The 72,089-nt window shown below is 44.4% G+C and overlaps 1 protein-coding gene and 1 non-coding gene across 2 annotated transcripts; one reads left to right on the forward strand and one right to left on the reverse strand.

Annotated features, from left to right (window-relative positions):
- The first annotated feature begins 27,081 nt into the window (after positions 1-27,081).
- Positions 27,082-27,153, forward strand: trnad-guc (transfer RNA aspartic acid (anticodon GUC)). Its single transcript has one exon. It is a non-coding gene; the product is annotated as a tRNA-Asp (tRNA).
- A 1,072-nt stretch (positions 27,154-28,225) lies between these two features.
- On the reverse strand, positions 28,226-52,834 carry LOC144672353 (immunoglobulin superfamily member 1-like). The gene is made up of 10 exons (XM_078534200.1): positions 52,711-52,834; positions 48,520-48,555; positions 46,895-47,191; positions 40,103-40,423; positions 36,482-36,583; positions 32,957-32,984; positions 32,731-32,783; positions 31,072-31,109; positions 29,426-29,551; positions 28,226-28,926 (listed from the first exon to the last, which is right to left on the reverse strand). The coding sequence occupies exons 1-10, from the start codon at positions 52,739-52,741 to the stop codon at positions 28,843-28,845; spliced, it is 1,116 nt and encodes a 371-aa protein (XP_078390326.1). The 5' UTR covers positions 52,742-52,834; the 3' UTR covers positions 28,226-28,842.
- Positions 52,835-72,089: the final 19,255 nt, after the last annotated feature.

A 72,089-nucleotide genomic window follows, 5' to 3' on the forward strand; every position in this document is an offset into this window, starting at 1 on the left:
TCATGTTCAAGATACCAGTTGAAGACAGCGGTTACACGTTAACATGAAAATACTTATTTTAAATTTTTAAATATGTAATGTTTCCCAGCTATCTTTATAATTATTTTTTTCAAGCTTATTTCCATTTTTATTCATTGTTTTATCCCCACCTTTTAGCCTATTTGCATTTTTTTAACCCACCCCCGTCCCCTCTCCCCTCTAGGACCACCAGTCACTTGTACATGTTGTTCTTTCCAGAGTGCTTACCCTTGACCTGCTATTATCACATTCTGCTCTCTGACCTTAACGCCACCATTAGCACCTCCTTTAGCCAGTATCACTAACATTAACAGAACGGTTGAGATGGAAACCACATTCCAGGCACTGAAATATATTTCTGCAAGACAAAAAAAAATGAATGTTAAGACTCAGTTTAAAAAAAAATAGACAACAAATGGAACCTCAAGTAACAGGAATGCTGCTGAAGTCCTATTGTTTCTAGATAATACATATTTCGCCTGAAGGCTCTCTTTACCCGTCTGCTCTATTCCCTCCGTTAGGGCCAGTTACAATGCGACTGATGGACGGAGCGGGCCCTTGTTCGGGCAGAGTGGAAGTGTATTATAACCACACCTGGGGACCGGTCTGTGCTGACCATTGGGACATGCTGGATGCCAAAGTGGCTTGCAGGCAAATGGGCTGCGGATCCGCCAAATCAGCCCCTCGCGGTGCCCATCCCGGAGCCGGGTCTGGACCCTTTTGGCTGGGCGGTGTCGAGTGCGTGGGGACTGAGCCGAATCTACTCGAGTGTCGGAGGAATCCGCGGGGAGGGTACAACTGCGACGCGGGAGAGGCGGCTTCCATCGTCTGCACGGGTACAGTTCGGCACCTTCGATCGCTTTTCCCGGACGGTATCACAGCTCCGCTCGGCTCTCCCTTTGCAGAGAAACACACCAAAATGCCTCACTTTGCATTATGGAAATCCCCCAGAAGCCTGCTGCTTAGACATGCACCAATTGAGACATTATACCAGTCAACCGCTAAGTTTTAGACAGGCGAATGGAAATTTAGATTTCAATCCAATTGGCCTTTGAACTGAGAGGATTGCAGGTGGGCTATTTAGACTATAAAAAAAAAGCATTGAGCTTGAAGCATAGTCATCGCCAGGCGAGGATGGGTGAATTCGACGAGAGGTCCCAAGGTCATCAGCATTGAGACTGGCTTCCAATTTCCTTACCTGAATTCAACCTCCATGCGTGGCCCCGTGCGGGATTTGAACCCACGTAGCCCGGGGAATGAGGCAGGTGCCTCTGTATTACCCGCCCAGTGACATTACCAGTCCGCCACCCAACATTTGTCATATAGAATCCCAAATTGACGTCACTCGTACTAGTATCGCTTGGATTAAATGGCCGCCCCATGTTCTTTATCTCAATGTGTCTCACTCGACTCATGCCTGGGGGTGAAGGGATAAATCTGGTGGAGAAAGGTTTAACTGGCTCGGCCTGTACACTTTAGAGTGTAACTCTTTCGAGTACATTCACAGTTCTTGACTTTTTTTTCCGGGAGTGGGACACGAACCCACAACCTTCTGACTCAAAGGCGAGGGTGCTATGAACTGAGCCACAGCTGACACCTCAAAGGAAGGAGAGCTGGTCTGATTGAAACGTGGATGAACCTGAGGGGACTTAATGGCTTAGATGCAGGAGGAGGGGATGCTTCCTGTTGTGGGTGGGGCTAGAAATAGGGGACGCAATTTCAAAATAAGAGAGTTCCATTTTATCAAGGAGATAAGAATTATTTTGTCTCTCCCACATTTTTCGTTGACATGTGGGATTCTCTTGCCCAGAGAGCAGAGGGGGGGGGCTTTTGGTCAATGAATGTACTCCAGGCAGATGTAAGCCAGATGTTTGACAGGCAAGCGGGTCAAGGGTTATGGAGTGGGGGAGAGGGGAGTGCAGACAGAAAGTGGAGTTGAGACCACCACCAGGCCAGCCATTATCCGATTGAATGGCGGGGCAGTCTCGATGGGCCGAATGGGTCGCCCCTACTGATAAGCCCTATGTTCACAGGCTCCGGCCTCAGTCCCATCTCAGCAGTGCTGTGATGCGATTGGAGACGAGTGAACCAATTATTGTGTGGGCGCAAGGCAATGGTTTGAGGAAATCTTTCACACAAGGGCACAGTTGTTTTCATGGGGCACTTCAGATCCTTTGCGAATTTGCTGGGGGTGATGTCTGTGTGCTTTGCTTTCATTGAACCCGCCCACGTTGCGTCACCACGTCCATCTCAAATTATTGAGTCACCTTTTGAAAGCTGCCGAGACTTGAAAGGCTCCACATGGACCAGGGTTCGGCCGTCCCAATCTCGTCTGCGTCCCAGAGTCACAGAGTCTGCAACACAGAAATAGGCCCTTCGGCCCATCGAGTCTGCACCGGTCGAACAAGTACCTAACTATTCTAATCCCATTTGCCAGCTCTAGGCCCATAGCCTTATATGCCATGGCATGGCAAGTGCACATCCAAATACTTCTTCAATGTTATGAGGGTTTCTGCCTCTACCACCCTTTCAGGCAGTGAGTTCCAGATTCCCACCACCCTCTGGGTGAAAAAATTCGCTCTAACGTCCCCTCCAAACCTCCTGCCCCTTACCTTAAATCTTTACCCCCTGGTTATTGATCCTTCCACCAAGGGGAAAAGTTCCTTCCTGTCTACTCTATCTATGACCCTCATAATTTTACACACCTCAATCATGTCCCCCCTCAATCTCCCCTGCTCCAAGGAAATTAACCCCAGTCTGTCCAATCTCTCATCATAATTAAAACTCTCCAGCCCAGGCAACATCCTGGTAAATCTCCTCTGCACTCTCTCTAGTGCAATCACACCCTTCCTATCATGCCAGAACTGCATGCAATACTCTAGCTGTGGCCTAACCAGCGCCTCCTTGTGGGAAAATAAAGCGTGGGTTCGGGGTCTGAGCACAACATATTGGTTAACCTTTCGGTGCAGGAGAGAAGGATTGCTGCATGTTGTCTTTTCCTGCCGAATTTTGGATGAGGCATTACAGGAAAATCGCGCTGAAGCGGAGGTCAGAGAGCCTGTGGGAATATTTAAATTGAGAAAGAGGGTGAGAGGAGAGGGTGAGAGGGTTTGCGGTGAGGGGAGATGCCGGGTGGAGGTGGTTTGTGAGGTGGGTCACGGTGTAAATATATGTGACCTGGCCAACATTTACCATTCAATTAGCATCACTAAAACAGAATATCTGGTCAGTATCTATCTTCTGTTTATCTAACGGAGAGAAATAGCGTTGGCTGAACTTCCAAAGGACATCACAATCATTTTGGGTCACGAAATATGCCATACAGTTTTTTTTCCTGCACAATGATAGACCCTTGCTCAAATATAGAGGGGTGAATAACCAAGGGTCACAGATTTAAGGTAAGAGGTAGAAGGCTATGAGGGGAGTTGAGGAGAAATTTGAGTCTGGAACTCACTGCCTGAAAGGGTGGTTGAGTCAGAAACTCTCGCAACACTTAAGAAGTGTTCAGATATTCCTTTGCGTTGCCATAGCCTCCAAGACTATGGACCAAGTGCTGGGAAATGGGATCAGTGCAGTCAGATCTTTGTTGACTGGCGCTGACACGATGGGCCGAATGGCCTCCTTCTGCGCTGTGGATGTCCATGAGTCTATCTCTGATTCTCCTGTTCTCGCCCAGTCACTGAACAATATTCTAAGATTTTAGTTCATGTGGGGGACCTGATGATTGAACTTCGTTTGACTGGTCAGGCCTGGTGCATGAATATTCGGCACCCTGGACCAACAGTCAGCCTTGTTACCCCTCCTCCCCGCCCCAATTATCTACCGAGAATACATACCATGAATTAGCGTGTCTAACCTTTCTGCATTCACAATCACAGGTTTATCTGAGTTGAGCCAGTGGAACATCCTGATGCTGTTTGCACACTCTGATCTTTCTACACCTAGCACAGCTCATGTACTAGAAAGTAAATGCACAGAGTAACGTTCAAATCAGTCAGTTGACCTAATGCTACATGTCCCTGCAAAAGTTACTGGCCGAGTTTATGCACATTTGCAGAATCCGTAATCGTTATGATTGATTTGACCTTGTTCTACTGTGAGTTATTTGTTTCTAGTTAAAATTCTGGAGCAGTCACATAGATGTGCACGTTTATAAAACTGTCAGATAAATGGGATGGACAATATCATATCGGATTTTGGGTGGGAAAAAACTGCAATGTAATTTTTTGGGAAGCGTATGTATGTTAGGAGAAAGGTCTACCCCTTATCATTCCCGTTCCTGAAGCCTGTTTGCTGACACATGGGTATTTCCATGTAAACTCCATTGAGTCCTCTCCCAACTCCGCCCCGGCCCCCAAAACACCCGCCGCAAACTTTTCTCCCTCGAGTTTACCCTCCTGGGTACACAGCCTGGAATAGAATTCCGCCATTTCCCTTTGTAACCAAGGCTGGGGGTGCATTTCAGGCACTAGGTCCCTTTAGTACATTTTTTTTGACCACCTTCAAGTGTTAAGTTGGAACATGCAATGGTAGGAATTCGTTCACTTTAATGCCGACGTGACAGTTTTAACAACGCTTATTATTATTATTATTATTATTGCAGGTCACCATTTGGTGGAAGGATCAATGCGCCTCTGCCTTTCTGTTGTGTTGCTGGTCCTGATTGTAATCTTACTGACCACGCAACTGAACACAAATCACAGGAGCGGAAGGAGCACATTGGGTAATACGCCTGTGAATTGATTTAAACGATATTAAATTTAGAATTCGGTGATTTATTTATTTATTTCCAGCTTTTTGTCATAACAGTGAATATAGTTTTTGTTTTGAAGCAGCACATGTCACAGATTAGGCCCCTCTGTGGGTGGTCAAAATTACAACGATGGTGACACATGTGTGAGTCACGGAATGCACTCAGTGTCCATCTTACCATCACCGGTTTGAATGTTCCACAGACATTCCCTCAGGCAACTGATTGTAGGTAGAAGCGCTGAAGAAATTAGTTTAATTTTAGGAAATTCCATTAAAGCTCAAATAAAAGCAAAATAAAGCAGATGCTGGAAATCTGAAATAAAAATCGAAAATGCTGGAAAAACTCAGCTGGTCCGACAGCATCTATGGAGAGAGAAACAGAGTTAATGTTTCGAGTCTGCATGACCCTTCTTCAGAACTAAAGAACAATCTTCACCCTTTTTAAAATGTATTTTTATTCACCTTTTTCATTTATTCATTGTTGTAGCATTTTTAAAAAAAAAATCATGATATCTTCCTCTATCATTTTTTTCCCAAACCAGGGCACCCTACACCCAACCCCCCACCCCCAAACACCCCACAACCCCACCTCCTCAACCCCGGGCAAAAGGGGCCATCTGTCGCTGGTTCTACGTTGATCTGTCACAGAGTGCTGACACTCGTCCGGCTAGTAACACACTCTGCTTCCTTAACCTTTATGCCACCATCAGCACCTTCTTTAGCCTTTAACACTATCCTTAACACTCCCTTTGTCTCGTCTCCATGACATCTTTGTCAATCCCTCCTTAGCCCCCACCTGTCACTGACCTTCTATCCACCTTCCCCTGCTCCCCACACCCCCTCCCTCTTAAACAGTATTAAATCCATCACATGTCGACTTCTCATCAGCCCTGCGGTCAGACGGATGCGAAACGTTAACTCTGCTCCTCTTCTCCACAGATACTGTGAGACCAGCTGAGTTTCTTTTTCATTCCAGCAGTGTCGGTTCTTGTTCTTATCAAACTCTTCCGTTTACAGAATCAGAGCACAGAGCCAAGCGATGGGATTCCTGTAAATTGTTGAGACATTATGCAATTTGGATGGAAACTCCATCTATTACAAAGATACATTATCTACCAATACACCGCCAGGCATGTGTAACCCCGACTCTATCAGAACTATACACCCCCCCCACTGAAGCAATGGTATCTCTCCCCAGAGCACTTGTTTATCTTCTTTGTTATTTTATGGTATGTGGGCATCCTTGGCAATTGTTGCCCAACCCTAATTGCCCCTGAGCTGAATGGCTGGCGAGGCCATTTCAGAGGGCAGTTAAGAATCAGCCACCTTGCAATGGGTCTGGATTCACATGTAGGCCAGACCAGGTAAGGAAGCCAAATTACCTTTTCTAACGGACACCAGTGAACCAGATGGGTTCTTACTCCAATCGATTATAGTTTCATGGTCTGCAGGACAGAGAATAATTACTTTACATTCCAGATTTAGTAACTCCCCCCCTGAGCATTAGGCTGGGCTCCGGATTACTAGTCAAACCACCTCACCACTGCACCACCACCTCCCCAGGTGAGGGGAATGAAATGGGCCATTGCATCTCAATGTCCTCGCTCTGATGATCAGTCCAGAAGATCATTTTGACCCTGCTCCATCGATGCTCCCCGTCTGTGATCATCTTATCTCCAACCTGGGTTACATGACCTTTAAAAAAAAATAAACTAGTTAACACGTCTCCTGTAATGATAGACTGACATAAACAGTTTTCATTATAGATAGGCCCCATAAAATATTTAAATGTCCAACTGCCTATTTCCAGTAGAGTGATGAAGCATAATGTGGTGTTACATTGCCTGCGTTTCTGCCTGCTGCCTATATGTGTGATTTCATCAGCATAATTGTGGTTGTCTAAGTGTCATGCTCTTCCTCTGTTAATTCTGCCAGTGAGGATTAAGCACTTCAAAACATGTCCGAGTAATTTCATGTGTCTTATTTTGTTATTATTACCATCACCTTGACATTGCAAAAACAGCTTTCATTGTGCCTGATCGATATGTGTGTTTTACCACCACAGAAAAATCTAATCCCCGATTTGTGGAAGCTTCTGGATTGTCCTCAAGCGCAGCAGACAACCTGTATGAAGAAGTCAGCCTGTAGCTAATGATATCGCACAATCCGCTGGTGCTTATCGAGTGATCAAGTTGAGTTATGTGATTCACGAAAGCTGCAATTTGGGATTGAGCTCATCAACATTGGAACTCCATAAACAGCACGTCACATCATTCTACTTAGAAACTTGAATGCTTGGTTACTATTTCATATTTAATATGCCTCTGCAGCATTTTGCTGCATACTTGCATTCTGCTTTGAGGTTTTTGTCACAATGTTCTATGAAGGGATTTCACTCTTTCCACGTTGTTCGATGACCTCCTTGAAAACTGAAAGCAAGCTACTGAGAACATCGTAAGCCCCCAGCATCACAACGCCCCTTTATCACCCTGCCTGTCAAATCAGTGCCAATGTCCTCCTGGATCTGCAATTTGTACCATTATAGCAATTTAATGGTTACTAAGAAGGCCAGGCTGCATGACATATACACAGGCAGAGAGAGACACACACACATAAACAAACATAAACAAATACACATACATGCACGCTCACAAACACGCATAAATGCACACACACAAACACACAGACACAAACACACATACAGACACACACACACAAACACACACACACACAAACACACACACAAACACACATACAGACACACACACATATAAAGAAACACACACACATACACACAGACACAGACACGCACACACACATAAACAAACTCATGCACACGCACAAACACACACACATAAACAAACACACACACATACATGCACACACATATACACACAGACACAAACAGGCAAACACACGCACACACACAGACACACACACACACTCAGACACACAGACTGACACACATACACATGTTAGCTATATGCACAATGCATTATTGAAAATGGAGACTCCTGGCCTACATTTCGCCAATGATTCTGAAGCCTGAAATGTGCCAGCTCCTGAAGACTGCATTTGTTCTCTAGCAAAGCCTGAGAGTTTATCTTCAGTACAGGCTGGGGAACTATGAAATGTGAATAAAAAATATCAAAATGGTGTGACATTGTCACAGCTGAAAGCATATGAATTCAGAGTCACAATGTACAAAGGCCAGTTCCGTTAGATTGTGGACGTAGAGATTTCTGATGGGAAAAACATAAACGTATTAGGTACCTATTAGGTAAGAGCAGCGAAAATATTGTAGAGCATGAAATATAGCAATTTAGCAAAGTATTTCCATGCCAAAGCAAGAGGAATATCTCCGTTTGTAAGATAATGGCAGTAATTAAGCAGAATTAATGAGTGTGATTATGGAGATATATTATTTATTGAGCCATGGAGCAATAAGTTACGGAAATTAAAGAGAAGGCCATTTCCCATGCTGATCTGTCCCACCATTCAGTAAGGTTATGGCTGATCTGGCTGCAGCCTTAATTCCAATTTCCTGCCTGCAATATAACCAAATATTCCCTTGTCGATTAAATATTTGCTTCAATGCGGTGTTTGTGTAAGTGTGTGTGTGAACGTGAGTATGTGTGTGTGTTTGTGTGTGTGTGAGAGAGATTCTGGGAGTATCCAGCAGAGGGTGCATTGGTAAAGGTGTGTGTGTGTGTGTGTGTTTGTGTATGGGTCTGTGTGTGTGTGTGTGTAATTTTGAGAGTGTCCAGCAGAGTGTGCATTGGTAAAGGTGTGTGTGTATGTGTGTGTGTGTATGGGTCTGTGTGTGTGTGTGTCTGAGATTCTGAGAGTATCCAGCAGAGGGTGCATTGGTAAAGGTGTGTGTGTGTATGGGTCTGTGTGTGTGTGATTTTGAGAGTGTCCAGCAGAGTGTGCATTGGTAAAGGTGTGTGTGTGTGTGTGTGTGTGTGTATGGGTCTGTGTGTGTGTGTGTCTGAGATTCTGAGAGTATCCAGCTGAGGGTGCAATGGTAAAGGTGTATCTGTGCGTATGGGTCTCTGTGTGTGTTTGTGAATGTGTGTGTGTGTGTGTGTGTGAGAGACAGAGGTTCTGAGAGTATGCAGCAGAGGGTGCATTGATACAGGTGTGTGTGTGTGTATCTGCGTGTGTGTGTATGGGTCTGTGTTTGTGGAGTCTGTGTGTGCATATGGGTCTGTGTGCGTGTGTGTGTGTGTGTGTGTGATTCTGAGTGTATCAAGCAGGGGCTGCAAACTGTGCATCAGTGTGCAGGGTACTGCTGAGCAAGGACCGCTTGATGGCATTGTTTATGACCATGTCCATCACTTTCAGATGGCCCCAGCTTAAGTCGTATGTTCAGTTCTGGTCACTTAATTAAAGAAACAATATAATTGAATGACCCTGGGTACAGAGGAAGTTTCGGAAGCTGTGGCAAGGACTGGAAAGTTTTAGCTATGAGGAAATGCTATACAGGCTGGCGTTGTTCTCCTTGGGACAAAGGAGGCTGAGTGGAGATTTGATTGGCGTGTGCAAAATTGTGAGGGGCCTGGATTGTGTTGACAGGAGGGGCCTATTTATTGTAACAGTCAGAGCAGTTGCTAGGCGGCATGGACTTAAAGTGATTGGTACAGAGATTAAGGGGCACATGACGATTTAGTTTTGAACCAAATGTTTGCAGGGGTTGGAATCTCACTCTCTGAAATGGGAGGAGAGGCAGAAACCCACAACTCATTTCAAATGTCTCTGGTTATGCTCCTCATGTCCCATAACCTGCAGGACCATGGTCCAAATTCTGTGACGTGGGATGAAGCGGGTCTTTCGTAAGGCACAGGGACGATGATCCATGTAGCCTCAGCCTCAGCTGTAAACCTTCCATGAGCCTAACGTTCCATGATTATATAGCAACCCACCTCCCCCAACCCCCTCACCACCATCCTGCTAGGTTTCAGTCTAATGAAGCTTCTCATAACTGCTTCCAAAGTATTCATATCCTTCCTTACATAAAGAGACCAAAACTGTATCCCATGCATACTCACATCAAGGCCCCATGCAACTAGAGAGAAATATATCCTCACATTTACATTCCCTGACCATTGCATGTACAACATCTTTCCATTCGTGTTCCTAATCATTGCTGCATCTTCTTATTACTCCATAAGCCAGGGCCCCAGATTCCTCTTCACCTAAGAGATATGCCGTCTCACTCAATGTCAATGATATACTGCTTTCCTATTCATCCTGAATAAGTGAATAAGTTAACATTCTCCCACCTTTCACTACATCTGCAAATTTTCCTTCTGTCCACTCGCTTAACCTGTCTCTATTCTTGTGTTCTCTTGACAACTTACCGTCCGACCTAACTTTGTGCAACAATCATATTTAGCAACCTTACCTTCGGTCCCTGCGTTAAGGTCATTCACTGAAATTGTAACGGCCTAGACCCTTGGGGCATTCACTGGCCACGTCTTGCCAACCAGAAAATGGTAGATTTATGCTGACTTTCTTGTTTTATGTGAGCTAACCAATCATTTATCTATGCTAATATGTTGCTCCCTACATCCTGAGTTCTTACTTGTGCAGTGTCCTTTGTAGCGCAACTTGTGAAATGTCTTCTACAAATCCAAATGCAGTTGGATTTTGCCCTACATTAATCTTGCAGGTTACTACCTCAGAGAGCTCCAATGAATTAGTCAAATATAATTTTCCTTGCTTGTGACACAGCTGAGATGGAGACGATAACTGGTTGGATATTCATGGATCCAAACCCATGTTTTGTCATTTTGTAGCACCATGCACTAATGCCTTTTACATCATTTCACAAATAGCGTTTGAAATATTTTCTCCTCTCGTTTTTTTTTTCTTCATTTTATCCTCCTCCGGTAGTTGATTCCTCACAGGAGTTCCATCTGCTCAGGCTGCCCCACTGCAACATTCTTCAGTTCAGAGATCAATTGTCCACATGATATGTGAATGTGCAGCCTGTCACACACTGAGCTTAATGTCTTGCTTGTCTTATGTCCATACCAGAGGGCTTGGCAGCAAGGCCCTGACTCTGTATTAGGAATGGAGGTCTTAGCTACATTTTAAGAAATGAGTGTGTACCGGAAGCTGTAGAATCCATATAGGTAGAGATAATAAATAGCAAGTGGTGGCGGTAGTCTATAGGCACCCTAACAGTAACTATACTGCATGAAAGGTAATAAATCGGGAGATAATGTGAACATGTAATAAAATGCTGTACATTAGTCGTGGGTCAATTTAACCTTCATGCAGGTTGGGAAAATCAAATTGGCAGTGGTAGCCCCAAGCAAGAATTCATAGAGACTATTCGGGACAGTTTGGTAGAACAGTATGTTGTGGCTCCAACCAGGGTTGAGGCTATTTTGCATCTGAAAATGTGTAACAAGGCAGCTTTAAAAAAAATATATATCTCAGAGTAAAAGATCTCGTTGGGAACATTAACCATAACATGGTAGAATTTTGCATTCAGTCTGAGAGTGAGAAACGTGGGCTCGAAACAGCTGTGCTAAACTTATTTAAGGTAATGACAAAGGAATGAGGGCGGAACTGGCTTAAGTGGACTGGGAAAGGAGTTTAAAGGTAAAGGTGGTTGATGTACAATGGCAGACGTTTAAGAAAATAGTTCATGACTCACAACAAAGATATAGCCCAGTTAGGAGGAATGGTTCTAATAGGCTAAAACAACCATGGTGCACCAAGGAGTTAAAGAATGGTATAATATTGAAAAAATAACATACAATGTGGCAAAGATTAGTGGTAAGCCAAAGCATTAGGAAAGTTTTTTAAAAAACACCAAAAGATGACTAATTAAGAAGAGAGAGAAGATATGTTTTGAGGGTAAACTAGCAAGTAATATAAAAAGGCGGACTTTAAGAATTTTTTAAAAATTATCTAACAAAAATGAAGAGAGAGTCCAACGTGAACATAAGCTCCTTGAAGAATGAGGCTGGGGAAATAATAATGGGGAGCCAGGAAACGGCAGAGCAGTTGAATAAATACTTTCCATCTGTCTTCTCGGTAGATGACACTAATACCATTCCCAAAATGAGAAATGATAAAGGGACAAGGGGGCGGAGATGGGGGCATAAAATAATTATAACTAGAGAAAATGTGCCAGGGAAACTACTGGGATTAAAGCCAATTAGCCCCTTGGAGCTAATGGTCTGCATTTTAGGATATTAAAGGAAGTTGGGGACAGAGATAGCGGGTGCCCAGGTAGTTATCTTCCAAAAATTCTTAGATTGTAAAATGGTCCCAGAATATTGGAAAACTACCAATGTAACATGCGTATTCAAAAAATGTAGGGAAACAAAGAAGATATGGTACACCAGATAATTTAACATCCGTCATTGGGAAAATGTTAAATTATAGTATAACGGATGTAGTAGCAGAGCATTTAGCAATGCATAAGGTAAACAAGCAGAGTCAGCATGGCTTCATGAAGGGTAAATCATGCCTGACAAATTTATTGGAATTCTTTGAAGAGATAAGGAGCAAGGTTGATAAAGGTGAGGCAGTAAATGAAAAATATGTGTGTGCCAGAAAAGCATTCAATAAGGTACCGCGCAGAAGGCTAATTAATAAAGTAAGAGCCCATGGTGTTGGTGGTATTATCATGGATAGAGCATCGGCTAACTAAGAGAAGACAAAGAGCTGGTATCAGAGGGCATTAGCAACCTGTAACCAATGGAGTGCCACAGTGATCAGTGCAACAATATATATAAATAAATATTAATGACTCGGATGAGGGAAGTGGATGTTCTATCGCCAAGTGTGTGGATGAAACCTGAATAGTGGGAAGGCGAGTGGTGAGGATGACTGATAGACCCAACAGATGGATATAGACTAAGGGGAGTGGGCAAAAATTAGCAGATGAAACATAATGCGGGGAAATTGGAGGTGATGCATTTTTACAGGGAGAATAGAGGGGCTGAATATTATCCAAATGGAGAAAGACTGCAGAAAGCTGCAGCACAGAGGGATTTGGAGAACCTCGTGCATGAATCACTAAAAGGTGCAATATAAGTTCTGCAGGTAATAGGAAGGCAAATGGAATGTTCACCTTTATGTGAAAGGGAATGGAGTATATAAAAAAAGTAAATCTTGCTAAAATTATACAAGACACTAGTTAGACTCCCCCTAGAATACTATGAACAGTTTTGGTCCCTCTATCTAAGGAAAGATAAACTGGAATTGGAGGCAGCCCAGAGAAGGTTCACTAGGTTGATTCCACATAGTGAGGGATTTTCTGATGAGGGGAGGTTGAGTAGTTTGGGCTTGTTCTCATTGGGCGTTAGATGAATGAGAGGCGGCCTTATTGAAACTTATGGGGCTTGATAGGGTAGATGCTGAGAGGTTATCTCCCCTTGTGGGGGAGTCATGGTCCAGGGGGTACAATCTCAGAGTGAGGGGGGGTGCCCATTTAAGGCAAATGTTCAGAGGAATTGATTTTCTCAGAGGGCAGTGACTCTGTGGATTTTTTTAAATTCCTGGGGCTGTTGAGGCTGGGTGGTGAAGTGAATTCCAGGCTGAGATAGGTAGATTTTTAATCAGTGAGGGAATCAAGGCTCATGGGGAAATGGCAGGAAAGTGGAGTTGAGGATTATCAGATCTCATTGAATGGCATAAGAGACTTTTTGGGCTGAATGTCCAATTTCTGCTCCTATGTCTTATGTTCTTTTTATGGTCCTACATTCCCATTCTTAAGTTAGGGAGACTGAGCACAAATGCTCTACATCAGCTCATGACAAACCTGGGCACATCCAATTTGAGGCTTTGGAGATTGAGCAACTCTGTGACACATCAAGTGCACCCATTATATAAATATTTTAAAAAATGGTAATTGGGACAAAAAGCAACAGGTTTGTCCATTGCCATAGAACTATAGAACCATAAAAAAGTTACAGCACAGAAGGAGGCCATTCGGCCCATCTTGTCCATGCCAGCCCGAGGACACCCAGGTGCCCATTCCAATCCCACCTTCCTGCGCCCGGCCCATAGCCCTGCAGCTTACAGCACTTAAGGTGCAGATCCAGATACTTTTTAAAAAGAGTTTAGAGTTTCTGCCTCTACCACCAACTTGGGCAGCGAATTCCAGACACCCACTACCCTCTGCATAAAAAAATTCTTCCTCATGTCCCCCGTACACCTTCTGCCACTAATCTTGAATCTATGCCCTAGAATTCTCCACCAAGGGAAACAATTTTATCCTGTCCACTCTATCTATTCCCCTCATAATTTTGTACACCTCAATCCAGTCACCTCTCAGCCTTCCTTGTTCTAAGGAAAATAGCCCCAACCTATCCAATCTCTCCTCGTAGCTACACTTTTCTAACCCTGACAACATTCTTATAAACCTCCTCTTCACTCTCTCCAGAGCTATTACGTCCTTCCTGTAATGTGGTGACCAGAACTGCACACAATACTCCAGTTGTGGTCTCACCAGTGTTTTATGACATTTCTCTTGTGTTTGTCTGTTTGTTTTATGGAAGCGCTTGAGTCAAGGTCTATGGGTGGAAGAAAATCTTGAATTGCAAGTGCACAGTATACAGGGCAGCTCAGTGCAGTCAAACATCCTAAAGGGTGAGTTCTTTAAGATTCATGTCTGATGAGAAAAGCATTGCAACCTGACACCCCTACCTAAATCACTGCACACACAAAATGAAAATTAAGCACCTCTTGCCTGTGCCTGGTTGTGGTCGTGAATTTTTGCTGTCCCTGCACTTTTTGCCCTCACTGCACTATTTGCACCCCCTCCCGGCGCTATTTACACCCCGCTGCACTATTTGCGCCCTCCTGCACCCCCTGCACTATTTGCACCCCCTGCACTATTCCCCCTCCCACAATGTTGCCCACCTTCACTCTTTGCCCTCCCTTCCCCCATTTTTGCCCCCCACAATTCTCCCCCCTTCGGCAAATTTTGACCCTCCCCACAATATTGGCCCCTCGCAAAGATGCCCTGCACCCCCCCAATTTTGCCCCCCGCAAATTTACCCACAATTTCTGGCCCCGTCCGCAATTTTTGCCACCCCCAGCTTTACGCCACCCGTAAATTTTGCCCCTCTGCAGCTTTTGGCCACCCCACTAATATTGACCCCTCCCCTGCAATTTTTGCCTCCCCACCCAATTTTTGCCTCCCCCCCACCCTGTAAATTGTGCCCCCCGCCCAATATTTTGCAAAATTTTGTCCTCCCCCAGTTTTTGGCCCTGAAAATTTTGCAACCTATCCACGCCTAACATACCCCAACAAAAATTCCCTTTGTCACCATTTCTGCTCCCTTTGCCTGTCTTACTCCCCTCTCTAATTACCACCTCTCACTCTGTCTAATCCCCCTTCTCTCTAACTACCCCCTCTCTCTCTAAAGCCCCCCTCTCTAACTCCTTCTCTCACTAACCCCTTCTCTCACTAACTCCCCCGTCTTTCTCTCTAACTCCCCACCTCTCCCTAACTCCACCACCCCTCTCTCTCCCTAACCCCCCACTTCCTCTCCCTCTCTCCCTAATTCCCCCCTCTCTCCCTAAATCCCCCCGCACTCTCATTAACTCCACCGTCTCTGCCCCCTAACTACCCCCTCCCTCTCTCTATCTCCCCCTCTCTCTCTAACTGCCCCCTCTCTCTCTAACTCCCCATTTTCTCTCTCTCCCTTACTCCCCCTCTGCCTAACCCTCCTCTCTCTCCCAAACCCCCCTCTCTCTCTAACTCCTCCCTCTCTCTCTAACTCCCCCTTTCTCTCTCTCTAACTCCCCCCTCTCTCTCTTACTCCCCATTTTCTCTCTCTCCCTAACTCCCCCTTTCTGCCTAACCCTCCTCTCTTTCCCAAACCCCCCCCTCTCTCTCTAACTCCTCCCTCTCTCTCTCTCTAACTCTCCCTTTCTCTCTCTCTGGCTCCCCCTCTCTCTACCTCCCCTCCTCTCTCTCTATCTCCCCCACTCTCTCTCCACCTCCCCCTCTCTCTCTAACTCCCCCTCTCTCTAAATCCACCCCCCCCTCTTTCTAACTCCCCTTCTCTGTCTAACTCCCTCTCTGATTAACTCCCCCTCACATCTGTCTAATTTCCCCACCCCAATCTCTCCCCATCTGTCTAATCCCCCCTCATCCCTGTCTAATTCACTCTCGCTTTTCCATATCCCCCCTCTCTCTGTCTAACCACCACCCACCGCCTAATTTCCCCCCTCCCCTTCCAAATATTCCCCACTCTCTAATTCCACCTCTGCCTAATTTCCCCCTCTCTAACTTTCCCTCTCTGTCTAATTCCCCCTCTGTCTAATTCCCCCTCTGTCTAATTCCCCCTCTCTGTCTAATTCCCCCTCTGTCTAATTCACCCTCTCTGTCTAATTCCCCCTCTCTGTCTAATTCCCCCTCTGTCTAATTCTCCACCTCTGTCTAATTCCCCCTCTCTGTCTAAATCCCCCTCTGTCTAATTCTCCACCTCTGTCTAATTCCCCCTCTCTGTCTAATTTCCCCTCTCTGTCTAATTCCCGCTCTCTGTCTAATTACCCCTCTATTTCTAATTACCCCCTCTCTTTCTAATCCCCTCCCTTTGGCTAATTTTATGCTCTGTCTAATTTCTGCCCTCCCCTCTAATCCCCTCCTATCTCTCTCTGTCTAATCCCCCATGTTTAATTTCCTCCTCTATTTCTAATCCCCCCTCTCTCTCCTATTCCATTAGAGAGGTTGAGTGTTCGTGGGATTTGTGCATTCAGTGTCAGTGGGATTTGTGGGTTCAGTGTTAGTGGGATTTGTGGGTTCAGTTTAGTGGGGTTTGTGGGTTGAGTGTTAGTGGGATTTGTGCGTTCAGTGATAGTTGGTTTTCAGGCCCAAGCATTAGAGGGATTTGGGGAGTTCAGTCATGGTGGGGTTAGGAGTTTCAGTGAAAGTGTGCTTTCAGGCCTAGGTGATATTATGATTTGGAGGGGTTCAGTGATAGTGCTGTTTGGGGCCTAAGTGTTAGTTGGATTTGTGGGTTATGTGATAGTGTGATTTGGGGGTTCAGTGTTAGTGGGATGAGGAGTTTCAGTGAAAGTGCATTTTCAGGCCTACATGTTATTGGGATTTGGGGTTACAGTGATTTTGCGGTTTGGGGACTCAGTGCTGGTGGTATTATGATTTCAATGTTAGTAGGATTTTGGGGTTCATAGATAGTTGGGTTTCAGGTCTAAGCATTAGTGAGATTTGTGGGGTCAGTTATCATTGGTTTGCGGGCTCAGTATTAATGGGATTTGTGGGTTCAGGGATAGTGGCATTTGGGGCATAAGTGTTATTGGGATTTGTGGGTTCAGTGTTTGTGGGATTTGTGAATTCAGTGATAGTTGCTTTTCAGGCCTAAGTGTTATTTGGATTAGGGGTGGTTCAGTGAGAATGCAGTTTGGGGCCTAAGTGTTAATGGGATTTGTGGGTTCAGCGATAGTGAGATTTGTGGTTCAGTGATAGTGAGATTTGAGTGGGGTTTGTGGGTTCACTGATAGTGGAATTTGGGGCCTAGGGGTTAGTGGTATTTGTGGGTTCAGTGATGGTGGAATCTGGGGCCTAAGTGTTAGTGGGATTTGTGGGTTCAGTATTAGTGGGATTTGTGGTTTCAGTGATTGTGGAATTTGCAACCTAAGTGTTAGAGGGTTTTGATGTTTCAGTGTGAGTGTGATTCGGGATTTCAGTGAAAGTGTGCTTCCTGGCCTAGGTGTTATTGGGATTTTGGGAGTTCTGTGATAGTGTGCTTTCAGGTCTACGTGTTAGTGGGATTTGGGAGTTCAGTAACTGTGGTCTCAGGCCTAAATATTACTGTGACTTGAGGGTTCAGTCTTAGAATAATTTGTGGGTTCAGTGAGAGTGTGGTTTGGGGCCTAAACGTTTGTGGGATTTCTGGGTTCCGTGATGGTAGAATTTGGGGTCTAAGTGTTATTGGGATTTGTGGGTTCAGTGACAGTGGAATTTGGGGCCTAAGTGATAGTGGTATTTGTGGGTTCAATTATAGTGGATTTTGGGGCTTAAGTGCTAGTGGGATTTGTGGGTTCAGTATTAGTGGGATTTGTGGGTTCAGTGATAGTGGGATTTGTGGTTTCAGTGATAGTGGAATAGTGACCAGTGTTAGAGGGATTTGATGTTTCAGTGTGAGTGTGATTAGGGGTTTCAGTGAAAGTCTGCTTTCTGGCCTAAGTATTATTTGGAGTTGGGGGATTCGGTAATAGTGTGCTTTCAGGTCTATGTGTTAGTGGGATTTGGGAGTTCAGTAATTGTGTGGTCAAAGGCTGAAATATAACTGTGATTTGGGGGTTCAGTCTTGGTATAATTTGTGGGTTCATTGAGAGTGTAGTTTGGGGCCTAAGTGTTAGTGGGATTTGTGGATTCAGTGATAGTGGAATTTGGAGCCTAAGTGTTGTTGGGATTTGTGGGTTCAGTGATAGTGGAATTTGGTGCCTAAGTGTTAGTGGGATTTTTGGGTTGAGATAGAGTGTACTTTGGGACCTAAGAGTTATTGGGATTTGTGGGTTCTGTGAGAGTGGAATTTGGGGCATAAGTGTGTATGTGATTTGTGTGTTCAGTGATAATTGGTTTGGGTGTTCAGTGTTGGTGAGATTTGTGGGTTCAGTGTTAGTGAGATTTGTGGGATCAGTTGTATTGGGAATTGGGGCCTAAGTGTTAGTGGTATTTGTGGGTTCAGTGTTATTTGGTTATCAGGCCTAAGTATTAGAGGGATTTGATGGTTCAGTGATAGGGGATTAGGGGTTTCAGTGAAAGTGGGCTGTCAGGCCTAGGTGTTATTGTGATTTTGGGGGATTCCATGTTAGTGGGATTTGGGGCCCAAGTGTTATTGGAATTTGTGGGATCAGTGATAGTGGGATTTGGGGCCTAAGTGTTTAGTGAGATTTGTGTGTTCAGTGCTAGTGGGATGTGGGGCGTAAGGGTTAGTGGGATATGTTAGTTCAGTGATATTTGAAATTGGGGCCTAAATGTTAGTGGAATTTGTGGGTTCAATGAGATTGGGATTTGGCGCCTAAGTGTTAGCGGGATTTGCAGGCTCAGTGTTAGTTGAATTTTGGGCCTAAGTGTTAGTGGGAATTGAGGGTTCAGTGTTAGTGGGATTTGGGGCCTATGTGTTTGTGGGATATGTTTGTGCATTGAAAGTGGAATTTGAAGCCAAAGTGTTAGTGGGATTTGTGAGTCCAGTGACAGTAGAATTTGGGGCCTAAGTGATAGTGGCATCCGTGGGTTCAATGATAGTGGATTTTGGGGCCTAAGTGCTAGTGGGATTTGTGGGTTCAGTATTAGTGGGATTTGTGGTTTCAGTGATAGTGGAATTTGCGACCTAAGTGTTAGAGGGATTTGATGTTTCAGCGTGAGTGTGATTAGGGGTTTCAGTGAAAGTCTGCTTTCTGGCCTAAGTATTATTTGGATTTGGGGGATTTGGTGATAGTGTGCTTTCAGGTCTATGTGTTAGTGGGATTTGAGAGTTCAGTAATTGTGTGGTCTCAGGCTGAAAGATAACTGTGATTTGGGAGTTCATTGTAGGTATAATTTGTGGGTTCAGTGAGATTGTGGTTTGGGGCTTAAGTGTTAGTGGGATTTGTGGATTCAGTGATAGTGGAATTTGTGACCTTAGTGTTAGTGGAATTCCTGGGTTCAGTGAAGTGGAATTTGGGCCCTAAGTGTGTGTGTGATCTGTGAGTTCAGTGGTAATTAGTTTGGGCATTCAGTGTTAGTGAGGTTTATGGGTTCAGTGTGAGTGAGATTTGTGGGTTCAATGATAGTTGGTTATCAGGCCTAAGTATTAGAGGGATTTGATGGTTCATTGATATTGGGATTAGGGTTTCAGTGAACTTGTGCTTTGAGGACTATGTGTTATTGGGAGTTGAGGGGAGCGTTCAGTGATATTGCGGTTTGGGGCCTAGGTGTTAATGGGTTATGTGGGTTCAGTGATATTTGGAATGAAGCATTCAGTGTTATTGGGATGAGGGAGTTCAGTGATAGTGGAGTGGGGCCGAAGTGTTAGTGGAATTTGTGGGATCAGAGACAGTGGAATTTGGTGCCTAAGTGTTCTTGGGATTTGTGTGTAGAGAGAGAGTGCAGTTTGGGGCCTAAGAGTAAGTGGGATTTGTGGGTTCCGTGAGTGTCGAATTTGGGGCATAAGTCTGAGTGTGATTTGTGAGTTCAGTGATAATTGGTTTAGGTGTTCGGTGTTAGTGAGATTTGTGGGTTCAGTGTTATTGAGATTTGTGGAATCAGTTGTATTGGGAATTGGGGCCTCAGTGTTAGTGGTATTTTTGGGTTCAGTGTTAGTGGGATTTTTTGGTTCAGTATTTGTCGGATTTGTGGGATCAGTTGTATTGGGAATTGGGGCCTCAGTGTTAGTGGTATTTTTGGGTTCCGTGTTAGTGGGATTTTTTGGTTCAGTATTTGTCGGATTTGTGGTTTCATTGATAGTGGAATTTGCGACCTAAGTGTTAGAGGGTTTTGATGTTTCAGTGTGAGCGTGATTAGGGGTTTCAGTGAAAGTGTGCGTTCTGGCGTACGTGTTATTGGGATTTGGGAGGTCTGGTGATAGTGTGCTTTCAGGTCTACATGTCAGTGGGATTTGGGGTGTTCGGTGATAGTGTGCTTTCAGGTCTACATGTTAGTGGGATTTGGGAGTTCAGTAATAGTGTGGTCTCAAGCCGTAATATAACTGTGATTTGGGGTTTCATTGTTGGTATAATTTGTGGGTTCAGTGGGATTGTGGTTTGGGGCCTAAGTGTTAGTGGGATTTGTGGATTCAGTGATAGTGGAATTTGGAGCCTAAGTGTTGTTTGGATTTGTGGGTTCAGTGATAATGGAATTTGTGACCTAAGTGTTAGTGGTATTTGTGGATTCAGTGACAGTGGAATCTGGAGCCTAAGTGTTCATGGAATTAGGCAGTTCTGTGATAGTGTGCTTTCAGGTCTATGTGTTAGTGGGATTTGGGGGTTCAGTAATAGTGTGGTCTCTGGCCTAAATATAACTGTGATTTGGGGGTTCAGTCTTAGTAGAATTGTTGGGTTGAGTGAGAGTGTGGTTTGGGACCTAAGTGTTAGTGGGATTTCTGGGTTCAGTGATAGTGGAATTTGGGGCCTATGTGTTTGTGTGATATGTGAGTTCAGTGATAATTAGTTTGAGCATTCAGTGTTAGTGAGATTTGTGGGTGCAATGATAGTTGGTTATCAGGCCTAAGTATTAGAGGGATTTGATGGTTCATTGATAGTGAGGTTAGGGGTTTCAGTGAATGTGTGCTTTGAGGACTACGTGTTATTGGGATTTGAGGGGAGCGTTTGGGGCCTAAGTGTTAGTGGGTTTTGTGGGTTCAGTGATAGTTGGAATGAAGCATTCAGTGTTATTGGGATGAGGGAGTCCAGTGATAGTAGGGTGGGGCCGAAGTGTTAGTGGAATTTGTGGGATCAGAGACAGTGGAATTTGGTGCCTAAGTGTTATTGGGATTTGTGTGTTGAGAGAGAGCGCGGTTTGGGGCCTAAGAGTAAGTGGGGCTTGTGGGTTCCGTGAGAGTGGAATTTGGGGCATAGGTGTGAGTGTGATTTGTGAGTTCAGTGATAAATGGTTTGGGTGTTCAGTGTTAGTGAGATTTGTGGGTTCAGTGTTACTGAGGTTTGTGGGATCAGTGTTAGTGAGATTTGTGGGATCAGTTGTATTGGGAATTGGGGCCTAAGTGTTAGTGGTATTTGTGGGTTCAGTGTTACTGGGATTTGTGGGTTCAATGTTGGTTGGTTATCAGGCTTAAGTATTAGAAGGATTTAATGGTTCAGTGATAGGGGATTAGGGGTTTCAGTGAAAGTGTTCTGTCATGCCTAGGTGTTATTGTGATTTTGGGGGGTTCCGTGTTAGTGGGATTTATGGGATCAGTGATAGTGGGATTTGGGGCGTAAGGGTTAGTGGGATTTGTTAGTTCAGTGATATTTGAAATTGGGGCCTAAATGTTAGTGGAATTTGTTGTGTCAATGAGATTGGGATCTGGCGCCTAAGTGTTAGTGGGATATGAGGGCTCAGTGTTAGTCGAATTTGGGGCCTAAGTGTTAGTGGTCATTGAGGGTTCAGTATTGGTGGGATTTATGGGTTCAGTGCTGGTGTGATGAGGGAGTTCCATGATACTGTGCCTTCAGGCCTACATGTTATTGAGATTTGGGGATTCAGTGATAGCGTAACTTGGGGCCTTAATGTTAGTGTGGTTTCTGGGTTCAGTGATAGTGGTATATGGAGCATTTATGTTAGTGAGGTTTGTTTGTTCATTGATAGTGGAATATGGGATTTAAGAGTTAGTGGGAGTTGTGTGTTCAGTGATAGTGGGATTAGTTAGTTCTGTATTAGTGGGATTTATCAGTTCAGTGATAGTGTGCTTTCAGGTCTACATGTTATTAGGATTTGTGTGTTCAGTGATAGTGCAATATGGGACATAAGTGCTAGTGGTATTTGTGGGTTCAGTGTTAGTTGGGATATGGGGCCTAATTGTTAGTGGGATTTATTCGTTCAGTGATATTGCGATTTGAGTCCTGGGTTTTTGTGGCATGTGTGGCTTCAGTTTTATTGGGATTAGGGGCCTAACTGTTAGTGGGACTAGGGAATTCAGTGATAGTGTGCTTTCAGGCCTACATGTTATTGGGATTTGTGTGTTCAGTGATAGTGGGGCTTGGGGCCTAAATGTTAGTGGGATTTGCATGTTCATTGGTAGTGGGATTTGGGGCCTAACTGTCTTGGGATTTCTGGGTTCAGTAATAGTGGAATTAGAATCCAAAGTGTTTGTGGGATTTTTGGTTTCAGTGATAGTGGAATATGGGACCAAAGTGTTAATGTTAAGTGTTTCTTTTCAGGGATTGTTGTTTTTCAGACCTAAATATTAGAGGGATTTGGGGCTTCAGTGATAGTTCGGTTTGGCTCCTAAGTGTTAGTGGGATTTGTAGTTTAAGTGATAATTGGTTTTGGGGTTCAGTGTTATTGGGATTCCTGGGTTCAGTGATAGTAGAATTTGGTGGCAAACTGTTAGTGGGATTTGTGGGTTCAGTGAGATTGCGGTTTTGAGCTTAAGTGTTAGTGGGATTTATGGGTTCAGCATTATTGAGTTTTGTGGGTCCATTGATAGTTGATTTTCAGGCCTAAGTATTAGAGGGATTTGGGGGTTCAGTGACAATGTTCTTTCAGGCCTACGTGTTATTGGGATTTGGTAGGGGTCAGGTTTGGGGCCAAAGGGATAGTGGGATTTGTCGGTTTAGTTATAGTGGGGTTTGGGACTTCAGTGATAGTGGGATTTGGGACTTCAGTGATAGTGGGGTTTGGGTCCTAATCATTAGTGGGATTTGTGGGTTTAGTGATAAAATTGTTTGGGGGTTCAGTGTTAGTGGGAGTTGGGGGTTCAGTGAGATTAGGAGTTGCAGCCAAAGTGTAAATGGGATTAGTGGGTTCAGTGATAGTTGGTTTTCAGACCTAAGTATTAGAGCGATTTAGGGGTTCAGTGTTAATGGGATTAGGGGTTTCAGTGAAATTGTGCTTTCAGGCCTAGGTGTTGTTGGAATTTAGGGGGGTGTTTAGTCATCATGCTGTTTGGGGCCTAAGTGTTAGTGGGATTCGAGAATTAAGTGATAGTGGGATTTGGGGGTTCAGTGTCAGTGGGATTAGGGGGTTCATTGAAAGCGTGCTTTCAGGCCCACGTGTCATTGGGATTTGGGAGGGGTTCACTGAGAGTGCAGTTTGGGGCAGAAGTGTTATTGTAATTTGTGGGTTCAGTTATAGTGGGATTTGTGGGTGCAGTTATAGGGGAATTTGTGGGTGCAGTGTTAGTGGGGTTTGGGGGTTCGGTGTTAGTGGGATTTGTGGGTTCAGTGTTAGAGGGATTTGTGGGTTCAGTGTTAGTGGGACTTGGGGGTTCGGTGATGGTGGGACTTGTTCCAACACAATAGTGTCCACTATTTCGTGAGAGGTCCACCCCTGCTAACTGTGAATGGCGATGAGCTTTTGGCTTCACATGCCCGGGTATCCGGGAGGTAAAGGCTGCTGATATTCGGGCAATTTCAAAATCATGTCATTCACTGACCATTTCCACACCAGTAGCTCGGTGAAGGCAGCTTGAGAGGAAATACCTGTTTTAATCCTGTTCCAGTTGTGTGATCTGCAGTAATAAATGTCAACGTTAATTTCCATTAAACTGCCAAGTGCAGGAGTTGAAACTGGACAGAAACATTCTCATACTATTGCCACATCTTGTCTGGCAGATGAACCCCGTGGCAATGTGATTCACTGCTAAACCCAGCTGCATTTTATTCTTGGATCCACCACACACTTCCGTTAGCCTCCTTCCCCATTGCTTTCCTCCTTTCTGAATCAGCAAACAATGCACGTTGGAACTTGCTCCTTATCCACATCTGTGCTTGTTAGTTCCTGACTGTCGCCCCTCTTACAATGTACAGTCTAACCCGTGAGAATGGGGTTGCTTTGACTCTGTTATCTTCCTATCTCTAACTAATAAATATAATCGAACCACTGTATGTATTCCAGCTCAGCCCCCTACATTTATATATCACCGCTGCTATGTGTCGCCCAACTTTCCCACTTTTGAGTTTGAGGACTCTGGGTCTATACTCGATGGAGTTTAGAAGGATGAGGGTGGGGATCTGATTGAAACTTACAGAATACTGAAAGGCCTGGATAGAGTGGACGTGGGGAAGAAGTTTCCATTAGTAGGAGAGACTAGAACCCGAGGGCACAGCTTCAGAGTAAAGGGAAGACCTTTTAGAACAGAGATGAGGAGAAACTTCTATAGCCAGAGAGTGGTGAATCTATGGAATTCATTGCCACAGAAGGCTGTGGAGGCCAGGTCATTGAATGTATTTAAGAACGAGATAGATAGGTTCTTGATTGGTAAGGGGGTCAAAGGTTACAGGGAGAAGGCGGGAGAATGGGGTTGAGAAACTTGTCAGCCATGATTGAATGGCGAGGCAGACTCGATGGGCCGAATGGCCTAATTTCTGCTCCTATGTCTTATGGTGTCTAAGATGTTTCTATTTGTAAGAGAGACTAGGACCCGAGGGCACAGCCTCAGAGTAAAGGGAAGACATTTTAGAACAGAGATGAGGAGAAACTTCTTTAGCCAGAGAGTGGTGAATCTATAGAATTCATTGCCACAGAAGGCTGTGGAGGCCAGGTCATTGACTATATTTAAGAGTGAGATAGATAGGTTCTTGATTGATAAGGGGATCAAAGGTTACGGGGAGAAGGCGGGAGAATGGGGTCGAGAAACTTATCAGCCATGATTGAATGGCGGGCAGACTCGATGGGCCGAATGGCCTAATTTCTGCTCCTATTGTCTTATGCTCTTATGGTCTTCCTATCCTGGCCTTGGCCTCGAGAATGAGACATACTATCCGGACTTGTAAATAAAGGGTGGTTCATTCAATATCATTGGTTCAGTATCCTGGAAGTTCAAAAGCAACCCCACTGCAGGATAGCCATCACTATGGTGTCTGCAAGAAATCTAGTCCTAGAGCATTTGAGTGCATCGAGTGCTGAGTAATGGCGCCTTGATTTAGCCTCCATCATACCACATATTGTGGTAGGTCCCGTGAGAATTTCTCACTAATTTCGCATGAATTAGTTAGCAGTGAAGCCAATCTTTTCCTACTGCCCCCACCCCCTTTCACATCACTGGTACCCAGTTGCTCGTTCAGCGGGATATCCTTTACCCTCTACTGAGCCCCAGAAAACTACTGCCCTTCCAATCAGATATCCTTACATGCGGCGTGGGACAGGGGCGCCCGAATATCAGTTCAAAAGTTTCGAACTGACTATTTCCAAAGAAGCATAATTGACAGATGTTTAGATATATGGAGTTAAATAGTGGGGGTGTATAAGGTTAATAGAGATATTACAACCGGCGGCCTAGCGGACATACCAGTGGCCAAATAAATGAGTAATGGCCATTGAACAGTTATTATCATCGTATTAGCCATATCCCCAGAAGACCATAGGCATAGGGTCATAAAGTGCGACAGCACATCGTGTCTGTCTTGGCCATCAAGCACCTATCTATTTTCACCACATTTCCCAGCACTTGGCCCACAGCCCTGTATGCTATGGCGTTTCAAGTGCTCATCTGAATGCTTCTTAAATGTTGTGTGGGTTCCTGCCTCTAACACCCCTTCAGACAGTAAGTTCCAGATTCCAAGCACCCTCTGGGTGAAAAAAAATGTTCCTGCAATCCCCTCTATACCTCCTGCCCCTTACCTTAAATCGATGTCCCCTGGTTATTAACACCTCCGCTCAGGGGATAAGTTTATTCCTATCTACCCTAGCTATGCCCTTCATAATTTCGTATGCCTCTATCAGGTGCCCCCTCAGCCTTCTCTGCTCGAAGCAAAACCACCCCAGCCTATCCAGACTCTCCTCATAGCTGAAACACTCAAAGCCCAGGCAACATCCTGGTGAATCTCCTCTGCACCCCCCTCCAGTGCAATCACATCCTTCCTATAGTGTGGCGACCAGAACTGCACACAGTACTCCAGCTGTGGCCTCACCAGCCTAACTGGCCCGAGCATCCCTCTATATTAGAGCGACAACTTTGGCAACTGGTAGTTCGAGCTACATAAGCGAACGATGTACGGCAGCCGGTACGGGGATTGAAGACATATTGTTGGCATCATTCTGCATTCCATTCTAGGATATAATACATGTAAACAAATGCACACAACGTGCATTAGGTTGTTGAGTTAGAGCCACGAATATCCGTGTGAGAACATCACCTATTGCCAATCACTAAAAAAGTGGCTTAACATGAAAAGGACAGGGTGTTTAATAATTTTAGTTTTAAAAATAAGCCTTCAGGGCAAAGAGAAGAAAGTGAGTTGGGGAGGCAGCAGTGATTAAAGATTCTCAGATCGCTAAGGAGCGTGAAGTTGAAGACACCTGAAGGGTTTGCTATAATCTTCCAGTCTCCCTTAGATAAGAGCGAGGTGTTTGCTTTCGCGAATAGCTGGTACCTTTAAATTGTACTAGCTTTCCACAAGAAAGAGTGTAAAGGATTCCTAGTAACCACAGGTCGATTTGTTTAATCATTAGTGCTGTGCAGTTTGTCTTAAACAATATGCAAGGCGTGGGGTGGTGAATAACAAGGGGTGGGAAAGGGCTGAGTTCATTAACGTAAATCAACACGGGTTGTAAAGGACAAACGACATGTGTATTTTCTTTTTTAGATGAAGCAACAGGCTAATCAACAGATGTGACCCTTCTTTAGCCTTATCATTTGTTCATAACATTCAAAGACAAGTGCTATCAATTCCTCGGTAGTATAGTGGTTAGTACCCCCGCCTGTCACGCGGGAGACCGGGGTTCAATTCCCCGCCGGGGAGGACGTTATCTTTGAGGTGTCAGCTGTGGCTCAGTTCATAGCACCCTCGCCTTTGAATCAGAAGGTTGTGGGTTCATATCCCACTCCCGGAAACTAAGAACTGTGAATGTACTTGAAAAAGTTACAACCTGAATTCTCAAAAGAGTTAAATGGCATTAGGGAGGTGGGTCAAGATGTGTCGGTGCAGACTCGATGGGCCGAAGGGCCTCTTCTGCACTGTGTGATTCTGTGACGTGGTGGCCACTAGAAAGAGCAATATTGGTGCCCATCCATACTTTCCCTTGATGCAGTTAAAATTCAGTCACATTGCTGTAGTCTGGATTGGTATAAGGACTGCGGATCTCCCACACAAAAGTACATTAGCAAACGAGATGAGTTGATGTTCTCCTTTGCTGAAACTAGATTTTAATTCAATCTTTCGTTAACTTTCTTTTAAAATTTTAATTTCTTTTCGTTTTGTTAATTAACTTAATTACAACCCGCCAACTTCTTTGGCGAGATTTGAACCCGGGTCTCAAAACGTTGGCCTAGGCTTCGTGACTGCGAACCGGTTAACATCAGCACGAAATCAACACCAATCTTTCAACTGAACAGACCTCACGGGATTATGAAAACTCCAATGCTAAAGTCTCATTCGCTGCTTAATGTCTTCAGCGTTAGAGAGCCGCTTGCTTCTTTAGTAAAGTGTCCATCGAGTTATTAAATAAACACGGCTGAGTGCAGACAGCAGCTTGAAGAATAAAGGTCTGTTGCATATGGTATCCACATACATTAAAGGGACAACACTCAAAATGGAAAGTCTTAAAATCCTAATGGGACATGTTTCTCTGCACTTACATGATCGGCGAGATGCAGATGTTCTTGAGTTTAAAAATGAATGACATTACATTTTGTGATTCAGCTGCATTTCTGTCCTGGTGCAATACAGATGTTTGTGACTTGCTGAGCTCAGGATTTTATTGACGTGAATCCCTAAATAAGCAGAGGCCTTAACATTCCCAGCTACTAAACAGTTTTCTTCCCCTTTTAATAAATGTTTTAACACGCACTCTATATTCAACTATGTCAGCTATGAGAGAAAAACAAAATCATTTATTCTTAACCCGCTGTCTGTACAAAACGAGGTGGCCTGGCATTAGATGTGTAACTACTGTTACAGTTGGAGTATACATTGTCACTACCCCTTTCCTGTTGGTAATTTCTTGCGAGCTGTCCTGATGAGTGTAAGGAGAAAACCTTTGACAGTGGGTCTATTTTCGCAGCAATACTCTAGTCCTGTACGACTAAATGAGCATTTATTGTAAGAACTTAATTGCTAACTATTCTGCTGAGCCTATCAGATGGACAATTTCCAACGCATAAATTATACTTATCGCCCCAACTTGGATATCTGTATCAAAGCCACACTGAAATTGTTCCTTTTAGAATCATTTCAATCTGGATTATTGCCACCAAATATAGATAAGTTCATTCAAAGTTTATTATACACACAGTAAATGAGCGTAGAATATATTGCAACATGAAAAAGTGCTTCAAGCTGATAAGCGTGCAAATTTATAACCTCTCAAAAAATCTATAAGTGCAACAGTTAATACAGCTCCCGTAAGTGGCGATATTCGCACTTAGTCCAAGTGTTTTGCGAACATGCAGGCTGAACAGTTTACAGAATATAATGCGACGCATTGTCTATTCATTGTGGTTTACCCGAGTCAAATCTCATAGGTGCGTAGGTGACATCTTCATGCTCGCTCTTTGCCAATTCAGAAGGCTTCTTCTGCAAGGAAAGCAACACAACGGCACAAGTGGGTAAGATCACCTTTCTCTCGATTCGCCTTTTATCACCCCCATGCTCTCCTCCCTCCCTCTGACAATCCATTCAACTTCACCCCCATGTTCTCTCCCCGTCTCTCTCTCAATCACTTTCTCCCTCTCCCATGCTCTCTCTCTCTCGCTCCCCAAGCCCCATGTTCTGTCTCTGTCTCTCTCATTGACTCTCTCCCTCCCTCTCTCACTCTCGATCCCCCACCTCCATGTTCTCTCTCTGCGTCTCTCCGTCTCTCTCTCTCTCTATGTGTCCCCATGTCATCTGCCTTTTTACTCTGTCTCTGCATCATTTTCTTTTCTTGGTCTTTCCTAGGCTCCTTCTCTATTTTCTTTTCCCCCCAGCTACTATATTTTCTTCCCTATTTTTGTTTTCCTTCTGCCTCTTTACGCCCATCTGTTGATAACACAAATCAAGCACCCACAGAACAGAAATATAGTTTATCTCCTACTTCAGCTGGTAAATTGGCGCCTGGAGCAGAGGTGGAGGCCGCTTTATTCCGACTGAGGGCTTCCATATTCAACGATGCATAGGTTATCTCCTCATTGTCGTTCTCCAGCACTTCAGAATAGAGTCCCTGCGATGAATAACACGCAGGAAATATTAAAAGCAAAGGTAACAGGCTGATCACCAGTCGCAGGCTAAATTTACATTCCTGAAGGCTATATATTCCTTCCATGTGACAGAGCAGTCTAAATAATTGATTTCAAGAGCTTATAATTTGGATTGAGTCATGAACACAAGACGGGAGGAATATAATAAGGAAGATGACGTTTTGCAGATTTGTAATATCAACGGTTAGAGCACTGTGGGCAATTCTGGGGAGGCGGCGGTGATAGTGACCATGTGCTTGGACTGGTCATTCATGAAGCATTGACTAATTCTTACTTAATTCACTGATCAGGCTCATCCAAGTTCACTTAATAAGTCTGGAATTTGGACACCGGCCTCATGAAGCTACCATTGTCTGTTGTTTCAACCCACCTGGTTCACGCATGTCCTCTAGGGAAGGAAATCTGCCGCTCTCACCTAGTCTGGCCGACATGTGAGTCCAGACCTAAAAGCAAAGTGATTGGCTCTTACCTGCCCTCTGAAATGGCCAAGCAAACCGCTCATTTTAAGTGCGATTTCCAGGCCGGGGGCGGGGTGCTTGATAACGGCGCTCACAACCCATGAAAAACTTATTTTTGAAGCCTAATCATCAGACTTCAGGAATGAGATAGTGACCTCAGAAAAAAAGGGTAAAGCAAAAGTCCGTTCACTGGTAAATTAAATGGACGCGGGGCTTCTTTGGAGAATGGAATAAACTAAAACAAACGAGTCATCGCTTCGAACTATGAGTTTAACTGAGAAACGTTTTCGCGGCGTTGACATTTTCAACAGAGTCAATAGAGGGAAGATGATATTCCCGCTAACTACTGGGCCATCCTACAGCAGCAGAGAGTCAACAATATTTGGAGAATTAAATAAAACTGGAGGGCAGATGAGCATATTTTGCTGTAGCCTAGTTTTTCAACCAGAGAGTTGTCAGAACCTGGGGCATACTATCTCATAAGGGTATTGAAGGCAACCTCGTGCAGTGTTTTTAAAAATATATATTATGAATGATGATTTTACAGTGCTATGGGCACGGTTCTAGCATGGAGGAGTAAGTGAGGCTGCTAGTCCTTGGGCGATGGGCAGAGTGGCCTTCTCCTTGGCGGTCCGCTTCAACAATGGCGCGATCGTGCACTGATTTATTGTCTCACTTCTTCTGTCGAATGTTCCCTTTGAATTTCACTCACTCTTCCTCAGCCTTCCCCCTGCTCTTTTGTCCCTCTCTATATCACTCTCGCGCCACCTCTCTTTCCTTGTGTTTCTATATTTCTGGCTGCTTCTCTTCTCCACCCACCCCTCTTGCTCGATCTCCCACCCTTTTCCTCTCTCTCTCTCTCAATGTTCATTCTCTCTTCCTCGATTTGCAATTCCAGGGTTCCCTGTTCACCTTTTATTCCCCTATACCTCACTCTCTACCTCCCACTCAGAACATCAGATGTTTACGTCTATTTCTCCGTGAGTTGGCTGAGATTAATAGCAATATTCAAAATATGTGCTTACGTTCATCTCTGGGTTGGAGGAACCACTCTGGTTAACACCTGTAAAGGACAGACAAGTGCATTTTGATTCAACTGTTGCATGCTTTCAAAGAGGATCAATGGTCTAGCAAGTTCCTGGTCTATTGGGGGTAAGCGGTGTTACACATGTCCGTCCTTGGCTTGCTGCATTGTTCCAGTGAAGCTCAGCGCAAACTGGAGGAACAGCACCTCATCTTCTGACTAGGCACTTTACAGCCTTCCGGACTGAATATTGAGTTCAACAATTTTAGATCATGAAATCTCTCCTCCATTCCCACCTCCTTTCCGATTTTGCCCCTCCTTTTTGTTTATTCAATTAATTTATATAGATTTTTCTTTTCCCACCTATTTCCATTATTTTTAAATGCATCTCCATCCATTGTTTTGTCTCTACCTTTTTGCCTTTTTCGATCCCTTCCCCCCACCCCACCCCCACTAGGGCTATCTGTACCTTGCTTGTCCTGCTTTCTACTCTTAATTAGAACATTCCTTTAGATAATATCAACACCTTGAACATCTCTTTTCGTCCTTTTGTCTGTGACATATTTTGGTTATCTCCACCTATCACTGGCGCTCTATCCAGCTCTACCTGTCCCACCCACCCCCCCTTAAACCAGTTTATATTTCACGCCTTTTTTATTTTTCCTTAGTTCTGTTGAAGAGTCATGAGGACTCGAAATGTTAACTGTGTTCCTCTCTGCAGATGCTGCCAGAGCTGCTGAGTTTTTCCAGGTATTTTTGTGTTTTTCTTACAGATTTGTTGTTCTTTATAGGAACGACGTGAATTCCAATTCCAATTCAAGCACATGATTTGCAGGCAGCCAGAGACTCCTGCTCTGTGGATGCTGGCAATCTGAAACAAGAACAGACAATGCTGGAAAAAAAAACACTCAGCAGGTCTGACAGCATCTGTGGCGAGAAAGAAAGGGCTAGCATTTTGAGTGCGTATGAGTCTTTCCAGAGCTCTGAAGAAGAGTCATACGGACTCCAAACATTAACTCTGCCTTTCTGCTCCTATCACTGCTTGCTTATCCCCACAATCACCCCACCCTCAACTTCTCTCTCCCCCCGCCCCCCACCTTAGACCAGCTTATATTTCACCTCTGTCCTAACTATACTCAATTCTGCCGAAGGGTCGTGAGGACTCGAAACGTCAACTGATTTCTTCTCCACCAATGCTGCCAGACCTGCTGAGTTTTTCCAGGTAATTCTGTTTTTGTTCTCCACAGATGCTGTCAGACCTGCTGAGTTTTTCCACTTTTAAATAGATCCCGTGTGTTTGATGTGCCGGCCCATGAACAATTTGATTCCCATAACATCCAGGTTTCCTGTAATCACGACTTTAATAGAACCGAATACTGGGTGTGTAGTATAACACTCTAAAATGGATCCAGTGTGTTTGATGACCCATGAACAATTTGATCCCAATATGACCCAGGTTTCTTGTAACCAAGCGATCAACAATCTTTAGAAATGTTTCTAATTCTATATTAGTTCTAGCAAATAAATTCTAATTAAATATAGAAAGGAGAATTTTGGAAATAACTACGTAAACCATTCAGACAACCGTGACGGAGAGTGTCAGAAAGAGCAATGATCCTTGATCAAGAAATACAGTCAATGTCAACATTACTGTACTTACCCACGAGATCGCCATCTTGCTGATTTGCCATCCCACTTGCAGACGCTGTACACCTTTAAAATGAAAGAACGTTACTGACTCGTTAGAAATATTCCCCCCAAAATCATGTTTTATTTTCCAATGCAGAGGTCTAAGAAAATATTTAACTTTTACTAAATTGGGTAATATCGCGTGGTGCATTTTGCTTACAACTATAAATATTAGAGAACTAAAGCAATTTCATTACCTCTCAATATTTAGTCTTTTTGTTTTTCCTGCAATAAAGCAAAAAAGTGGGAAAAATGTAAGGCACTCGATAAATTTTTCCAAATGCTCAACATTCTATGGATTTAATACGTTGAAAGATTTTATAAATGTCCTCCTAATACAATGAGGATATGTGACCAATACACATACTATGGTGTAGCAAACCATGAAATTAACTGATGATACCCTCCAACCCAGTTTCCTCCACTTGCGTCTCAGTATCAATAGCTTCCACTTACAAATGCGGTGCCCGAAGGCAGTAAAATATCCCGTGTGCTCCAGAGGATTGGGGCTACACACCTAAATAGCATAGAAACAAGTAAATTCATGCTGGCGTTTATAATCCAGCATATAATTGACACCTCACACGATCTAATTGCCTCTTTCTAGCCTTCCCACGTATCACTCTCTCTATTACCCCCTTCGCTCTTGTACGCCTCAGGTCCGCCTTTATTTACGGTGTGGTCAACTTTGACAACAAAATCATAAAAAAATCCGAGAGAAATAAAGAGAAGCCTTCCAGTTCTCGCCTTTCTTTGGGTGATGGATGTGCTCCTGAATTGTTTTACAGAAGGAGGGGACCAAAAGCGTACTCGAAGTGTTGCATTTTGTTAGATGGCTTTAACTTTTCGGAAGCATCCGTTTAGCTAGTTTATGTTCTGGAAACCTTCGCTGAAGCTTCATCATCAGGGATAAAGGCAAATGGCGGGGCGTGGATACTGCAATAGGTACAGCTGCGATAAGTGACGAGGATTGTTTAAGTCTTCAGATAGTTGAAAATGGAACGTGGCACACTAAAGTGAACCGACCGGATGAATAGGGGGAACAGTTTGGCCTCTGTGTATTGGCGGAGGGAACAAAGGGCTATCTGCAGTTAGGGGAGGGGAAACAGAGCAGGATCTGTGTGGAAGATCAGCCATATTCGACTCGAAATGTTATCTCTGTTTCTCTCTCCGTAGGCGAAAGCACAGAGGCCGTGAAGAGGAACAAAAGAGATGATTTTTATTAGGGTGTAGGACAGGACACACAAAAAAAGGGAGCAGGAGTAGGCCATTCGGCCCCTCTAGCCTGCCCACCCATTAGATAAGATCATGGCTGATCAGCCCCAGGCCTCAATTCCTCTTTCATGCCAGCTCCTCATAGCCCTCAACCCCCCGATATTTCAAAAATCTATCTCCTCTTTAAATACTTTCAGCGATCTAGACTTCACAACTCTCTAGGGTAGATAATTCCAAACATTCACTACCCTCTGAGAGAAGAAATCCATTTGCACCTCGGTTTTAAATGAGTGGCCCCTTATTCTGTAACTATGTCCCCTCGTTTGAGATTCCTCCACTAGTGGAAACATCTTCTCATCACCTGACCCTGTCAAGCCCCCTCAGAATCTTGCCGGTCTCAATAAGATCACCCCTCATTCTTCTAAACTCGAATGAATAAAGGCTTAACCTGTTTAGCCGTTCTCGATCAGTCAACACTCCCATCCCAGGAATCAGCCCGGTGAATGTCTTTTGAACTGCCTCCAATGCCAGTATATTCTTTCTTGAACACGGGGACCGAAGATTACTAAGTCCACTAACAATGCCACTATGCTATCGCCTCCTCTACCAAAGAGCGAAGTGAAAGTGTTACTAGGCCCCACGCAGTGCCCAGAGCGACGTGTTTAATTTGAAGGAGGTAAGTGGAGTGGAAGCAAATGTTGCTTAACGTGATGGCGATTTGTCTGTGCTCCATTCACGGAGAAAGAATGGGGAGGGTTAGTAGTCCGCTCTGGTGGCGAATCGACCTGTAGAGTGATTGGACGTCCATGGCGAAAAGGAAGCAGAGCCTGAAACTGTTGAAGAGACGGAGGGCATCAGCAGAGTCATGGATGTAGGTAGGGAGAGATGTATAAGAAATAAATAGAATCGAGGTAGGAATAATTAAGTACAGTTGGTTAGGAGTAGGGAGAAAGATTAGGATCAAACAACATGAGTAGTCTTTTTAGATTTGGGATGGAGGTAGAAGTTGACTATTCAGGGAGGGTGGGCCATGTGTTTGGAAGACACATGGAAGATGGAGGGAAGATCTGCACAGGAGATCAGGTCATTGACGGCCCCCCCTAGATCGGGTGGATTCATTTCATGAAGGGGTGTCATGGTCCAGGGGGCGGTAGAAGGCTGTACTGGAGAGTTGGCGTTTCAACTCTGATATCGATATCCTGGTACAGGAAAAAAACGTTACGACCTTGGTCTGAAATTTTGACCGTTGGTTTAGAGCTGAGAGGCCAGATTACTGCTTGTTCAGCTTGATCTACCTATAGAGAATTTGATAAGAACGCTGTCAATCCAACACTTCCCTATGAGAAGCGCAATTCAATATTAGGCCAAGGGAAGGGGTCAGGTTTAAGTTTGTACGTCCATTTGTAGGTCGAGGTCGAAATATACTGAGGTTTTTTTTGTCACTTTTCTCCTGTCAACTCATCCTCCCATGGGATGTCGGTTTCCCTGGCAATGCATGAGTTTGTTTCTCATGCCCTAATTGCTCTTGAACCGAATGTCTAGGCGATTTCAGAGGACGTTTAAGAGTTAGCAATATTGTTGTGTGTCTGGAGACCAGGCGAGACCAGGCAACGATGGCCGATTTACTTCCCTAAAGAGCATTAGTGGACCATTTTTTAAAAAATATATATAAATTATAACCGATTGTAGATTCATGGATAGCAGTACTGACACTGGCTTAAAATTCCAGAATTATTAATGGGTTTATGTCAAACTACAGCGGCTGCCGTGGTGGAATCTCAGGCCGTGTCACAAGCCTGGGCGTGTGGTTTATGAGCCCAGTCACAAGGTACTCACTACGCCCCTTTGCCAGGAGCTGAAGCAGTGGCCGTTTCTGAAGACAAAGCCAGAGAGGGCAGGTGAGAGCAAACGGTAAGTACACAGGGAGCGGTGACATTGGAAGAAGAGATGGATGAGACGAAAGGGAAACTCCTTCGAGTCATCAACAGTCACAGATTGCAACTCTTTTTTTCGAGTACAATCACAGTTCTTGGTTTCCAGGAGTGGGACATGAACCCACAACCCTCTGATTCAAAGGCGAGGGTGCTATGAACTGAGCCACAGCTGACACCTCAAAATTATTTCGAGTTATCAACAGTCACAGATTGCAAATCCTTCGAGTACAATCACAGTTCTTGGTTTTCCGGGAGTGGGACATGAACCCACAACCCTCTGATTCAAAGGCGAGGGTGCTATGCACTGAGCCAAGGTGCGTGTGATCCAGAGGGACACTGATGCCCGGGAGTAATGAGTCTGATGTTGCAGTTGCTTTACTCAAGTCTTAAGGGTCAAAGTGACCTTCAATTCAGACAAGGTTCCAATTCCTCAACATTGATTCATCCATAGCTGCCGACAATCTTAATGCTGCATTTGAGTTTAGGGTTGTTTGCAGGTTCCCGCCAAATTTTCCTCCTTTTTTTATTTAAAATGAAAAATGGTAGTTTTTGTTTTTCTCGACGAACACTTACTTCTTCTGGCGAACAAGAACACCGTCACCGCCACAAAGATTGCAAGGATTATCGCGGCTGCACACCCCAGGACTGCAATTAGAGGGAAAGCGGTTCCAGTCCCTGGAAAGCAATAAAACGTTGAACATGTGTAAGATTCAATACACAACCATGTGCCTGTTAAAGTAATTAAATACATCAATAGCTTTCGAAGCTCTTCCAAGCTCATGGTGTACTAATCACCCCTTAGACATTGTAAAGTCATGCACCCTAACAGAATCCATTGGACATTTTCTCCAAACAACCAAATAAAATCAGTAACGGGAGAAGTGGCGACCAGCGGGTAAAATTTCTCCCACGATTTTCCTCTTGGCTGTCTGACCAGGCCGTCTTAACGCCCACATGATAAAGGCCAAACCCACGACCACTACCATCTAGAAGGACAAGGGCAGCAGATAGATGGGAACACCGCCAGCTGGAAGTTCCCCTCCAAGTCACTCACCATCCTGACTGGAAAATATATCGGCCGTTCCTTCGCTGTCACTGGGTCAAAACCCTGGAACTCCCTCCCTAACAGAGCCGTGGGTGAACCTACTCCAAATGGACAAAATCCTGGAACTCGTTCCCGAACAGCGCTGTGGGTGTACCTACACCACACGGACAAAATCCTGAAAATCTTTCCCTAACAGCGCTGTGGGTGTACCTACACTACAGGGACAAAATCCTGGAACTCCCTCCCTAACAGCGCTGTGGATGTACCTACACCACAGGGACATAATCCTGTAACTCCCTCCCTATCAGCACTGTGGATGTACCTACACCACAGGGACAAATTCCTGGAACTCCCTCCCTAACAGCACTGTGGGTGTACCTACACCACAGGGACAAAATCCTGGAACTCCCTCCCTAACAGCACTGTGGGTGTACCTACACCACAGGGACATAATCCTGTAACTCCCTCCCTAACAGCACTGTGGGTGTACCTACGCCAGATGGACAAAATCCTGTAACTCCCTCCCTAACAGCACTATGGGTGTACCTACACCACAGGGACTGCAGCGGCTCAAGAAGGCAGCTTACCACCACCTTCTCATAAGCAACTAGGGATGGGCAATAAATGCTGAGCCCAGCCAGCGATGCCCACATACCCTGAATGAATGAAAAAAAAAATATCGACTGCAAACCTTCTGGTCTGGTTTTACTGTGTTTTTTTTTTTAAATAACACACAGTCCACAGACCAGACAAAACAATTCGTTTTCTCTTAATTCCGTGATGCAAATTATCAGCCATGATCCTAGGATATTCCTGGTAAAGCAAGTGAAGGCAAGTAGCCACGTTATTTAAAAATGAACCAGAAATGGGGCTCAATCAGAATGTCTACCTTACAGTGGGAAAGCATAGACAAAAAGCAGATACTTCCGGAACTGTTCACAAAATAGCCCAGTTTTAATTAGATGCTTTTGACAATGACATTTGCACACCAAAAAAAAACCGCACAAAATGGATTGGGACAGCAAAATGGCAAGTCGCGGTGAATTGTACCGTTGGAGTTGGGGCAAATTAATTTCAGTGAAATTTTAATGAAATTTTATTTCACTGCTAGGACGGGACAACAATTTCAATGCCTTTTGCAACTGAGCACCACTGAACCTGTTGTGAAAGCAGCCGCATGGAACTAAGCAATAACTCCAACGTTCTCGAGCATTACCAAGGTTAATGGTCTGTGCAGAGAGCAGGAGAGAGGCAGGTCAGAGGGCCGTCAGGTGAGAACCAGGTGCCAAGTGTACTTTTAAAATCGGAATAGAACGTAGAATATTGAAGGGACAAGTTCAGGCCCACTGGTTTAAAACCTCCACTGGAGTCTGAAGGAGTTTGATGCAGCACCAACCCATTTCTCACGGGTTGGGAGAACAGGCAGTTTGCAAGGAGCACTGGCAGAGTAGAAGATAGTAGTGTCTGGGCTGATTTTGGGGGCATCATGGCATGCAGAAAATGGAGGAGCGCCTCAGTGTGCGAGGAGGCGTTTCAAAAGCATCCACTACTCGGCAAAGCTCCTTGGTGAACCTCAGTCCAAGACCGTCCTCAGAATTGAATGGATGCGGCCAATTATCAGGCGCATGTCTGCTGTTTTGCGGGCATATAGAGTCCGTTGGATGATATGCAAGTGGGAATGGAAGGGGGCAAAGGGAATTGTCGTCTAGTCCATCGAGCATAATGGAAATGAGTCAAATCACAGTTTGCGGCGGATCAAGCTGACTGCTTACTCTCTGCAGTCCATGCAAAACGAAAGGTAAGTAGAACGACTAATCAGAAACAATGTCTCCAGTTCAGACATCAAATATATTTGGACATGTCGACTGGGTTGTAACTAAATAATATTTTTTAAAAATTAAATTTGTATCAGCGAGCGTGTCTTCAAGATACATTGTCATAAAACAAATCGTTTTGATATTAGTTGATATTTCACTGTGAACTTTCATTTTGGGCCAATGGTGGTTCCAGTGCCTGTAAAACCATATCGACACCAACAGAACATCTGATTAGGATATTTAATATGAAGCCATACACCTCGTGATTGTTCTTTCTTCCCCGTTGGTGCTTTTTTTTTGGGTATGAGCGTGAAAAAAACCTTTTGTTTTGCCGCAAGATGTATTTGCAGGTAATATGAAGTGTTAGATATATCACCTAATATCAATTGAAACTCTTTCGAGTTAATAACAGTCACAGGTTGCAACTCTTTCGAGTACAATCACAGTTCTTGGTTTCCGGGAGTGGGACATGAACCCACAACTCTCTGATTCAAAGGCGAGGGTGCTATGAACTGAGCCACAGCTGACACCTCAAGGCCTGGGGAAACTCTTTCGAGTTATCAACAGTCACAGATTGCAACTCTTTCGAGTACAATCACAGTTCTTGGTTTCCGGGAGTGGGACATGAACCTACAACCCTCTGATTCAAAGGCGAGGGTGCTATGAACTGAGCCACAGCTGACACCTCAACAGTTAAGCCGTACCTGATTTGGGATCCCCTGGGGTAATCGGCACTTGGCTTTTATCTGCACAGGAGTATGTGATTAGAAATGCATCAAGTTAGATTATGCTGCACGTAATAATCGGCTGCTACGCGCAATTTTAGACCTCTGACTAAATCAAATATATATGACAACGCTTTCCCAAGCAAAACTCCACTAACATCAGAAGGGGAATAGCGTGAAATCAGAGAGCGGCATTCTTTCCAGTTTATGCAGGACATTTACTGCCACACTTGATGTATTCTTTCAAGACTGGACACTGAGCAGCGTTTCGCAGACCTTTTCCTCCCTGTAACACGAATTCTAAACGCCCCGGCCAATTGAGTCAGAACTCCCTTTCGAACCCCAAACATTCTCTATCTGCCTCTCGCCTGTTCCTTCCGCCATCTATCCTATAAACCACCTTTGATATTCTTGCAGAATCATTCTTACGAGTGTTCTGCTCTCGTAAACACTTACATACTCCAGTTGGCTCTGGGTTAGAAAATGTGAATGTATGAAATCAACGGCAGTTGACCTTTGCAGGGACATTCTTATATGACACCTTAAAAGCATTAACTATATTAATTCGAAGCAATTGTGCCATTGGCAGCTTAAAACTCGGGCTGACCCTTTTGCTCCGTAACTTGCACTGTAATCTCGGCGTCTTCACTGATGGGTGAACATAAGATTCTTCCTAGGATTTCAGTTCGATATCGACAAAAGTAAATTCCACCAGATCGTTCGTTTTGGATGTCGATAGTGAAGATTGCAGCTCGGTTTGTACCGGAAACTTTGAGGGTCTGTACAGGTGAGTCAGTTCTACGTCTGTGCAAGGTAAACGTTCCCCCATTGGAGCGAATCTCGCCTTGGCAGTGAACCTTAACCTGTCCTCCGATTGAAACTGCAGCAGAGGATGGAACCATGGAGATCTTCGCCGCTAGGGGTTGATCTGCAATAATATTTTTGAAGGGGTAAGTAACAGGAAAAAATAAAATACTTGACATGAAATTACATGGAGAAAATTGAAAGAATGTCACGTTGGGATATCCAAACTGAAATATTATTTCTACACGACTATCTATTCAAGGGAAGAAAAAATAAAAGGCATGAGATGCTCTTGAATGTTCAGTAGTTTCATCCATTCAATTTAGCGGTTTTGCAAGAACCAACTTTGAGAAACTATTGCTAGCCCAGTGCAGAATATCCAGCAATTCAAAAGTTCAACTTCCTCTCTTATTCTCGCACAACGATTTCGCCTGATTCTTAACCATGCATTTGATAGTGCCTTTGGCGCTTCTAGATAAAGGGTGGTAAATTTCACAGTGAACAGTTGCGTTGTTTGCAGCTGCTGGAGATTTAAGATTTTTCGATCCATCCATGGACTCAGCTCAACCATACCTGTGTTGTATTCGATATCAATGGATCCGGCAGGGGGTCTTTCATCTGTACAGCCATTTACATCGTGAGTCCAACACTCATCCGGTCCGCCATTCTGAGTGTGTAAAAATCCTGTAACTCCCTCCCAAACAGCACTGTCGGTGTACCTAGACCACAGGGGCAAAATCCTGTAACTCCCTCCCTAACAGCACTGTCGGTGTACCTACACCACAGGGACAAAATCCTGGAACTCCCTCCCTAACAGAGCCGTGGGTGTACCTACACCACAGGGACAAAATCCTGGAACTCCCTCCCTAACAGCACTGTAGGTGTACCTACACCACAGGGACAAAATCCTGGAACTCCCTCCATAACAGCGCTGTGGGTGTACCTACACCACAGGGACAAAATCCTGGAACTCCCTCCCTAACAGCGCTGTGAGTGTACCTACACAACACGGACACAATCCTGGAATTCCCTCCCTAACAGCAATTTGGGTGTATCTTAACCACAGGGACAACATCCTGGAGCTCCATCCCTAACAGCATTGTCGGTGTACCTACACCACATGGACACAATCCTGGAGCTCCCTCCCAACAGGACTTTGGGTGTAACTACACCACACGGACAAAATCCTGGAACTCCCTCCCTAACAGCACTGTGGGTGTACCTACACCACAGGGACAACATCCTGGAACTCCCTCCCTAACAGCACTGTGAGTGTACCTACACCACAGGGACAACATCCTGGAGCTCCCTCCCTAACAGCACTGTGGGTGTACCTACACCACACGGACACAATCCTGGTGCTCCCTCCCTAACAGCACTGTGGGTGTACCTACACCACAAGAACAAAATCCTGGAGCTCCCTCCCTAACAGCGCCGTGGGTGTACCTAAACCACATGGACAAAGTCCTCGTGCTCCCTCCCTAACAGCACTGCGGGTGTACCTACACCACAGAGACACAATCCTGGAGCTCCCTCCCTAACAGCAATTTGGGTGTATCTAAACCACAGGGACAACATCCTGGAGCTCCATCCCTAACAGCATTGTCGGTGTACCTACACGACAGGGACAACATCCTGGAGCTCTCTCCCTAACAGCGCTGTGGGTGTACCTACAGCACACAGACCAATTCCTGGTACTCCCTCCCTAACTGCATTGTGGGTGTACCTACACCACACAGACAAAATCCTGGAACTCCCTCGCTAACTGCACTGTGGGTGTGCCTACACCACATGGACAAAATCTGCTCTTTCTAGTTTCTTCTGTTTGTGTGTCTGTGGGAGGGGCTTGCCTCTCTGGACCCCTATTGCTGGGCAAGAGCCCAGTTCTTCTACTCTTGTGTTTGATTGACTACTCTTACAGTCGTAAACTCTCATTTGAAATGCAGACACCTTCTAAAGTGAAACTAAAACTCAACATGTGTCTTTTGCTTATCACTCAGATACAGAAAAACAAATCAAACTTAAACTTTAAAGCGAAAACTCATTGCTAACCACCAACAAATATCAATATCAATGTACCTCTATTTACTAAAACACTAGTGGGGCTCTACACACACATAAGTTGCTGTAGATGAAATTGTTGGACGATAATAAGTGTAGACTACAGGAACATACAAACATAAAAACATACTAATTAGGAGCAAGGGTCGGCCATTCGAACCCCCGAGCCAGCTCGCCAGTCAATGAGGCCGTGGCTGATTTGATTGTAACCTCAAATCCAGATTCCTGCCCACCCTGATAACCTTTCAACCCCTTGCCTATCAAAAATCTATCTTTCCTTGCCTTAAACATATTCAAAGACACTGCCTCCATCCGCTTTGAGGAAGATGGGCCTAAAGGCTCAGGGCCCGCAGGGAAAGTAAAAAAAAAATACTCCTAATCTCTGTCCTAAATGGGCGACCCCGTATTTTTAAATAGTGGGCCTTTGTAGTAGATTTTACCAGGAGAGGAACCATCGTCTCTACATCGATCATGTCAAAACACTTCAGGACCTTAGACGTTTCAACCAAGTCGTCTCTCCCTCTCTTGAATTCCAGAGAATACAAGCCTAGTCTGTCCAACAGTTCCTCAAAGGACAACCCGCCCAATCCAGGTATTAGTTTAGTAAAGCTCCTCTGAACTGCTTGTTACACATTACCATCCTTCATTAAATAAGGCGACCAATACAGTACACTATACTCCAGATGTGGTCTTACCCATGCCCTGGAGGGTAACCCCTCTACTTTTGTAGTTAATTCGCCTCCCAACAAATTTTAGATTTCCTAAATATTTGTTGTAACTGCACACTAGCCTTTTGCCATTCTTGCACTCGAACCCTTGATCGCTCTGCATCTCAGAGCTCTGCAATCTCTTCTCTCAGTATGTGCATAATATGCTTCTTAAGAAAAATGCTTTTCCTGCCATAATAGGCAATTTCACACTTACCCACATGATACGCCATTTCCCCTGTCTTTTCCAATTCAGTTAACCTCTCTGTGTCCGCCTGTCGCCTCTCTGTGTCCTCTTCACATCTTACCATCCAACCTATCTTTGTGTCATCGGCCAATTTAGCAACCATATCCCCGGTCCCTTCGTCCAAAAAATTGTAAATCATTGAGCCACCAGCACTGATCCCTGTGGCACACCACTCCTTAAATTTCGCCATCCAGGCAAAGATGCATTTATGCCGACTCTCTGTTTCCTGATAGCTAGCAAATCTCCGATGCATGCCAATGCAACTTGAGCTTTTATTTTTTTTTCGCAATGTCCTTTGACGTGGCACCTTATCGAAAACCTTCTGCAAATATCAAAAGATTGGTCGTGGGGGGGCGGGAGCAGGGTGGCAAATGTAATTCAACCCAGAGAGGCGTCGGAGAACATGTGGAGAGCTCAAACAAGACTACACCAGAGCTGGGAGGTTATTGAATGTGTAGAGGAAGTGAGGGCAGCTGGAGTGACACTGACCCCTGAAGATAGCAGTTTATGTTGATTAAGTGTCTTTAAGGCATAACGAATCCCTTCATTTATTAGCCAAGGCATAGAATACAGGAGCGGGTTGAGGGGTGGTGGTGGTGGGAGGGTGGTGGTGGGGTGGGGGTGCATGATGGGGCTATGAAGCTTTCGTTAGTCGCGACTTGAGCACTGTGTGCATTTCTGGTAACCTCATTACAGAAAAGATGCAATTCCATTAGACACGGTACACAGGAAACATAACGAGGATGTTTGCATACCTGGACAATTGCAAGAATGAAGAAAGACTGGATGGGCTGGGGTCGTTCTCCTTGCAAGAGAGGAGGCTGAGGGGAGATTGCATTGAGATGTACAGAATTGTGAGCAGTCTGGATCCAATGGATGGGACGGACCTATTTACTCCAGCATGGGGGCCATTGACTAGGGGAATTGGATTCAACGGGGTTGTTAGGGATAATAGAGCGGATGGTTTGTTAGGGGAAGAAAGTAAGTAAGAATTTATGGTAAGGGAAAATTTATTGAAAAGGAATTAATTATTTAAAATCTACAGGCAGCCAGTGTTATCAAGCAAATTAACAGTTAAAGATTACCAGATGAACCTTGCTCAGACCTAGGGCCTGTAATCAACAGAAAGGCCTTCGGAGCCGCACTGGAGTCAGAGGGTGGCAATGACATATATTAAGTGTGCTCTTCAACCGATAGGGGAAGAACAGATGGTCCTAGTTTAGGTAGGAGGGAAGGTCTCTGCCTGGGTGAAAATGCATGTAACTGTTACCAGAGATGTCTGTTCAATGTAAACCGATATGTTGACGAGATGGGAATCTGGAAACTGTTATTGCACGTGACCAATAATGTATAAATATGTTCAACACTTGTAATTTAGCAGAGTGCGATCTCAGGCTGCATTGAGATGGTTCTCCCCTTGCGATTGCTCGAATAAAAGGTCGTGACCTGTACCTGAGGCTCCTGTGGTCCGCTTGTCAAAGTGACAACAGGTTGGCGTAGTCGGCAGGATTCGAGCCTGTGCGGGGAAACCCCGCTTTGGATTTCAAGAAAATCCGCGGGTACTCGGAGTGAGGAACTCACTGCGCGAAAGGGTAGTGGAGGCAGAGACCCTCAACTGACGAACTGAGTCTCATATAGAAACTTGCAGTGCAACATGCTGTTCTGACTTGATTGGAATATTTAACAGTGTGTGAATATAGCTGGCTCTCAATGCACGTTAAGATCAATTGTCCTTGCCTTAATCACTATTATGAAATTGCTAACCATCGAGAAAGAACCATATTGATTTTTCAATTCTCATTCTTGCTTGCAATTACCCCCCATTGCATTGTCCCTCCCGATCTCTGTAACCTCCCCCAGCCCCACGATTCTCCAAGTTATCGGCGCTGGTCACATTCTGGTCTGTTGTGCTTTCCCAAGCAGAATTGCCCCGCCGGTCTTGACTGTACCTTTAGTTAGTTACCTATGCCACAAGATCCGGTATTTACCCTCATTGCCTCTATAACTCCCTCCCCTCCTTCAAGGCACTATTTGAACATGACTCTTTTCACCAAGCTGTTGCTCATCTTAACCACTTATCGTTAGTTGAGTGGTTAACAGTGAGGTTGAGTGTCTTGGGCTACAGGAAGATATAGACTGGATGGTCAAATGGGCAGATAACTGGCAGATGGGATTTAACCCTGAAAAGTATGAGGTGATACACTTTGGAAGAAGTAATTTGACAAGGAATTATTCAATGAACGGCATGGCACTAGGAAGTTCTAAGGAACAGAGGGACCTTGGCGTGTGTGTCCATAGTTCTCTGAAGGTGGAGGGGCATATTAGTGGGGTGGGAAAAAAATACATATGGGACACTTGCCTTTATCAATCGAGGCAGAGATTACAAAAGTAGGGTGGTCATGTTAGAGTTATATAGTGCCTTGGTGATGCCACAGCTGGAGTACTGTGTGCAGTTCTTGTCACCACATTACAGGAAGGATGTGATTGGACTGGAGGGGGTGCAGAGGAGATTCACCAGGATGTTGCCTGGGATGAAACATTTAAGTTATGAAGAGAGGTTGGATAGACTTGGGTTGTTTTTGTTGGAGCAGAGAAGACTGAGTGGCGACCTGATCGAGGTGTACAAGATTATGAGGTTCATGGACAGGGTGGATAGGGAGCAGCTGTTCCCCTTAGTTGAAGGGTCAGTCACAAGTGGACATAGGTTCAAGGTGAGGGGCAGGAGGTTTAGGGGGGGATGTGAGGAAAAGCTTTTTTACCCAGAGGGTGGTGAGGGTCTGGAATACGCTGCCTGGGAGGGTGGTGGAGGCGGGTTAGCCTCACATCCTTTAAAAAGTACCTGGATGAGCACTTGGCATGTCATAACATTCAAGGCTATGGGGCCAAGTGCTGGTAAATGGGATTAGGTAGGTAGGTCAGGTGTTTCTCACGTGTCGGTGCAGACTCGATGGGCCGAAGGGCCTCTTCTGCACTGTGTGATTCTGTGATTCTGTGAAAGAGGGAGAGAAAGAGAGAGAGAGAGAGAAATTGAGGCATAATCCGTGATCATTCGGTAACAGCAAAGGCTTGAATTGGGAGAGCGGCGACTCAGGGTGGAAATCTATTGAAGGATTGATCTGGCTGTGAGCCTACAGTGAACTGACCGGAGTGACCAGACGCTGGGGCCTTTCTTCAGTTTGGAGGTGGAGCGGGGGTGGGTGGGGTGTTGGGGGGCGGGGGAGGGGAAGCTAACGCTAACGGTTTAAACGATGTGTCGAATGCTGTTGGGACTGCTCAATGTTTCCTCAATCAGAAAGTATGATAAACCACCTTGGTGTATTTTATATTAAAACGATAGATTCAACATGACCTGACTTGTACCACCAATTTCAGGTCAATGTGTTGCAGGGTATGGATTTCATAGCGCGCTGGAAGATCTCAAGTAAATTTAATCCACGTGGGGCTTGCGTTTCCCTCTAAAACACTAATAGGCGAGAGGATTTTCCCCTGTGATAGACATTGCAATTCGAAACCTCGATAGCCGGGCAATCACCCTCAACCCCAGTGATCTAACTGCCAGTTGTTGTTGTTGGTTTCATACCTCGGATGGATATCTGAATGGGCTTGCTCATTTCGGAAGTTATCCAGATTCGGTTATCGTTATTTAAACATGAGCATGTGTAATTCCCCTCGCGACTCTGCTGCGCATCCAAAATGCGAGAGGGCTGGCAGAATCCGTCTTTAGCATCTGAGTAGAAAACATGGTCCGGCCCCTTGTTTCTGTAGTAATGAGCTCTGGTGACGGGACACTGGCAGCCACAAGTCAAGATTATTTCCTCCCTTGCTAGGAAAACGCTGAAGGGTGGATTCACAGATAAAGTTGGTTTCGGTAAATCAGCTGAAGGACACATAAAACACAAATAGATCAATTTGTTGATGGAATTGTTTATTTTTCAAGAGAAAAATCGCCGCTTATATTGCTGTTATTATCCATCTTAACTACATGGGAGGCGGTGCCCTAGCGAGATTGTCACTGGGCTAGTTATCCAGGGAGGCAGCGTAATGCTCTTGGGCCTGGACTCAAGTCCTGCACGGCGTGTGGTGGAACATGAATTCAATAAAAAATCTACAATTAAAAGTTTGATGATGACCACGACTGTCGTAAAACCCCACCTATTGGAAACCTTCTGCCAACTTTTACCTCGTTACATGTGACTCCAGACCCAGAGCCATTAAAAACCTGGAAGGTGACTGCCTCTTAAATGCCCTCTGAATTAAAGCAACTAGGGATATTTAATAACAAAGAAAGAAACGAGCAAAGAACAAAGAAAAGTGCAGCACAGGAACAGGCCCTTCGGCCCTCCAAGCCTGCTTCGATCGTATTGCCCATCAACTAAAACATTTTGCACTTCCGGGATCCGTAACCCTCTATTCCCATCCTAATGCTAACACTCCAAAGAAACCCAACGTCTGGGCACCCCAGTCAGTTAACTTGAGGCTCACGTCCAGATTAATCCTTCAATATATTTCCACCCTTAGCCCGTCGCCCTCCGAAAGCAAGCTCTGCTGTTAAAATCGGATCACGGATTACAGAATATTTACTGCACCGAAAGCGGCCTCTCGGCACTCAATATCCTGTCCACGCCTGCCCAAAATTCGAGACACCCAGCCTAATCCCAGTTTCCCGCATTTGGTCCATAGTCCTGCTGGTTAGGGCACTTTGGTGCATACCCATATTTATTAAATAATAAATGAGCGAATAAAGAAAAACCCTCATTATAAAAAAACACATTGTTATCCTGTCAGAGGTTATTGGAAAAAAGAAGCAACATTTAAATAAAAAAGTTTTATCAGTTGACTTAATGAGCAACCTTTAATCGTTGTTAAGGCCCTAACGATAATAATGGGTAGCTTCCCACAGTCATAAGTCAGTGTCGAACTGCAGCATTCTAAACAGCTTTGTATCAAACAGTGGTAAAGGCTAAAAGCCAAGAACAAGGAGTGTTAATAGAGGACGTTCAAAAATTGGAACAAGCGATTGCCGCCGGAAAATAAGGAACACGTTTCGGGAGCATTAGCGATTAAAGTAAAGTGCGGAATGTCAGTAAGTTCACAGACAATGCGTTATATGTGCCCTCCTCAAGCTTTCAACCCATCAGTCGTACAATTATATGCAGGTTAGTCAAGTGGTTATTAATTTAACAAATGCAAATAATAAAATCTCACCGCATATTCCCTGTTCGGCCAACATATACGCATTAACTGCAAAAAAAAAACATAAAGCGAATAATTCAGCAATATTTCAATGATCTGCAGACAAATCCACCAATTCTGGTAGCCTGGATTAGCCACGTCATGAATTAGGTTAGGAAAATCAGGGGGAGGAACAATTGTGATTAAATCACACTGTGCCTCATTTGCATGACAATTCAACTTTCCCCCGTTTGCCCCACGTCCCTCAATACGTTCACCTATTAGCAATCGATCTCAGCCTTGAAACTCCCGGTCACTTACTGCCCCACTGTAGTTGAGAGTAGTGTGTCATAAACACCTTCAACGCTTCCTTTAGTGATGCACTTTCTGAGCCCCCTGCTGAATGGTTGAAAACTCAACATATGATTTCCTCCCATTGTTCTGTGACTTCCCAAGAGCTGAAAGAATGTATCTCTACCTGCGCTTTTAATTTATTTCATTGTACTAGCAACCCAGATCTGATTAACATTCAATTTCATCTCCTGAAGGAATGATAGGCAATATTATTAAATCTGTTCCATTAATCAACAGATTTCATTAAGATAAAAACAAAATAGTGAGGATGCTGGAAATCTGAAACAAAAACAGAAAATGCTGGAAATCTCAGCAGGTCTGACAGCATCTGTGGAGGGAGAAAATTAAAAAAACAAAGTTAACGTTTCGAGTCCTTCTGACTCTTCTTTAGAGCGGGTGTCGAGTACTCTGAGGAAGAGTCATAAGGATTCGAGGCGTTAGCTTTGGTGTCTCCCTCTTTCTCTCCACAGATGCTGTCAGACCTGCTGAGTTTTTCTTCCAGCATTTTCTGTTTTTGAGACAGGTTTCATTTCTCGGTCTGAAAAAAAAAAGATGGAAATAAATAAAAAACCTTGGCTGTTTTATTACTCTCGAACGTGTTCCACCTTCCACCGAAATATTTGTTACTTTGTAATCTAAATCCATCCACTGCCTTAGCTATGTGGACACGCATAAGAGGAATAGGACATATGAAATCGGGAGTGTGGGTGTGAGTGTGTGTGGTTGTGGGAGTGTGGGTGTGGGTGTGTGTGTTGTTCTGTGGGTGTGGATGTTTATATTTAGGTGTGTGGGAGTGTGTGTGTGTGTGTGGGGGGGTGTTTGTTGCTGTGTGTATGTGGGTGTGTGTGTGTGTGGGTGTGGGTGTGTGGGTATGTGGGTGTGGGTGTGTGGGTGTGTGGGTATGGGTGTGTGGGTGTGTCAGTGTGTGTGGGTGTGTGGGTGTGTGGGTGTGGGTGTGGGTGTTTGAGTGTGGGTGTTTGTTGTTGTGTTGGTGTGGGTGTGGGTGTTTATATTTAGGTGTGTGGGAGTGTGTGTGTGTGGGGGGTGCTTGTTGCTGTGTGTATGTGGGTGTGTGTGTGGGTGTGGGTGTGTGGGTGTGTGGGTGTGGGTGTGTGGGTGTGTGGGTATGGGTGTGTTGGTGTGTGAGTGTGTGTGGGTGGGTGGGTGTGTGGGTGTGGGTGTGGGTGTGTGGGTGTGGGTGTGTGGTTGTGTGTGGGTGTGTGGTTGTGTGGGTGTGGGTGTGGGTGTGTGTGTGTGGGTGTTTGTTGCTGTGTGTGTGTGAGTGTGTGGGTGTGGGTGTGTGGGTTTGGGTGTGTGGGTGTGTGGGTGTGGGTGTGGGTGTGTGGGTGTGTGGGTGTGGGTGTGGGTGTGTGGGTGTGTGTGGGTGTGTGGGTGTGTGGGTGTCGGTGTGCGTGTGTGGGTGTTTGTTGCTGTGTGTGTGTGGGTGTGTGGGTGTGGGTGTGTGGGTGTGGGTGTGTGGGTGTGTGTGGGTGTGTGGGTGTGTGGGTGTGGGTGTGTGGGTGTGTGAGTGTGTGTGGTTGTGTGAGTGTGTGTGGGTGTGTGGGTGTGTGGGTGTGGGTGTGGGTGTGTGGGTGTGTGGGTGTGGGTGTGGGTGTGTGGGTGTGTATGGGTGTGTGGGTGTCGGTGTGCGTGTGTGGGTGTTTGTTGCTGTGTGTGTGTGGGTGTGTGGGTGTGGGTGTGTGGGTGTGGGTGTGTGGGTGTGTGTGGGTGTGTGGGTGTGTGGGTGTGGGTGTGTGGGTGTGTGGTTGTGTGAGTGTGTGTGGGTGTGTGGGTGTGTGGGTGTGGGTATGTGAGTGTGTGTGGGTGTGAGGGTGTGTGGGTGTGTGGGTTTGTGTGGGTATGTGGTTGGGTGGGTGTGGGTGTGAGAGTGTGGGAGTGTGTGTGTGTGTGTGTGTGTGTGTGTGTGTGTAATCTAAATCCATCCCCTGCCTTAGCTACATAGACACGCATAAGAGGAATAGGACATTAGAAATTGAAGCAGGAGAACGCTGTTTGGTCCCCTTCAGTCAATAGCTCCCATAGCCAACGTGTTGGTGGCCTTAACTCCATGGTTCATTCTTTCTCCATCACAATTAGTTCCCTTTTAGACCGTAGACGTGACTAAATCAACATTGTATATCCTCAGTGATGCAGGCCTAATGGTCTCTGCAGCAGATTAACCCAGAGGCTAATAATCTTCGACAGAAGCGTTTCCCCCTCACCTGGCGTTTCAAATAGGAGGCCACTTATGCTGTCACAGTTGGGGGTAATCTAGGCTGCCTCACGACGTGGATATATCCTCTCAGCACCCACCCTGTGAAACCCGCTTAACATTTGACATGTTTCAATCAGAACAAACTCTCCTTCTGGTAAGGTACAATCAGTCTAGGTGCTACTTTGCCAACCTTGTATTACAGGATATCTGTTTAAACCCAGGAATCAGCCTAGAGAACCTACCCAGAACTGTTTCCAAATATATTCCTCCCTCAATATGGACACATAAGTTGTTGCATAGCACCCAAGGTGTTTTCGCATGGATGGCGCGCACATTATAAACAGACTTCCCAAAATCTATACCTCATTCCCAGTGTAAGGAAAGCCAAAGTTTAACCTTATAAACTGCAGTAGCTGCCTGTTTGATTTGTGATTCATGCACAAGGATAGTCAGACTCCTCTCTGCCGCAGCATTCGTCTTTTCTCTCTATTTCTGTTTAAATAATATCATGCTCTTACTTTTATCTTCCTATCAAAGTGCGTTTTCCCACTTTATACGTGATATCCCTATCTTTATCTGTATTCCTTTGCAAATACTCTTTTTTTTTTGTCCTTCCCGCCACATATTTCCACCACATTCTGTGTCATCGGGAAATCTGGGGAGATCCATGTCGTCAACGCAATTTGCCAATATTGAGACCACTGGAACTAGGGCGCCCAACTAGTTGCAGCTGACCAACCAGCAAATGACTCATTTCCATACTCTCTGTTTTAGCATTTGAATTATCCAATCCTTCCTCCGTGTTAATATCTTTCCCTCAAAACCATGAGCTCTTAACTCGCCTTGATCTACCTCCTATCGAATGCTTTTTTTTAGGAAATCCAAATACCATGCAACCTTATGTTTGTCCCCCCACCACCGCCCCCCCCACCCCCACACCCCCTCTTCATCTACTCGGTCCATTCAATCCTCAAAGAATCATGTTTGTATTCTATATTCAGTGCACGAGCCGCTTTGCATACAAGTGACTTGTATCTCCTGTTTTATGATAATCCTAATGTCCTCCTACTGAATCCTTAGTACCGGAGTCCAATGGCAGACGTGGCGCTATTACAATCAATCGACCTAAGATAAACATAAATTGATTGATGTAGCATCGATTGTCAATTGTGAGACGGGGTTCCTCTCTCCTTGCTCTCTCTCTCTCTCTCTGGCTGAATTTCCGAATATGATTGGTCTAACTGCGATTTTTTTATGCTACTCCCCCATATCCAAAGCTCCCCAAACGAGTAGATGTTGCGTGTTTGCCTTCACAATACCGCGCAGAATCATCAAAATCACACCTATCTTGAATGTTTCCCTTGAGGGAATGCAAGATTCGTTTATGCTAAACATATCCCTAGCATTTAATCCTTTGAGGCTTCTCAATATCCAAGACATCAACAATCTCTTCAACAAACCTGCTAAAAAGCTGTAATCGTGGGGTATGTGGCTTCGACCAAAAAGTGGAATATGCACATTCAAAGCGACACGGGACTCAACCCTGTGTCTGCAATTGATCAGTTCAGAGCTTTTACCCAACAGAGCGTTAACCGCCTCCTTGGAAATAAACATCGTTCCCCCTCTGAGATTTTGAAACAGAAATCCATACTCACTGATCCCGAGCAGAAACGAGAGAATAATCATGTTCTCGCCCGTTTCACACACTCTGTCTGGAATTAGTCCTTTACTGTATTCCCCTGAGTGATTTGTTAGCAGTTGTTGAGTAGGCGCCTCGTGAGGACTGAGAATAGACGTCAGCCGTCAAGAGTGCCGTCACCACCAATGGGATCACTGTTTAAAATTGTCCTCGCTTTCACTGAACGACAACGAATATAACTGTATCATGGAAAGATGCAGTTAACAGGCATTGCCTCTGAATCTGAATGTGCTCTTTTTCCACGAACAAACGTAGGTGGATGAGTCATGGAGTGTATGAGATAATGGGAAATCAGGTTGAATATCCCTTTAACCTCGCTGAAGTTATTTAACCACATTGCACCAAACTTGATTCCATTTTAAAGAAAATTGAATTCTAATCGAAAGAGGAAGCAAATACGGATAGAAACGCCAACGCAGATCATCTTCCTTTTAGAACCAGTCAGCTGACTTCATCGCCTCCCCTTGTACACATTTCCATTTATTGTGAAATGAAGTAAATCATGATTATTCTGATGTTGCTGCAATACGTTTGCTCCCTGAGATATTTTATATTTTATTTACTGAGTAACTTTTTATTTTGCAATTTATCAGCAGACAGAAAGGAAAACCCCTTTTACAAAGTAATAAGCGAGACAGTATCACAGATTTCTTTTTTAACAGAACAGGAGGAGACCATTCGGCCCATCGTGCCTGCACCAGCTCTTAAAATGAACATTTTGACCCAGGGCCTTTGCCCCGCCTTTTCCCCGTAACCCCTACCCATTATTTCTATTCATATAAGCATCTAATGCCCTTCTGAACGGTTCGATTGAACCTGTCTCCGCCAGACCCCCAACCACTCGCTGCGTGAAGGAGTTTTCCCTCACTTGTCATTTACTTCATTTGCAAATCACTCTCAAACTTGTGCCCTCTCCCATCGTGAGCCTATTACGAGAGGGAACCCTATGTACTCGGTCCAGCGCCCCCTCATGGTGCTGGACATCTCTCTCCAACCTCCTCTCAGCCTTCTCCTCTCCAAGGAGAATAATCACAACCTCTCCAATCTACCCTCACAGCTGAAGTTTATCATCCCTGGAAGCATTCTTGTATGAAGCCCATATACAGATCTTACTTATTAGCAGTAGCTTCTACCAAAATTAAAAAGTATACACACAACGCAATGAACCTAAGATGTGTTGTGCGTTCCTCGGTGATAACCAACAATAATTGGTTTACGCGCCAGCGCTCCCTCACTCACCCCTTAGCCCGATTTCACTTTCACTGTCCTCTCTCTCTCTCTCTGTCTGCCTCTCTCTCTCTCTCGTTTGCATTCTAATCTCGGAGGCGCTAGTACCCCATTAATGCTCACGGGGTATCAGCTGTGGCTCAGTTCATAGCACCCTCGCCTTTGAATCAGAAGGTTGTGGGTTCATGTCCTACTCCCGGAAAACCAAGAACTGTGAAAGTACTCGAAAGAGTTACATGAGATCTGTTGATAACTCGAAAGAGTTACCCCATTAATGCTAAATCTCTCTCCACGTCGATGTCTATCTATCCGACTGTCTTCACTCAACTGAAGCACCCATTCCTTTCTGTCAGATGGCGCTTGACTCATCCCTCCACGAATTCTGCAAACTGCGCAGCCCAGAAAAGGTGAGGATGGAAACTAGATGTAATTGATTGTCAGGCCACTGAAATCAGAATAAAGCGAGGGCCTTTCTGCTGTTGCCATCTATGGGAATAATTCCCCGGCATTTATTTGAATGAATGGTGACCTAAGGTATGGAATATTCCCCACTCAGAAGAAGCATACTTGGCAAGTGTCTGCACTTGGCAGACTCTCCGGAACACGACACGAGGGACTTAGAGCTAACTCGCTTCAGTCACTGTTAGGTTTTGCCTGATTGTTGTGAGAAACCACAATTCTGCTCCAAGCTGGTGCCGCTCGATTGGCAGCAGTTGCATCTTTTCATGGGAGATTTGATGTTATTATCAACTGATCAGAGTCAGGCTGTTTAAATAGCAAGTAAAATATCTCATTTCTCTCGCTCTCTATCTATCTATCTATCTATCTATCTATCTATCTATCTATCTATCTATCTATCTATCTATCTATCTATCTATCTATCTATCTATCTATCTATCTATCTATCTATCTATCTATCTATCTATCTATCTATCTATCTATCTATCTATCTATCTATCTATCTATCTATCTATCTATCTATCTATCTATCTATCTATCTATCTATCTATCTATCTATCTATCTCTATTTAGTAAACCTCTCAAACATCATATCATGATATCAGAAGGATGTATTGATATGATTAATTATAGAGTGGTGGAAGGGATCAGTGCCGAAGGGAGTGATTGTATCCCATTCACTTTTGGCTGTATTTTGAAAGTGACACAAACACATTTTCTTCCTCATGCCCCTTGAATTATTTCGTTTTCATATCTATTTGCAATTCCTTTTTCAAAGTTATATTCATATCTCGCGCCGTTTGGCATCCTCTGTTAACCGATCCATCCTAACCTGCAAACAGTTTCTACTTATTTATTCCCCTATTTCCAAACGTAAAGATGCAACGCACTATCAAATCGGCCCTGGTCGTTATCTCCTGGAAGCAGAGCATTTTCAGATTCATTGGCACCTCAATCTATTTGATGTTCTTCATCCCTGGTGATATTTGGATAAATCACTCCTCACACTTGATGTCACGACATAAACATTGGGCTTCAATTACCACAGATACTCCAGCTCATTCTCAAACAGTAATTTGCAAAAAAGTTAATTGTAACCTACTTGCGTGCCTAACTCTCTTTACTCATGTATTTAAAGGAAAAAAGAACCACGGTCTGAATTTGGCTTAATTCTATTCACCCTGACCCAACTTTGCTATTCACCTGCACCATTTTGTGGACGATCCCAAAGATATCTCTGCGCGTGGTCTAACTTCAACATTGTTCAATTTTATACATATCCCACCACTCGAATTTTGCTTCCCAAGTCAATGACTTCGTAATTCTCTGAAATAGATTCAGGCTGCCAGTCAGAAATGTTCCCCCACACGTCGACCTCTGGTTCGCACCTTCACACTTCACGCAAGGTTAAAGGTCAACTTTTCAGCATCACTAATGGGCTCACTGCTTCTTAGTCCAGTTGTGCACATGCTGGAAGTGGTGTCTGCCTGTCTGTCAATCACAAACAGTGAGGCAGAAGCTGGATGAAGCACCAACAACAGTCACAAGCAGCGTGTATTGCGATGTTTAGGAGTATAAACGTTGCCAATATTGGAAGGCTGATGGCCATGGAGAGAAAGCATCATACTGTGATATTATGCAGAGTTGCCGAAAATGATCAGCAATGAGACAAAAAGTGAGAGAGAGTTAGAGAGAAAGAGAGTGAGAGGGAGGGGGTGCAGAGGAGATTCACCAGGATGTAGCCTGGGATGAAACATTTGAGTTATGAAGAGAGGTTGGATAGACTTGGGTTGTTTCCGTTGGAGCAGAGAAGATCGAGGTGTACAAGATTATGAGGGGGCATGGACAGGGTGGATAGGGAGCAGCTGTTCCCCTTAGTTGAAGGGTCTGTCATAAGGGGACATAAGTTCAAGGTGAGGGGCAGGAGGTTTAGGTTGGGGGGGCGTGGGGGATGAGTGGGATGTGAGGAATAACGTTTTAACCCAAAGGGTGTTGACGATCTGCAATGCGCTGCCTGGGAGGGTGGTGGAGGCGGGTTAGCCTCACATCCTTTAAAAAGTACCTGGATGAGCACTTGGCACGTCATAACATTCAAGGCTATGGGGCCCAGTGCTGGTCAATGGGGCTAGGTAGGTAGGTCAGGTGTTTCTCACGTGTCGGTGCAGACTCGATGGGCCGAAGGGCCTCTTCTGCACTCTGATTCTGTGAACGAGGGAGAGAGAGAGATAGATAGAGGCATGAACTAACTCCATTATTACTGTAAACGTTAAAGAGTTAAATATAAGTTTTGGAAAGTAAGCCTCGAGGGAAGCAGAAGCAGCATTTCGTGGAATTACTTGAATAAAAACCCCTCGTGGTCAGGGCAATATAGCATCAATTATGCCACGATGCGCGGAGTAGTGTGGAGGTGTGAAGAGGCACAGGCCAAATTAACATGAAGACCCAAATTCCTCTTTCATTATGTATATACCTATATAAACTGGTACAGGCTATATATTAACTGGCTTTTAAATCTGTGGGCACCCTGAGAGTACATGGATTTCCATTTTGCAATCGGAAGGATGTCAGCTTAACCCCAGGAAATTGCAGATGGTACTGTTGCAATGCAAACTGTCTCTCTCCCTTTGAAAGCTCTACTGGTCTGTTGCAACGTAATGCCATTTTAATATTTGGAGAACTTATGTACGTGAACCCTGCATCTGCAAAATGCTTTGCATTATCCTGTGAAAGAGGGGGAGTCTGCAGGCTTTTATGTTAAGAATGGCTAAACAGGTTAGGCCTGCATTAATTAAGGTTTAGAAGACTGAACGGTGATCTTATTGAAACGTACAAGATTCTGAGGGAGCTTGAAATGGTATATGTTGAGAAGATATTTCCATTACTGGGGGGATCTCGAACAAGGGGACAGTTACAGAATAAGGGGACACTCACTCACTTAAACCTGAGATGTAAAGGAAAGTGAATGTTTGGAATTCTCTGCCCCAGAGAGTCGTGGAGGCTCGATCACCGAAAATATTTGAAGAGGGGGTAGATAGATTTTTTTGAAATATCGGGGAGTTGAGGGCTATGAGGGGCTGGTACGAAAGAGGAGTTGAGGCCTGGGGCAGAGCAGCCATGATCTTAATGAATGGCAGGCCTGAGGGGCCGAATGGCCTACTCCAGAACCCACTCCTAGCACATTTATGATGTTTTTTTATGTAAACAAATGGTCTAAGTGACTACTATCCCCCTCCTTTCACGAGGAGACAGCGATGCCAGTAAGAGGTGGAGACTTGAATTGAATCATATTATTTGCTTTGGTTTGTATTATCCTACAATCTGCACGGTGCTTTCTCACCAACCATTAGGAGTGTACCTTGAGCTTCCTGGTCCAACTGAGAGGAGTTACTTGCAACTACAAAGCCTACTCGCTGTTCCATGCATTCTCGCTGCAGCAATATGACAGACTGATATTAAATCTGTGGAAGCAGTCTTGTATGTAATGTGCGATCAGGGGTGGTAATAGGTCAGCAAGCCTGTATAACAGCTTGTGATCCCTGGCCTGTTTGCTCTGCATTAGGCATCAGCAAAGTTGAACCTGCAACGCGGGGAAGTTGCCAGGGTCGGCAACGTGAGAACCTTCAAAGCTGGAGTGCAATTGTAACTGTCCGCAAGGGAAACCGCTGAATTTCTAAGAACCACGTTAAGGGGTATCTTTCCCTAACCTATTCATTCAGTTTGCATTTGTTCGCAAGAAGTAATAAGGAAAGTAAGATGTCCGAGGAGTCACGTTGAAAGGTTAGCCCATTGTATCAGAAGATTTAAGAATTAAAAAGAAATACAACCACATTTAAAAACGGTTAGAAGATAAGTAGGGATGCTTCCGCGCCATTTTTAAGAGAGAGAGAAAACATGTCAGAAGCACAGTTCCTATATACTTGGCAACATGTGACTTTATACATTGTTCTATACGCTATATGATCATAAGGTCAGACGCCGATGTTACAGGTCTTACAATCAACAGTTATATTTAAAAACAGATACATTTTAAACTGCTGGACGTAATTTACAGAAGAGAAATAACAAAGAACATAACCTTTCGTCAACATGTTTACAGCAGTGAATGTTGGCGACACCGACAATCATTTAGTTATCCAAGGTTCACTATTTGCATATGTAAATTCACGTCAGTCAGAAGCAGCTAGAAGTCTGGCCAGGAGATAATAATTAGCCTTTGCAAGGCGGTCAACTTTTAAATTTGGCACGAAGGAGTGTGAAAATGGAGCCACAGTGCCCCGCAAATCCAAGGGACGCTTATGATGTCCTGTTTTCGGCCGAATGCATTGAGACTTGGAGAAAGCGCGGGACACAGAAAGCGGTGGATTTAATAGTGTTGCGGCAGTGGAACAGATTGTTGCTTCGAAGTGGTATTTGAAGGGTATCATTTAAAAAATAAAGTGAGATGAATAATAAATGCAACTATTTCTTATTGGTCTCTCAGCTGGATACCTTATAGTATCGTCCATATATGGCTCCGAAGGGAGGCAGCAAGGGTCATCAATCGTTTGGGGTGCACACAAAGTTGAGTCATCTACCATTCGTGAAACCTGAGAGCGAGAATGTACTAATGACGGGGATTTAAAACTCGGCACGCAATATGCACGTTAAATGGTCTTGGGGGCGATGGCACAGGCATGCACCTGAGCCGAGCTAAATTTGGCATTGCAATTTGCATGAACGCTTAAAAATTCTGAATGAGGGACACAGAACAATGCTTGGATGACGTTGCCAATCTACCAAGATAGAAATAAGCCTTTTCGACCGCGGGGAAAGATGCGTTTCTCACAGAGCAATAGCATCACACAACACAACAGGAGGGATCCTCGACGAATCGTGTCTGCGATGCCTCATTGACAGTGCTAGCTGGCCTCGTTGAGAAATGTTTCCCACCTTCTTTCCTGACTAGCCCAGTCCCAATTTACAGGGATATTCCCTCACAATGTCAGGAATTGGGACAAGCGTTGGTGTGGCGAGAATATCAATGACCTCGTAATCCGAGTTGATGGAATTCGATATCGATGCATAAATGTGCCATCCACTGCTAGTCTAGTGGTGATCAAGAAGCCATGGTCGGTTTTTTTAAACCATAAACACGTGCTTCAGCAATCCCGTTCAGGGAAGGAAATGTGCCACCCTTACCTGATGGGGCCTACATATGAAGCCAGGTGCACAGCAATGTGGTTGACTCTGACCTGCCCCCTGACGTAGACAGGTCATGTTGGAATTGTGTAGAACCTTGGTGAGGCCACAGCTGGAGTACTGGGTGCAGTTCTGGTCGCCACATTATAGGAAGGATGTGATTGCACTGGAGGGGGTGCAGAGGAGATTCACCAGGATGTTACCTGGGATGAACCAATTAAGTTATGAAGAGAGGTTGGATAGACTTGGGTTGTTTTCGTTGGAGCAGAGAAGACTGAGGGGCGACCTGATCGAGGTGTACAAGGTTATGAGGGGCATGGACAGGGTGGATAGGGAGCAGCTGTTCCCTATCGGAGCCATATATGGACGATACTATAAGGTATCCAGCTGAGAAACCAACAAGTTGTATTTATTATTCATCTCACTTTATTTTTTAAATGATACTCTTCAGATTCCCTTTAGAGGCAACAATCTGTTCTACTGCCGCAACACTATCAAATCCACCACTTTCTGTGTCCCACACTATCTCCAAGTCTCAGTGCATTCGGTTGAAAGCAGGACATAATAAGCGCCCCTTGGATTTGCGGAGCACAGTGGCTCCATTTTCACACTCCTTCCTGCCAAATTTAAAAGTTGACCGCCTTGCAAAGGCTAATTATTATCTCCTGGTCAGACTTCTAGCTGCTTCTGACTGGCGTGAATTTACATATGCAAATAGTGAACCTTGGATAACTAAATGATTGTCGGTGTCGCCAACATTCACTGGGGTAAACATGTTGATGAAAGGTTATGTTCTTTGTTATTTCTCTTCTGTAAATCACAAGGGGGCATAATTTTAAGGTGAGGGGCAGGAGGTATAGGGGGGATGTGCGGAAAAAGTTTTTTACCCAGAGGGTGGTGACGGTCTGGAATGCGCTGCCTGGGAGGGTGGTGGAGGCGGGTTGCCTCACATCCTTTAAAAAGTAGTTGGCACGTCATAACATTCAAGGCTATGGGCCAAGTGCTGGTAAATGGGATTAGGTAGGTAGGGCAGGTGTTTCTCACGTGTCGGTGCAGACTCGATGGGCCGAAGGGCCTCTTCTGCACTGTGATCCTGTGTGAAATGTCCAGCAAGCCACTCAGTTGCACCAAACCGCTCCGCAGCCTATAAGGAATGAAACTGGACTGACCGCCAGTTATCGACAAGGCACTGGGAGCAACAATGGCACAAGGTGCCCTTTCAGCCCTCCTCACGAGCATCTGGGGGCTTGTGCCAAAATTGGGAGACCTGTCGCACAACCCGGTCAAGCAACAGGCTGGCATAATCACACTGACCTAGTCCTACCTCACAGGCAATATCCCTGGCAGCACCACGGCCCTCTGGCATCGAAAGGCAGACCAACCAGAAGTTGCACCACAATGGTATACAGTAGGGAGGGCGATGCCATAGGATTCCTCAACATTCTTTCAATACCCTATGAAGTTTCAGGTCATCAGGTCAAATATGAATGGGGCAACCTCCTGCAGATTAGGGACACCACATCCCCTCAGCCGAAGCAGTAGTAGATGTTGAACACCAATTGGAAGAAGTCTTGAGGGAGGAAAGGGCACAGAATATACACAGGGTGGGGGATATCAATGCATGTCCACTACTGAACCAGCAGGCCAAGTCCAAAATGGTATAACTGCTAGAATGTTAACAGGTGTTGAGAGAAACAACAAGAGGGGAAAACATGTTTGGAATCTTCCTCACCAATCTGCCTGTCGCAGATGCATCTGCCCATGACGATACTGGTAGGGGTGAATACCTCACAGACCAAACAGAGGTAAAGTCCCGCCTTCGCAATGAGGAACCCTCAATCGTGCTGGATGTGATAGATTTTGAACAATTACAGCAAATAAAAAGTGAATATACACACTGAGCTGTGGACCATCCCCGTCAGCAGAATTGTTTTCAACCACAATCTGTAAAAAAAAGTTATCTCTGCCTGTACAGCACTCTGCCATTACCATCAAGCATTTCAATCGAGCTTGGTTCAGTGAAGGGAGCAGGAGGTAATGCAAGATGTAGCACTATATGAACATAAAAAATGACGTGCCAATAATACTTGGAAGTGCATGGTAAAATAGGGCAAAGTCAGCATGGTTTCAACAAGGGGTGGTCATGCCTGACAAATCTGTTAGAATTCTTTGAGTGGGTAATGAGTAGGTTAGACAAAGGAGAGACAATGGATGTTATCTATTTGGACTTCCAGAAGGCCTTAGACAAGGTGCCGCACAGGAGGCTGCTCAGTAACATAAGAGCCCATGGTGTTAGAGGCAAGGTACTAGCATGGATAGAAGATTGGCTGTCTAGCAGGAGGCAGAGATTGGGGATAAGGGGGTCCTTCCCAGGATGGCGGCTGGTGACTAATAGAGTTCCGCAGGAGTCAGTGTTGGGAACCACAACATTTCACTTTATATATTAATGATCTCGATGAAGGAACTGAGGGCATCCTGGCTAAGTTTGCAGATGATACAAAGATAGGTGGAGGGACAGGTAGTATTGAGGAGGCGGGGAGGCTACTGAAGGATTTGGACAGGTTAGGAGAATGGGCAAAGAAGTGACAGGTGGAATACAACGTGGGGAAGTGTGAGGTCATGCACTTTGGTAGGAAGAATAGAGGCATAGACTATTTTCTAAATGGGGAGAGAATTCAGAAATCTGGAGTGCAAAGGGACTTGGGAGTCCTAGTCCAGGATTCTCTTACATTTAACGTGCAGGTTGAGTCGGTAGTTAGGAAGGCAAATGCAATGTTGGCATTTATTTCGAGAGGACTAGAGTATAAAAGCAGGGATGTGCTGCTAAGGCTTTATAAGGCTCTGTGCAGACCATATTTAGAATATTGTGAACAATTTTGGGCCCCGTATCTCAGGAAAGATGTTCTGGCCCAGGAGAGGGTCCAGAGGAGCTTCACAAGAACGATCCCAGGAATGAAAGGCTTAACATATGAAGAACGTTTGAGGACTCTGGGTCCAAACTCCATTGAGTTTAGTAGGATGAGGGGGGGATCTGATTGAAACTTACAGAATACTGAAAGGCCTGGATAGAGTGGACGTGGGGTAGATGTTTCCATTAGTAGGAGAGACTAGGACCCGAGGGCACAGCCTCAGAGTAAAGGGAAGACCTTTTAGAACAGAGATGAGGAGAAACTTCTTTAGCCAGAGAGTGATGAATCTATGGAATTTATTGCCACAGAAGGCTGTGGAGGCCAGGTCATTGAGTGTAGTTAAGACCGAGATAGATAGGTTCTTCATTGGTAAGGGAATCAAAGGTTACAGGGAGAAGGCGGGAGAATGGGGTTGAGAAACCTATCAGCCATGATTGAATGGCGGAGCAGACTCAATTGGCTGAATGACCTAATTTCTTCTCCTATGTCTTATGGTCTTATGGTATTCTCAACCATCGTCAACCAGAAGTGCCGGATGTACCATCGACCTCACCCTCCCCCGAGGTCCCTTTCATCACAGAAGCCAGTATTCAACTCACCCCTTTCATTTCACTTGATATCAAGAAATGGCTGAAGACACTGGATAAGGCGGCAGCGATGGGTCATGACAATATTCTGCCAATAGTACGGCAGACTGATGCCACATAACTAGCTGTGCCCTTAGCCAAGCGGTTCCAGCTCAGCTACAACCCGTGGCATCTATCCGGTAATGTGGAAAATTGCCCAGATACGTTCTGTCTACAAAAAGCATGGCAAATCCAACCCGGCCAATTACCCCCCCACCACCCTCCACACCCCCACACCACCCCCCAAAATCCTCCCCCCCACCACCCCACCAGCCCCCCACCTCTCACCACACCCCACCTCCCTCCCCCCTCAGCCAACTCTTCACAATCCGCGAATTCATGGAATGTGTTGTTGACAGTGCGATCAAGAGGCACCGACTCAGCAATAAACTGCTTACCATCGCTCAGCCAAAGTTCCTGCAGCTTCTGTCCTCATTACAGCCTTGGTCACAACATGGTGACGAGCACAATAATATTTTCATTCTATCTACCTTATCAATTACGTTCAAAAAGACAGTGTATATATATATATGTATATGACATATATAACAGTGACATATATATATATATCCTATAATATATATATATACATATGAGTTAGGCACAAAGACAGTTGTAAATATGTATGTTGTCGACACTACGATCAAGAGACACCGACTCAGCAATAAACTGCTGTCTGTCAGCAATAAACTATCTTAAACTAACAGTTGTAGGTAAATTTGTTTGAAATTACGTGGCTTGGAGTTGCTCATGTTGGGTAACTAATCCTTTCATTTTTATTTAACAGCTGGAGATTTAAAAGTGGGACAAATCTTGTACAACATGGAATTGGCTCAAAACATAAACAAAAAACAAAAATACAAAAATACCAGGAAAAACTCAGCAGGTCTTGCAGCATCGGTGGAGAGGAACACAGTTGACGTTTCGAGTCTTCATGAATCTTCAACAGAACTGACTCAGCAATAAGGTGCTCACATCGCTCGGTTGGATGAGGGGGGAGTGTGGGGGGAGGTGAGGGGCTGATGGGGGAGTGTGAGGTGGGGGGTGGGGGTAATTGGCCGGGTTGGGTTTGCCATGCTTTTTGTGGACAGAATTTGGCTCGTGTTGATTTATGTTCTAAGTTTGCTTCCGTCAGCGCCTCTCCAGTATCCAGTCAACTTCTAATCACGGTTTGTACAATTGAAATAAGTAGGCCAAATGTGCGGATTAAAATGGAACTCGCACCAAGCGCCGCTTCGACATTTAAAAAACAAACATTTCATGCAATTTGCTAAAGCGGCAAACTGCTCGGGGATTAAAGACCTTCGTGTACCAGAGACTATTACTCACCGATGCCAGGAAGAAGTGAGAGAGTAGGCGTGAGCCAATGGAATGATTTCAGCCTGTACTGAATTAAATGCTTTTCTTATTTGCATTCAAGAGTGATTTGCAGACTTGGAGCCTCACGAACAGAGAATAGAGTGCACATGTCAGGAGTACTGTCGTGGCCAATGAAGGCACAGTGTTAAAAATTAGTCACTCTGCCACTAAGGAACAAGAAACCTTTCTCACTGCCGGCAGGTAAGTTTAGGAACATTTTCCCCAGAACATGAATTCTATGTATGTCACCAGTATATTCGTGTGCATGAGGCATGCAAATATTCGATATTCCCATCGTGTGCATTTCCGGCGCTCAAATAGGTTTTGTCTCCCTCAAAACTAAGGTGTTTCGCTATCTTTTCAATAATTGAAACAAGAAATATTTTGGGGCAATCGTAGAAAGTTTGTTTCCCTTGTTACATTTTATCAATTGCATAAATGACCTATATTGAATGTATTCCCCTAGTTGACAGGAAAATTGGCTTAACGGAGACTAAACTGGTCATCAGAGAGATGTGTGTATATGTAACGCCACATTTCACAATTCTCTTTTCCAGATAAGTATTCAGATAGATTACTCCCCGTTTCATCAACTATGCTCTCAACTGCTCAATTCGTAGCTAAATGCCATCTTCCATGAAATGATGCTGTCAGTGTGAAAATGTAAATCCACTGCTGTGAAGTGTTGCTTATTGGAGGAAACGAGGTACATTCACCAAATCTTCTGAGTGAGTCAGTCCAGTAGAGACATATGGTGAATAGTGTTTCCTATATGTCAGGTCCCATATTTCCTTTCTCTATGTATTTATTTATTGGGGAATACAGACTTACGCCGTTGGCCAGCGGGCTCTGGGAGCGGAAAATCTCAGTGTTTCCGCGCAGCACAATGCCGTCGATTGGCCCGTCCGCCTGCACAAGAAAGGAAGACGGGGCGAAGAATGGGTCGGCTGGGTCAGGAAGGGGGATGGGACAGCCGAGAATAGACCCAGGCAGGCGACAGGGAGAGGGGACAGGGAGAGGTTCCAATGGGAGAGCCAGGCAGGGAAAAGGGAGAGGGAAGCTGTAATGACTGCCCTGGCCATAATTCCACTGTTTTGATTAGTGAAGAATCAGTGAATTGTCTTTGATTGTAAACCTCATTAAATTTCTAATGCGTTTGGAGGCAGACTGCTAGGTGGGTAGGTAGATATAGATAGAAAGATAGATAGATAGATAGACAGATAGATAGATAGACAGATAGATAGATAGACAGATAGATAGATAGACAGATAGATAGATAGACAGATAGCTAGATAGACAGACAGATAGACAGACAGAGAGACAGACAGACAGACAGACAGACAGACAGACAGACAGACAGACAGACAGACAGACAGACAGACAGATAGATAGACAGATAGATAGATAGATAGATAGATAGATAGATAGATAGATAGATAGATAGATAGATAGATAGATAGATAGATAGATAGATAGATAGATAGATAGATAGATAGATATATAGATAGATAGATAGATAGATAGATAGATAGATAGATAGATAGATAGATAGATAGATAGATAGATAGATAGATAGATAGATAGATAGAGTGACAGACTGTGAGAAAGAGAGATAGGCAGACGGACTGGCAGAAGGCGAGATAGGAAGATAGATGGACAAACTGACCGACTGACAGGTACTGACCATCTTCACGTATCAATTTGAAACACAGCTACATTTTTCTAACTTAAACAAAGAGATTAACATTAACATTTACTCCAGTAGATCATGTACTTGTTTATATTGGAATTATGTATATGGGGTTGTCGACAATAGCACAGGATTAAATAATACAATACCTCGTATCCGTTTTCGTAATTTTCAAGTTATATCAACAAATTATCGATCATTTGCTATCATCTTTTTTGCAGATATGTTAAAATGGGAACAGTTGTTGTTGTATATTTCTTTAAATACATAGATAATTCTGTTCAGCACCATGCAGGTGATGCCAAAATATGTGGGAAAGTAAACTGCAATGAAGAAAAATGAAATTTCCTAATGGATATGAGCAGGTTAGGTGAATTGGGCCACAATTTGGCAGATGGAGTTTAACAGGTGAGGTTATCCATTTTATTCTGAGGAATAAAAAAAAGTGACTTATTATTTAAATGGAGAGAAACTGTAGAATGCGTCAGTGCAGAGGGATCTGGGTGTCCTCGTGCATGAATTGCTGAAAGCTAGTATGCAGGTACAGCAGGTAATAAGGAAGGCGAATGGAATATTGGCATTTATTGCAAAAGGAATAGAATATAAAAATAGGGAAGTGTTGTTGCAACTGCACAAGGCATTGGTGAGACCGCACCTGGAGTACTGTGCACAGTTTTGGTCCCCATACTTGAGGAAGGATGTAGCTGCATTGGAGGCGGTTCAGAGGAGGTTCACTAGATTGATTCCAGAGATGCAGGGTTTGTATTATGTGGAGAGATTGAGCATTTTAGGCCTAAACGCACGAGACATTAGAAGGATGAGAGGAGATCTAATTGAGATACATAAGGTGCTAAAGGGAATTAGACGTGGAGCGGATGTTTCCCCTTGATGGGCATTTTAGAGCGAGAGGCCATAGTTTTAGGCTAAGGAGCGGTAGATTTAAATCAGAGATGAAGAGGAATTACTTTTCTCAAAGGGTGGTGAATCTGTGGAATTCACTACCTCAGAGTGCAGTGGATGTCGGGACACTGATTAAATTTAAGGAGGAGATAGAGAGATTTTTAATTAGTAACGGGTTGAAAGGTTATGGGGAGAGGGCGGGAAATTGGAGTTGAGGCCGAAATGAGATCAGCCATGGTCGCAATGAATGGCGGGGCAGGCTCGAGGGGCTGAATGGCCTACTCCTGCTCCTAGTTCTTAAATTCTTATGAAAGTTCGGATTAAAGCCACTCCGCTCGCGCACTTTTGCCTCCGGGTAACTGAAGTTCCACATTCTTGTTAACATATTCGCAGGTCACCACGCCATCCTGTGGAAGGCTTTGACATATTTGCCGACATTTAGTGCCAAGAATATGGCGGGATTCCAGCTGAATCTCAAATATTTATTTTGCAAAGGTTGATCATATGATTCCTTTTTTTGATTTGCAATTTACAATATTCCTCTGAACATACGGACAAGGAGCAGGAGTAGGCCATTTGGCCCATCTTGCCCATTCTACCATGAATAAGATCATGGCTGATGGGATATTAACCTCAACCATACATCCTGCCTACCCCGAATAACCTATCACCTTCTTGCTTACCAAGCATCTATCCAAAACAGCCTTTAAAGTAGTTCAAGACTCTGCTTCCAACTCCTTTTCAGGAAGACAGTTCCAAAGAATCAAGGCTCCCTGAGAGAGAGAAGGAATAAGTATCGCCTCATCTCCGTTTTAAATGAACGACACCCTGTTTTTGAACAGTGATCCCGAGGTCTAGATTGTTCCTTTTTCATGAAGTCGCCTCTTACTCGTCCAGAGTCTAGCCGATACAAGCCTGGCCTGTCCAAACTGTCTTCATAAGACAATCCACCCTTTCCAGGCATTAGCCCGGTAAAGCTCCTCTGAACTGCTTCCAATGTATTTGGATCTTTCCTTATATAAGGTGAATAATACTGTGCACAGTATTCCAGTTATGGGCACACGAGTGTTCTGTGCAACTGAGGCGTCATCTCCCTACCTTTGTATTGAATTCCTCTCACAATAACTGATAACATTCTATTAGATTTCCTAATTAATTATGTGCCTGTATATTAGCCTTTTGTGATGCATGTACCAAGGCACCCAGGTCTCTCTGTACCCCAGAGCTCTGCAAACTCTCACCACTTAGATAATATGCTTACTTTTTACCCATCCTGCCAAAATGAACCATGTCACATTTTCCCGCAATTGTACTCCATTTGCTAGATCTTTGCTCCCTCACTTAGCCTATCAATATTTTTCAAGCCTCCTTCATAATTTACTTTCCTACCAATCTTTCTGCCATCAACAAATTTGGAAACCATCCTACCCACCACTTCATCCAAACCATTTATATAAATTGTAAACAGTTAAGGTCCCAGCACTGATCTCTATGACGCGCAACTTGCTACATCATGCCAACCTGAAATAGGCCCATTTATTCTTTCTTCTTCCTGTAAGCCAAGCAATTTTCTACCAATGCTTATATGTTACCCACTATACCATGAGCTTTTATTTTCTGCAATAATCTTTGATGCGGCACTTTATCAAATGCATTCTGGAAATCTAAGTATAGCAAATCTACCGGTTCCCCTTTATCCACAGCACATGTTACTTCCTCAAAGGATAAGTCGGTTAAACATGATTTACCTTTCACAAAACAATGTTGGTTCTGCCTGATTACCTTCAACCTTTCCAAGTCCTCTGATATAGCTTATTTAATGATAGCTTCTAACATTTTCCCTATGACAGATGTTAACCTAACTGGCCTGTGGTTACCCAATTTCTGTCCCCCTCCCTTTTTGAACAATGGCACTCCATTTGCGATCTTCCAATCTAACGTGGCCTTTCTAGAATCTTGGGAGTTTTTGAAAATCAAAACCAATGCATCCATTATCTCACTGGCTACTTCTTGTAAGACCCTAGGATGAAACCCATCAGGACCCAGACACTTGTCACCCCGCAGCTCCATCAATTCACTCAGTACCACTCCTCTAGTGATTTTAACTTTCCTGAGTTATTCCCTCCATTCCATTTCCTGATTTATAGCTGTTTCCGGGGTGTTACTTGTACTCTCTATAGTGAAGACTGGTGCTAAGTCATACCTGCACAGTTCCTCTGCCATTCCCTTGTTTTCCATGATCAATTATCCAGACTCAATTTCTAGAGGACTAACGCTCACTTTGTTAACTCGTTGCTTCTTAATAAATATTTTTTTAGCAATTCTTACTATCATTTGTTTTCATAGTTCTGGCTAGATTTCTCTCATACTCTAACTTCACCCTCCTTATTAATCATTCACCCATTCTTTACTCCTCCATATATCTTAACCAATCTTCTGGCCGTCCACCTACCTTTGTACAATTATATCTTATTTTCTTTAAGTTTGATACTATCTTTAACCTTTCTTGTTAACCACGCATGTGACCATCCCTTGGACATTTACTTATTCGTTTTAATGTATCCACTCTGTGTAATCTGGATCCGATTCAATGCAGCGATGCCCCTACAATGCATCTATTTCTGTTTCATAAACAGGACGAACATAATACAAATCCCAAGCGCCTAATCATGAGTTTAAGTATTGCAAACCATTTGTTTTTTCATTTTAAAATGCATGTCGGTCTGCTGAAAACCAACATCACTTTGTAAGGTGTTGTAAATTCATTGATTTGAATCTGGCACCGAGCACGTATTTTGTGCCCTTGTTATGCCAAGTGATGCAGTCTGCAGGATATGAAGTTACCAAGTAGTCTAAGTGAATGTTCCCATTGGGAACGGCGGCTCTGGAAGAGTAGTGTCCGTTGAAGGCCTAAATTTGAATGATAATCCTTTTTTCTTTCATGATCAATTGTTAACCGACACAATATTACGGGGCCAGTCCCTTGTAGAAAGCTTTCGGCTTTATTTTCCCGATGGAGATGAACAATGTGGAAGAACGGAGGGTCAAGGGTAGGCTACAACTGAACACATTCTCTGTTACAGGGACTACACCTTCACCCAGACACGGGCTATTTACTATAATCGGATAATTGGTACCGTACGCAATTATTGGCCAGAGATGGAAACTCACCAACAAACCTATACCATCCCTTGCACTCCCTAGCATTGCCCACCTACATTTGGGATTAGCGAAGGTTTAAGTGCCAGTCGGAGCACTCCGAATCAATGTCGTGTGAGAAGCCAAGGGAAAGGGAAGAATGCAAAAACTGTCAGCAAAGACATTTCTGAATTTCCATTAATGAATCGTAACAGAAATCTAATTCAAAAGAAATCATTCCCATAAACAGTAAAAAAAAATCTAAAACTATACAAAGATCAAAAGTGTACCAATTTTGTACAAAATAGCACGTGAGGTCATCACATGCTAACTTATTTCACAATCGGATGTACAAAACGTCCTAATGCGGATATGGTCTTAGGCTGGGATGTCTACGTGACAAATCCTGCATCACATCTAACCATAGCTGTACTTTTTTAAAAAAAGTAACATGGTGTAGTATTTCGAAGAGATCATTTTTTAGTGAATTCCAGCAGTCACGTTGTGGAGAGAATGTGTCCCACAGCTAATGTTCAAATATGTCAATGCTTACCCGCCAGAAGACGCGAGAGATGTGGAGTCCAGTCAGGCGAGGAAACTATCAGCAATTCCCAAGTCAGCCAGCAACTCCTGCGATTGTTACCAGTCAGTGTGCAAGTTAAGCTGCAAGATGCTCCTCGTAGCTTCCTATTTTCAGGCCACTGTATTAACAGTGAGGCATATTGCTGCAAGAGGGTGCGAATGTCTCAGGATGTGTTTGCAATTTTAACAGCATTACGATTGTCGAATTAGCTCGATGTCTTGAATGCACTCTTCCAAATATATGATTTAAAATATAGTTTTAAAAATGCAACTTACCTTTGGTGGTAAGTCAACTGCGTTTGTCCCCCTGCTTGTACTTTCCATATATCAGTCAGTAGCTTGCATTTAAGGGAGCCCAAGAGCATTAAACAGCTTATGCGTTTGTCAACAGCTGACCCTTGTCACTGCACTAGCGACAGCAATGTGAAATTCTATTAAAAATATCCACTACGCATCACCGTGGGCTTCACTCAATCGACTCAAAACCCTCTGGCGCCAGCAGCACCGAATTGTGGTGCAGGAAATTGGGGGGAAATTCAGTTCCAGCTCACGGATTCGACGGCCGCATCGTGCTTGAGAAATCCCCGTTCCTCGCAGCACAGAGCGAGGTGTTTCTGACCCCAATCGCTCTCCCTGATTCCCTCTCACCGGCTGCTTCGGGGGTCATTCTGACCGCGTTTGCTTTCCAAAGGTTTATCCGATTCCAATTCTGAAATCCCTCGTGGAACCAGCTCCGAGTAGCATATTGAAGAAAAAAATTGTATTTCTATTCCGGAAACTAACCGATTGCCTGAAATACACCTGGTGGCCTCCCCTCCCTTGCTGGTATTGCCGATTATCTTAAAATGCTTCCTGCTTTTAATTTGAGCATGTGTAACACAGATGGTTTCTCTGTTCCTGAGTCACGTAGAAATAATCCCATCCAGTGCCTCTCCAAGCCCTTCACTCCATAATCGATTCGTTGAATTCTCTATGAAACAAACATCCCTTAGACAATTCTGCATTGTTTCTGAAATCGGCTCCGCCCTTCCTCAATTTTCTTCCCCTAAATTAGTTCTACGAATAACTCTATTCCATAGGACCACTGCACCATAGTTTTCTTTGTTTCACTTTTGCAAGGCAATGCAGGGTCGATTGACTGCGGTGACATTGAAAATAATAATAATAATTGGAGGGCGGCGCATTCTCCATTAAATTAAGGGGGCGGGATTACATATGAGGAGAGTTTGAGTCGATTAGGATTATATTGGCTGGAGTTCAGAAGAAT

Source organism: Cetorhinus maximus, chromosome 38 (genome assembly GCF_964194155.1).
Source record: "Cetorhinus maximus chromosome 38, sCetMax3.hap1.1, whole genome shotgun sequence".
NCBI lineage: Eukaryota > Metazoa > Chordata > Chondrichthyes > Lamniformes > Cetorhinidae > Cetorhinus > Cetorhinus maximus.

What these genes read in the sequence shown, in the direction of transcription:
- LOC144672353 (XM_078534200.1), bottom strand. Translation starts at nt 52,741, where the DNA reads ATGATTATTCTCTCGTTTCTGCTCGGGATCA. An exon ending in GGCCGAACAGGGAATATGCG is followed by an intron (nt 47,192 to 48,519) that starts GTGAGATTTTAT and finishes TGTGTCCTTCAG; the next exon opens with CTGATTTACCGAAACCAACT. An exon ending in GCAAGTTACGGAGCAAAAGG is followed by an intron (nt 36,584 to 40,102) that starts GTCAGCCCGAGT and finishes ATTGCTTTCCAG; the next exon opens with GGACTGGAACCGCTTTCCCT.